This window comes from Crinia signifera, chromosome 9 (assembly GCF_055691185.1).
Source record: "Crinia signifera chromosome 9, ASM5569118v1, whole genome shotgun sequence".
NCBI classification, from domain to species: Eukaryota; Metazoa; Chordata; class Amphibia; order Anura; family Myobatrachidae; genus Crinia; species Crinia signifera.
Genome location: NC_139225.1, coordinates 69,473,101 through 69,545,189, shown reverse-complemented (window position 1 = coordinate 69,545,189; position 72,089 = coordinate 69,473,101). Strand labels below are relative to the sequence as shown.

Below are 72,089 nucleotides of genomic sequence, written 5' to 3'. Positions count from 1 at the left end.
CCCCTCATCACCGAGCTGTTTGACCGTGTCAGCGGTGCAACCATCTTCACGAAACTCGACCTGAGGGGTGCATATAATCTCATCCACATACGAGAGGGCGACGAGTGGAAGACGGCGTTTAATACCAGAGACGGCCACTATGAGAACCTCGTCATGCCCTTCGGGCTCAGCAATGCCCCAGCCGTGTTCCAGCACTATGTCAATGAGATTTTTCGGGACATTCTGTATCGTCATGTAGTTGTATATCTCGATGAAATTTTAATCTACGCCAATAACATCACAGAACATCGTTATTGGGTCAAAGAGGTTCTGTCCCGGCTGCGAGCAAATCATCTCTACTGTAAACTGGAGAAGTGTGTCTCCGAGGTGAAGTCTATACCCTTCCTAGGGTACATTGTCTCCGGTTCTGGTCTTCAAATGGATCCAGGAAAACTGCAGGCCATCCAAGATTGGCCAATTCCCTCGTCGCTGAAAGGTATTCAACGTTTCCTGGGTTTTGCCAATTATTACAGAAAATTCATTCGTAATTTCTCGTCTATTGTGGCTCCCATCACTGCCTTAACGAAAAAGGGGTCTAATCCAGCGAAGTGGCCGGCAGAAGCCATCGAAGCCTTCCATCTGTTGAAACAGAGGTTCACTTCCGCTCCTGTTTTAAGACAACCTGATACCACCTTGCCCTTTATTCTCGAGGTTGATGCCTCCTCCGTGGGTGTTGGGGCAGTCCTCTCGCAGAAAGCGCCCGATGGTCGTCTTCATCCCTGTGGGTTCTACTCCCGTAAGTTCCTGCCTGCAGAGCGTAACTATGCCATCGGTGACCAAGAGCTCCTCGCCATCAAGTTGGCATTAGAAGAATGGAGATATCTTCTAGAGGGCGCTGTTCATGAGATCACAATTATCACAGACCATAAGAATCTTCTGTATCTCAAGTCTGCTCAATGTTTAAATCCCCGTCAAGCCAGATGGACACTTTTCTTTTCCAGGTTCCGTTTCAAGCTGTCGTTCTGTCCAGGGACACAAAACCGAAAAGCTGATGCCCTTTCCCGCTCATGGGAGCAAGAAAGTGAGTCTAAGTCCACACATCAACATTTTATTATTGATCCAGTGGCCTTCTTCGCAACGAGAGTTTCAAATCTCACGCCCCCTACAGGGAAAAGATATGTAAAGCCAGCTCTAAGAAAGAAGTTGCTCTGTTGGGCGCATTCTTCAAAATTCGCTGGCCATGCAGGCATTCAGAAAACTTAGGAGTTTATCACCAGGTCCTACTGGTGGCCGTCCCTCAAACAGGATGTACAGGACTTTGTTTCCTCTTGTGCTAAATGTGCTCAGCACAAGACCAGTCGTCAGTCTCCTCCTGGGCAATTGATGCCACTGTCAGTGCCACATCGTCCTTGGACGCATATCTCTATGGACTTTGTAACTGATCTTCCAGAGTCTGACAAGTTCACCACCATCTGGGTGATTGTTGACCGGTTCACCAAGATGGCTCACTTCGTTCCCCTCACCGGTCTTCCGTCAGCTTCCAAGCTGTCCCAGCTCTTCATCAAAGAGATATTCAAGCTTCATGGGCTGCCTCTTGAAATCATCTCCGATAGAGGAGTCCAATTCGTAGCCAAGTTCTGGCGAAGCCTGTGCTCCCTGCTTCAAATCAAGTTAAAGTTTTCCACAGCCTACCACCCTCAAACCAATGGCCAAACGGAGAGGGTGAATCAGGACCTTGAAGCATTTCTCCGCACATATGTCTCTTCTTCCCAAGATGACTGGGCTCAACTCCTTCCATGGGCAGAGTTCTGTCATAATAACCAATATCATTCTTCATCAAATGTCACTCCATTCCTTGCCAATTATGGGTTTCATCCTCGAGTTCCTGACTTCACTCTGCAACCTGTGTCCTCTGTTCCAGCGGTCGACACGACCATCCGGCAGTTCGTCAAATCCTGGAAGCTCATTCGTTCTTCACTTCTGAAGGCTTCAAGCAGGTACAAAAAATTTGCCGACAGGAAACGCAGAGCTGTGCCAGCCCTCCGTCCAGGAGATCGTGTCTGGTTGTCAACCAAGAATCTTCGATTGAGAGTGCCATCGATGAAGTTCGCTCCCCGATATATTGGTCCTTTCCCAGTTGAGCGAGTCGTCAATCCAGTAGCTTACAAGCTCAAGTTGCTGCCCTATTTGAAAGTGCCAGCTACATTCCACATTTCGCTGCTCAAGCCGCTGGTTCTGAATCGCTTTCATTCCAAGCTCCCCAAGGCTCCTAAGGTTTGCACCCAGCGTGGAACAGAATATGAGGTCAGTAAAATCTTGGACTCTCGCATCCGATATGGTCGTCTGCAATATCTGATCGATTGGAAGGGCTACGGCCCCGAAGAGCGATCATGGACCAATGCCATCGATGTCCATGCTCCCAGACTCATCCGGGCGTTCCACTCCAAGTTTCCCCGCAAGCCTAAAAGGTGTCCTGGGGCCACCCATAAAGGGGGGGGGGGTGCTGTCACGATCCGAGCTGTCAGACAGACTTTCTTACCGGCTAAGTGCCTCCGCAGGTTCAGCTTGCGGTCCAGACGTCATCTCTGCCGGCCTCCTGTCTCCCAGTGACAGTCCCCAGTGCACGGCAATCCACCTGTCCGCCGCCATTGCTCCCAGTATCCAGCATGGTGTGCACAAACACACTTTCCCGCCATAGCAGACATGGGGGCTGCCATGTTCTTTCCAGTCACATGTCTGTGCTGTCCAATCCTGTTGGTTCTGATCTCCCTGTCATACTTCCTCGGCCAATCCTGGCCACCCAGTGGGGATAAGTATGCTGGGAGCTCTCAGAACCATTGCTAGTGCTTCAGTTGTCTCCAGTGTATGGTCAGCTGTCCTTGTCTCCGTGCAAGTGTATTTCTCTGCTGGTGTTGTTTTCCATGCTGCAGTGTGTTCCAGGTTGTTCCATCTCCTGTGAAGTCCAGGTTATTCCACCGCCTGTGATCCTGCCTCTCAGCCCAGCGACCAAGCCTAGCTCCGGGACTCTGGTCCTTCCGATGCTCCAGCATCATCCACCATCGATGTTTCATCGCTAGTCCGATATTCCGGATCTCCTGCTTCCGTCCGTCATTCCGGACCCACAGTCATCTCCCGTCCGTCATTCCGGACCCACAGTCTCCTTCCATATCCGATACCCGAATCCGATGTTCCCACATCATCATCGATAGTCCGATATTCCGGATCTCCAAGCCAAGCTTCCGTCCGTCATTCCGGACCCACAGTCAAGCTCAAGTCTTCCGTCCGTCATTCCGGACCCACAGTCTTCACATCCGATGTTCCACCATCGATCCCACATCACATCACATCTGTAAAGTATTGCAATCTGCATGAACTCTGTTATTTCTCCTGCATACTTTACTGTCTGTTTATATTACAACCATCTGCAAATAAACTCCGGTTGTATTTTACCTCTGACTGCTTATTGGCTCTGGGTGCACTGTCGCGCCCTCCATGCGCAAGGGTCCTCTCCAACCTCACCGGTCCAGGTCCCCACCAGAGGTCTCAGTCTCGTCGACTGAGCCCCCCTGGTGTGACACTGTCTTATTGCGTGCTTGGCCTTCCTGGGTTCAGGGCTTGGAAAGAACGGGGTCTGTTCCACCTTATCCTCTTCCACCTCTGTTGCTGCTGCTCCACCTTCCTCATCTACATTTCGATTCAGTCCCAGAATGGTTAGGGTGGTTTCTTTGAATTCTGGGAAGGTGCAGTCAGGTTTCTGCCATCTCCACATTCTCAGCTGGGATCTGATTGCTTCTCCTCGGGCTCCTTCAATGAAGATGTCCATCAGAATCTCATCCACTAGTGTGATTTCTTGCAGGGTTCTCGCTTGGATGGCCCTCATCGCCTCCTGTAATCCTAAGGCAAACTCCCACAAGGTTTCTTGAGGCTGCTGTTTCCGGGCGTACAGTCGTCATTTTTGTTCTGCGGTGGAATGTGCATTGAAAATACTCGCTAGCTTCTTTAGTATAGCCATATTTTCTTTCTTCATCTGACCATGACTGAACCTCTCGGCGCGCCACCCCTTTCAGCTGCCCGATGACCATTCCTTCTGTTCTTCGCTGGAATTGTACATCAGGAATGTTGATTTTAGACCGTCCTTGAATTCTCTGAAGGAGCTAGTTCCCGGCGTGCGGGAGTCTCCGGAATATGTTGGCATCCATGGTGCTCCAAAGAAGTAGTGCATCGTGATTTGCGCCGTTAAGGTTGTCGGCGTGTCTGGCAGTCTTCTCCTGCTTTGTGTGGGGTCTACTGGCTGTTGCTGATTGGGTTGTTGTTGGTCGGCCTGGTACTGGTCACCTCCGTCCGCTGCATTCTGTGGCTGCGACATCTTTGCCGTTTACAGGGGTTTTCTTCTATCCTGTTCGTAGACGCCAAGTGAGTGCGGTCGGTACCACCACGTTTGATTATGGCAACGGCAGGGAATGCAGCTCTCTTCACGGCCCTTGTTAGTAGATGGTAGACACTGGAGGCAAGAGATGGGACACCCCAGGGAAAACCCACCAAGAAAGATGGCAACCACGGTTAGCAGCAATGAGTATTTATTAAAGAAAGACATTGTGCAATTGCTGCAATACCTTCAAAGACTTTATGCAAACAACACATGAAGGAAAAAGACATTTAACCATTGCTGTCTTAGCAAGTTTAGAGTTTAGCAGCCAATGAACACTACTAAAGGGCAGATCAATACTGTTCATTTATGATTCCTCATCCAAAAAGACAATAACCTTCACACTTCTATATGTATAATGACATACCATAAAGATCTTAATAAGAAATGACCAGAGAATGTGGTTAAATAAACTTGACCCTCTCCTTCAGGAAATGCTCTGCTCCTGGACTTCCCTGGTAATGTATGATTCATGAATCATACATTCAATTGAGCCTGCAAATACCATCTGTGCCCAGCTGTTTGCCTTTTGGGGATATCTTTATGCTGTTTAAAACGTCTACCCTTGTAAGTGTGGACTTGTATTAAATTACTTTTTAACCAAAGATAATCTGCACTATTTCTGTTTTATGTTCTGCCCCCTATATAACAATCACTGTGAGAATAGGTGGCTATCGTTGCAGGTGTTGAACCCTGATAATTGAAACCTTCATTGTCAATCAAGTGAATACGGTGACTTTGTTTCAATTTTTATTGTAAAAAAGGTTACACTGTGCATAGCGCACAGTGTAACCTTTTTTACAATAAAAATGTGTTTCCCTGACGTTGCCATAAGTGTTAAACACCTCTTGCTACTGTTTTTCCATTATTGTCTGGGTATCTCTGGATGTTTACCCTTCTTGGTGTTAAATATACGTGGCTGCACTTTGTCTAATTGAGCACTCTTGTGGTACTCCCATTGTTTTCCTTACACATATGTTGCAAATTATTAATGCCCTTATACACTTGACACACATAATGCCTGTTACACATATGTTGCACATTATTAATGCATTTATACATGACACACATAATGCCCTTACACATATGCCAAACACTATTGCACAACCAACCCACCCGCAGACAGCACTCGCACAGCCGCTAACACTATGACCTTTGCCTCTGCTTGGATACAGATGTTTCCTCCTACATCTTGCCTCAATAGGCCATCCAGCTCCTGGCCAGTTCTGCTAACATTGGGTGCCTTTTTTGCTGAAAATTCATCTTATTTGCATTATTATGTGACCAGGACACACAAGGAGCTTCCGATGGTTAAAATGATATGCGGCATGTCTATATTCTGTGTGCGACTGTGGCTGTACCTGCATACAGAATGCTATGTTACAGTGATTTCCATGAATACACTATTTCATATGCAGATACAGCCTCACTCACACACAGAATATAGGCATGCTGCATATCATTTTAATCAGCAGAAGCTGCTGGTGCCCATTGGCATTCCAAATGCCGTAGGCATTTGCCTACTTTGTCTATGCCTAGGGCCGGCTCTGCAATCAGCAGACCTGTACAACCAAGATCTATAACAGTGAACAACAATGCAAAAGTGACTGTTGTAATTGCCAACTAAATATGTTGTAATTGCCAACTAAACTGAGACAGAGACATTACAAAGATTATGGATCAAGTGCAGCCATGCATCAAATGCTATGATCAATATGTGTTCATATGAAATTGTATAAGAGGTATTTAACTTCGTGCCACATGTGCTACAGATTGTAGAACAGTACGAAATGCAAATAAATGCAGTTATAGTATAAGATGACAGCCTGTCTGCATTCGGTCATATATTTATCTTTTAGCTGTTGTGTGACAAAACCAATTCGGCCTGTCCTTTAGTCTCACCTAATGAAGTACAATTATAGCGTTAAATCAGATATCAGAAATTATTTGTATCTGCTCTACCTGGGCATGGGGGAGCAGCTGCCAGGCAGGAGGGAAGGTTTATCACTTAGGAGTCATGACAGCATCCAGTCACTTAAAGAACCAATTTAGGCATGCTGACTTAAGTGAAAATAGCACCCGCTAACGGGCCGCCACCCACAGATGCTGATTTTTCAGTGCCAAGGTGCAAAAGCACATGCACCTGCTTTAGGGTGGGGGGAATACACCACGAGTGCGATAGAAGAATTTTCAACTTTGCCTGGCAGTGCTGCACATCTAACTCACGGGGATGTGAGACTCCGGATGTGTGGAATGAGTGGTGCCATGCCCAGACACGGAGGCCAGGATGTGGGGAATTAATGCCGCCACACCCTGGGGTGCACGATGTGGGGAAACAGTGGCACTGTGCCTGGATGCCGGATGAGCTACCAGAACTACGCCGGCGAGCTACCGGCAGCACTGCTCTAACCCATGTGTCTCTGTGCAGAGTGACCTGTGCTAACCTGCTGGGAGATCAATGGTCCCCTCCCTCCTTACCTCCCCATGAACCTGTTATTGAAGAAGCCTCCTTCCTCTAAGCCAATGGGGCCCATGATACTGCAACAGCAGCAGAGACTGCACCAAAATTTAGGAGCAACAGGGAAATGTGCGTCAGCGGAGCTCAGTGTGTGCCTGGAATATAAATTCAACAACATTCCAGGTGTAATTGCAGCAGCTGTCAATAGGTGGTGATGATGCAGTACAGCGTGAATGACATCACTGCAGTGTAGCTTCAAGTAAAACTCCATGGTGTGCACTGGTTGGCTGGCATAGTGGCGCATGCCGTTAGTCCTGCAGCTGGAAAAGCCCAGGCTGTGGGTAGGAGTCCCGCCCAGGCGATTAAGCTTAGCATAGGCAAACGCATGGGGGGGTTTTCTGGTTGGCCGGAATCCCTCTCCTCTTGGCAAATATCTTAAATTATGACAACAACATCTGGTATATAATATGATCAATATAGCTGCCACCACATCATGCAGTTTAAGGGACAGAGCAAAGCTGCTGCACATGCCTAGTGTACCAGCTTCTTCAAAAACATTTACTGTATGTTTGGATCTGAGCCCTCAAACATCACAATGGACCAGAGAGCAGCTGCCAGGAGGAAGAGACAGGAGCCTTACCAAGAAGTGGGAGATTGTGAGCTTAGAAAATGCAGTACTGGTTCTATTACAGTATGTTTGTGTATTTATTTATTTATTATGATATGTTTAACCATTTCCTGACCATTTATCTTCTTATAAATATTAGAAACAGCCTATAATATAGACCAGTGGTCGGGGAACAGGGGTAAATTACCCGAAATGGGGTAAAAATAAATTCCTGGGGGTAACGGACGGTCGCGCTGCCAATATACAGCCGGGCATACATATGAATAGATTTATATGCATGCCCGGCTGTGTATCGGCAGTGCGCCATCCATTACCCCCAGGGATTTCATACCAGGCTGTCTCTCTGTGGTACGTGGGGCCTGGTGCCTGTGTGGAGCGCCGCAGAGAAGGACCTGATGCTGCGCAGTACGTCAGGTCCTTGTACTATGAGCTGCGTGTTAGCCTGGTCCCTGGTTGCCGCCTCTGAGCCTCGTGTGCTGCCGCTGCGGAGTGTACTGCCGCGGCTACAAAACATTAAAAAACATTCCTTTCTGCCTTGGACTGGCTCTGTATAAGAGTGTAAAGGTAAATACATATATATCCACCCCATCTCTAATTGCAGACTGTCACGGTATATATACCCTATCTCTAATTGCAGACTGTCACGGTATATCTACCCCCATCTCTTTTTTTTTTTTTTGTGTAATCATTTTTTATTGATTTTCAAAGGGGGTGAACACATACAGGAAAACTTCAAACAGAGCATGTAATCATTTAACTGATCTCGACGCAGCGAGATATACACATATTTCACTTAATCCAAATCACATTAGCGTGTACTAGTATCTTCAGACATTATTACATCAAAGTGCGAAGGGGAAGGGAGGAGAGGGAGGGAAGTGAGGGGGGGGGGATTGGGAGGGGTTGACCTTTCTCACATGTGGGGGGCTCACTTGCTATTTAGTCGGTCCAGGCATTTCAATCTGAGTAAAGGGCTCTGTACTCTTGTGAGGTCTTATACTCCATCCAGGGGAACCATGTTGCAGTGAAATCTGTGTGTTTATCCACTGATGACAGCATGATGTCCTCCATTGACATGAAGTGGTCAATTTTGGTAAACCAGGTTTTGCGTGTGGGTGGGATTATCGACTTCCATAGGGCAGGGATACAAGCTCTTGCCGCATTGCCCAGGTGTTTGGACAGAGAAGTTTTATAAGCGGTGAGTGGTGTGGGGGAAAGGTTTAGTAGCCAGAAGGCGGGGTCGTCTGGGACTGGGGCTTGGAGAATTTTTTTGAGGTCTTGATAACGTCTGTCCAGTAAGGGGTGATTAACGGACATTCCCACCAAATGTGTAAGAGAGAGCCTGTATGCTTCTTACATCGCCAGCATGTTGGTGATGTGCTAGGGTTCATGCGGTGTAAGATAGAGGGATGCCTACACCATCTCATGATCAGTTTGTATTGGGTTTCTCTGGTTTGAATGCATATCGAGCTAGTGTGGGCCTTTATGAAAATAGATTCCCATTCTTTATCTGATATATTTATGTTGAGGTCTCTTTCCCATGCTCGCGTAAACGTTGTAGAGATGTCATTGTCTAGGTTTTGGAGGAGTTTATATAGCAGCGAAATAGTGTGGGTTGGTTCTGAGGTAGATATACATAGTCTTTCGAACCCAGTCAGTTCGCGGGATGATGGGCGGGATCTGGAGCCTGTTTGTATGAAATGTCTAACTTGTAGGAACTTCCAGAAGTCCCTCGATGGAACTTCCCATTTTCTTTGTATATCTGAGAAAGAGCAGATACTGGTGCCTAGCATCATCTGGCCTACCCTGAAAAGTCCTTCTAGGGCCCATTTTGAGAAGTCTGAGATTGTCAAACCAGGGAGGAAGTCTGGATTATTTAAAAAGGAGGTTAGTGGACCGAATTCGGAAGAGATGTGTGGGTTTTGTCGCAGCGATTTCCATGTTTTTAATGTGGAGGTGATTGTTGGGTGAGAAGCAGGCATGGTGGGGATTATGGGTAGCCAGGGGAAAATTTCCGTATAGAGGCCCATACACACCCCCTCCAACTCCACCCATTGCTTGTTTCTGCAGTTTCTGGTCCAGTCCAGTATTCTATTTAGATGGATAGCGTTATAGTAGGTCTTAATGTCTGGAAGGCGAAACCCCCCCCTTTCTGTACTCCTGGTCAGAACCTCGCGCTTTACCCTGGGTTTTTTCCGCTGCCAAATAAATTGTTGGGTCAGGATTCTGATGGTTTTGAACCATGTATCTGGGACAGAAATTGGAAGGGCTTGGAGTATGTAGAGTAGTTTGGGTAGAGAGTTCATTTTAGTGACATTTATTCTCCCTAGCCAGGATAATTGTTTGTTATACCATCTACTATAATCTGCTCGGAGCGATGCAAGAAGAGGTTGGTAGTTTAAGGCGTACAGCCGGGTTAAGTCTCTAGGTAGGTTTATACCTAAATATGTGATGTGGGATGGTTGCCATGAGAATGGAAAAGAGCTCTTTAACTGAGGGACCGAGTTGGGGGGTATGGAAACGTTAAGGATGCTAGATTTGGACATGTTTACTTTAAAGTCGGAGAGGAAGCCAAAGCGCTCTAGTTCTTGTATGAAGTGGGGGAGTGAAGCTGCTGGTTGCGTAATTATCGCCAGCAGGTCGTCAGCGAAGAGTGCTAACTTGTAGTCTTCCTCTCCCACTTGTATACCTGAGATGTTAGCATTAGCCCTTATTGTCCTGGCTAGCGCTTCCATGCATAATATAAAGATCAGTGGCGAGAGGGGGCAGCCTTGCCTCGTTCCTTTGCTAATAGGGAAGGGGTCAGATAGGAAGTCGTTCGTCCTCACTCTAGCTTTGGGCATATGGTAAAGGGCCAGGATTCTATGGAGGGATAGTGTGCCCAATCCGATGTGCTCCAGCACAGTCTGCATGAAGCCCCAACACACCCTGTCAAATGCCTTCTCGGCGTCTGTGGAGACGAGAATAGTGGGAATTTTGTGGTGAGAGGCAAGGTGAATCAGATTGAGGATTTTGGTGGTGTTGTCCTTTGCCTCACGGCCAGGGACAAATCCCACCTGATCGTTGTGGATCAGAGCGGGGAGAAATTTATTTCGTCTGTTTGCCATCAATTTCGCGAAGAGCTTGATGTCAACGTTCAGGAGTGATATGGGTCTGTAGCTGGAGCACATGGAGGGGTCCTTCCCTGGCTTCGGAATCACTGTTATGTGTGCTTCTAGGGATTGTTTAGAAAAGTGTGCCTCAGCCGATATGGTGTTGAAGGCATGTAGTAGTTGAGGTGCAAGTATGTCTTTAAATGTTTTGTAATAAATTGCTGTGAAGCCATCTGGGCCAGGGCTTTTGCCTAGAGGTATGGAGGATATGGCTGACTCCAACTCTGCCTGAGAGAATGGTTTCTCTAATACATTTCTATCAGAGGGAGATAGGGTGGGGAAGGCAGCCTTGGCTAGGTATTCTTTTGCTTGCAGCGTTTTATGTATCCGTTCTGTTGGGGTGGGTGCGTCATGGAGATTATATAAGGAGGAATAATAGTTTCGGAAACACGAAGCTATCTCTGGGGTCTTAAAGCAGAAAGTGTCTGCGTCTTTCTTTATCTTACTGATAAAGGAGGCGGCTCTTTGTGCTCTGAGGGCCTGTGCGAGTAGGCGACTGGGTTTGTTACCCCATTGGTAATGTCTGCTCTTGCACTTCCGTAACTCCAGTTTGGTGCGTTCTGTTAGTAGTTTATTCAGGTTGTGGCGTGAGTCCATTAGATCTGCTAGCAGTAAGGGTGAGGAACCCGTTTTGTGCATAGTTTCTAGCCTATGGATATTTTCTAGTAGTGCAGATACTCTAGCAGCTTTTTGCTTTTTCATGTATGTGCCCAACTGTATTAGTTTGCCTCTAACTACGCATTTGTGTGCCTCCCATAAGGTTATTTTTTAAATGTCCGCAGTGTCGTTTAGTTTGAAATATTCTGCCAGTGTGTTAGCTAATTCTGATTTACAGTATGCATCTTGTAACAGTGATTCGTTGATCCTCCACGTCCATTGGCCTGGGGTCTGTTAGTGAGATGCTAGAGTAATTGAGACCGGGGCATGGTCCGACCAAGTGATGGGGCCTATTGTTGCGTCTAAGAGTAACGGGAGATGTCTGTGGCTTAGAAAAATGTAATCTAGTCTGGAGTATGTCTGGTGAGGGTGGGAGTAGAACGAGTAGTCTCTGCCTGAGGGGTTTAGGGTCCTCCAGGAATCGGCTAATTGGAGGTCGTGGAGGAGTTTCTGGGCTTTCCTGTATTTGTGGGAAGGAAATCTACTGGCACCAGTGGATGTGTCGATAGTTGGGTCTAGAGTCCAATTGAGATCTCCTCCCAGGATTGTCGTACCCTCAAAAAGTGAGTCTAAGTTTAATAGGTGTGAGTGGAAATATGAGACTTGGTCCTGGTTGGGGGCGTAAACTACTACAAAAGTATAGGGTTGGGTTGATATTTTACATTTGATGAGGAGTACTCTACCGGGGACCGGTTTATGTATTGACACATCTGTTAGCTGGAGATGTTTAGAGAACAGGATTGCCACTCCTTTAGATTTACTGTTTGGGGTATTGCTATAGTATGCGGTAGGGTAGCGGTGGTTGGAGAGCGATGGGTTTTTGGCAGAGAGTCTAAAGTGTGTTTCTTGGATCATCGCTATGTCTGCTCTCTCGGCCCATAGGGTCCTGAGTAAGCTACTCCTTTTCTCTGGGGTGTTGAGGCCTTTTGCGTTAATGGAGAGGATCTTCAATTTACCTGGTGTGGTCATATGTAGCGAGGTCAGGTGTGGTCTGCAATGTGTTTTGAAAGGTCAGGGAGGGGGGTTGGAGACAAGGAGGAGGGAAAACATGGAAAAAAGAAGTACATTTAAACATATTGAATAACAATATTAACATTTGAAAAAGAAAAGTCCCGCTGTGAGGCGACTGGTGAAGTAAGTCCTCCAGCGACTCAGAAGGCAATAGAGCCTAGTGCGGGTGTGGGGTGGAGGGAGTCACCGTTAACAAATATTGTGTAATCTCCCGGTAAGGAGATATGATTGAGGGAGCAAGTGCGTCTTGTCCGAACCGTTTATCTCTAGTTACATTCTGTGAGTGGTTGATGAGAGCGGATTTTCCCATAACCACTCAAGTTGTCTCCTTGCACCCTACATCAATAGGGTAGTTACTTAATACAACCTGGAAGGTTGACTGGGGGCTAAGGTGTGGTATAATCGTTACAGGAATCCCATAGGGGAGTCTCCTGTGTGGGGATGAAGGAGTGGCTTGGACTGTTACCTCACATATCTTCTCTCTAACAACAGTTACTTAATTAAACGTGATATATAAGTATAAGGTCGAACTTGGGAGACTTTCGTGCCTGGTCTCTAGTAGGTGTATAGGTGTGACGGAACTCTAGGGGTAACCTATGCTATCTCCGTTCAAGTCTATCCGTTAGCATTTACCCAGCTCACTGACTATAAGGACCTAACTTCGTGTTAAGCTGTAGTACTAGCATCACAGTGTTTCCCCAGGTCCTTACTGGTAGTGGGGCGAAGTAACATTGCTTAAAACTGTTTTCTAACCCGCATGAATTTAAGAGTCAAAAACCTAGAAGTATAAAAAAAACATACCCCTTAGGGTAAAACCCAGATAAAATTGTAACCAAGCGTTATAGTCACCAGTCCTGTGTCTGGTCCCGTAATAGAAGAGGTTCATGGTATAGATCGACTGGTAGGTCTTCAGGTGGGGCTCGTGTTGGGGGGAGCTGGGACCTGGCCTTGTTTCTTTTTAGCATGGCAAACTTCTTGCCAGGGGTGGCCGTGTCCTGGTTGTTGAAGTGGAGGGAGCTCTGGGTGGTTGAATTCCCAGTTGGGTATGTCTGGAATCGGTAGGCCCAAAGCTGTACAGAACGTCGGGAGGTCAGAGAAGGAGTTTAGGGTGTGATTTCTTCCCGCGGAGGTCACTTGAAGGTTGAATGGGAAGCCCCATTTGTATTTCAGCTGTCGCTTGCGGAGTTCAGAGGTGAGTGGTCTCAGAGCCTTCCGTTGCTGAAGTGTGTGCCATGACAGGTCTTGATAAATTTGAACAGTTGAACCGTTGAAATCAATTCCGTCTAGTTGGCGTATCTTACGTACAATACTTTCTTTTTGCGAGAAGTAATGCAGACGGCAGATCACATCGCGTGGGCGGTCAGACGGTGATCCTCTGGGTCTTAGAGCCCGATGTGCTCTATCTAGAATTATAGATTCTGAGGGGTCATTCCCAAGAATTTCGTTGAAGATCTTGGTGAGAGCGTCTGTCAGACTGTCCTGGGTGACCTCCTCTGGCAAACCGCGGAGGCGGAGGTTGTTTCTTCTCCCTCTGTTGTCAAGATCTGTCAGGTACATTTGTAGGGAACGGATCTCTGCGGATTGGGCAGCGAGAGTCTCTGTAAGCGAGTTGCAGAATGTGACCGTTTCTTCTTGACATTTTTCCAGAGTAGCTGTACGCTGGGAGAGCTGGGACAGATCTTGTCGGACCGCCACCATTTCTTGGCGAACGGTGTCTTGGATGTCTTGCTTCGTTGGGAGGGTTCTCATATAGGACAGGGAGTTTCTAATTTCGGCTAGTTCCGTAACCAGCAATGAGGTCTGAAAGTCTGGCGATGTGGTGGATGAGGTGTGGACAGGTGAGTCGTCTGCTGGTTTGGCGGGGGTGAAACGGTCTCATATCTGCTTGGGACATGTTTTCTTTAGGGAGAGGCGTATCACCCTTTTGCAGAGCCTTTTTGCCTTTGACCATAATTAGCCCAGAAATCCAGGTTAGAACCAGTAGGAGGGAGGCTCTTGGGACTGGGAGGGTTGCTATAATTGCACTTGCATCAGTGTAGCATAATTCGTCGGGCGGTGACTCCCGGGGGCCTGGCTACTAGGGAAGCATCCTCACTTGGGACGCATCTTTTGTAAGGGAACCTTAGTCACCTCTCCCCTCCTACTGCGTCTCAGGCTGCTGCTGATCAGTAGTAAAGAATCGGTTTACTTTTCTCTCTTGTGTGTCTTCTTTGTCAGAGGATAGCCCTTTTTGATCAGTGATTGCAGTTTGCACCAGTGAACGCTAGAGGGCAGGCTAGGATTACAAGTGAAAGGGAACAATTCAGCAGTTTATGCAAAAGCACGGGGGCTCATTTCCCTTCTGCTTTGTTGAAAAGGCAGGGATTAGAGAGTTACTGTCCCACTGTTGTATGTGCTCAGTGCTGAGGGCTCTGAGGGTAGGGAGTGAGAAGTGTTGCAGGTAGATGGTAGGGGGTTAGTGCTGTAGTGGTCTTAGACACTTGTTTGGTCCCTGCTGCTCCCCTGCATGTTTGGTGAGAGCAGAGGGGATTTGTGCCCCTTAGAAGGGGTGCTTGGTGGGGATCCAGGGGAGGGGGATCCAAAGGGAGGTGGGGGATGTCTGCCTTGCAGTTTCTGTGAGGCTGTGGGCTGGGGCGCTGGTGAGGGTATATTCCCAAGATGGCGGCTGGAGGCTGATGGCGCCGTCCCCTTCTCCTATTACCCCACGGTGTCTGCTAAGGTCCCCTTCACTCACCCGCCGCTTGCTGGGTCCCGAGGTGGCTTCCGCTGGATGTGGGAGAGGACTCCGGCCGCCGGGTGGGCTGCACGCTTCCCTGCGCCGGGTCTCCGTCACGCCGATCGGGCGCGGTGTTGGGGTCACGGAGGGTGGACTCCCTCCCTTGGCGTCTGGGGTGAGTGTCCGCTTGAGGGTTCGGTGTGCTGGCAGCCGGGTACGTCCGTGGTGCGGTAACCGCGCTCCCGGGCGTCGCGCGGCGTCTCCCTCTGAAAATTTAGGCCCCGGCTTCCTCTGTATGACCGGGCCGCAACCCGCGGGAGCGCTGAAAAGCACTCCCCGGCTCCGCGACTCCGATCACCCGTTGCCGGGGTCTCTGTGCTGCAGATTAGGCTGGTGGGGTGAGGCAGCTCAAGGTCTTTTGCAGTTTTTTAATCCAAAGCCACAAGCCTGGCTCCGGAGCTCTTGATGCGTGCGTCTGGTCAGGTCGCTCGCCAGGCCATGCCCCCCACCCCCATCTCTAATTGCAGACTGTCACGTTCTGTGCTCTCTGCAAGTGTGCTGAAGGGTTACAACTTTTCCAATCACTGTCTTTTTTACCCTTCAGATGACATCAAATAATAGAAAAAGAATATATCAGGAAGAGTTCCTCAATTATGGGTTTACCCAAATTGATGACAAAGGAACAATGAAACCACCGTGTGTTGTTTGTTTGAAAGTACTGACTGCAGAATATTTCAAAAAGAGTCAATTGAAGAAACACTTGGATAATTTGCACCCAAATCTAGCTTCAAAACCGCGGGAATATTTAGCAAATTTGGAAATGTCTGTAAAAAGACAGAGACTGAACAGCAATTCGAGAGGTACATTCAATCAATGTTCATCATTAAAGGCTAGCTTTGAAGTGGCCTGGTTGATTGCCCGAAACAAAAAACAATACACTATTGGTGAGGAATTGATTAAACCAGCAGCTTTGAAAATGGTAAAGATTACAGTATGTGTGGTCAGAATGAAGCCAAGAAACTAAATTCCGTGCCCTTGTCTGCAAGAGTTGTTAAAGAAAGAATTTCTGTTTTAGCAGAAAATGTGAGGCAAGAAGTTATTTCCTCATAAAAAGAGAGTAAATACTTTGCTATGCAGCTTGATGAGACTACTGATGTTAGTAGTAATTCACAGCTGATGGTATATGTCCATTACAAAGGTTTACAGTTAATTGAAGAGGAATTGTTGTTCTGTTCTCCTCTGGACTTGGGATCTTGTCGAATTAATATCTTCAATAGTCAATGAATACTTTAATGACGTCAATTTAAAGTGGGAAGGCTGCGTTGCTTTGTCTGTTGATGGAGCTCCAGCTATGTTAGGTCATGTTAATGGTTTTTCAGCTTTGGTAAGAGAGAAAAATCCTAAAGTTGAAGTAAACCACTGTATTATCCATAGCCAGGCACTGCTTGTGAAACATTTGGAACCTACACTGGAAGCCGCCATGCATTATGTTATCAAGATTGTCAATGTTATCAAAGGACATTCACTAAACACGCAAATATTTAGTGAATTATGTAAAGATGGTGATGCTGAATATACAGACCTACTTTATCATACAGAAGTGAGGTGGCTCTCACGTGGAAATGTTCTGAACCGAGTGTGGGCTCTCAGAGCTGAACTTGAAAGTTTTATGGTTGATCAAAAGCATGTTCTCGCAGAGAAGTTTACAGACTCCTTGTGGGTTGCACATCTCGCATATTTAGCTGATATGTTTTAGCATTTAATGCATTGAACAAAGAATTGCAAGGAAAAAACCTAAATATAATTTCAGCCAGAGAAAATATTTCTGCGTTTGGATCAAAGCTTTTATATTGGAGACAGAAAGCTGAACAGAGAAAGATAGCTACCTTTTCATAGTTAGCTTTGTTCTTGGAAGATTGTGTAGATATTACTTTTGACGACATCAAGGATGCAGTTCTTAGGCATCTTTCCAAACTAAAAGAGCGGTCCTCTGCCTACTTTCCAGATCTTGATTCACGTGCTGTCAGTTGGATTGTAGACCCCTTTAAATGTGAAATTGATGTTGTACCAGAAGAGCCTCAAGGGTTGACAGAGTCACTTTGATGCAATAATGAAGCACGTATTGCATTTGAAAATAAAGCAGATCTGTCATATTTTTGGATGTCAACAGCTGCAAAGACATTCAAAATTGCCCATGAGGAGGCAGTCAAAAAGTTGCTACCTTTTGCAACAACATATCTTTGCGAACAAGGATTTTCCCCCCTAAGAACATAAAGACAAAGCAGAGAAATCGATTGGACCCTGAGGACTGTATCCAAATTGCTCTGACGTCAAAATGCCCCAATATTGAGGACCTTGTATCCAAAATGAAGCAACATAATTTCTCCAAAACCTGAAGTTTTAAGGTAAGTTGAAGTTTTCCAAGCAATTTTGAATAGATTCAATAACATTGTGAATTCAAATAATATATGATTTCCTTCCGTTAAAATCAAGGGGGTAACGTCGGCGTTTAGAATTTTTTGGGGGGTAACAGGTAGAAAAGTTCCCTGACCCCTGCTATAGACAATCTGCACTGTTAAATATTATAACTTTACTCCATAAAGTATGCAGTGTAAAAAAAATACCAATTTTCAGGGCTGTTACCACTCACCCAGACTCCCTTTCTTACTCCAATGCCCTGCCGAGTGGGAGATTTAGAATTACATTTGGAAACCCCCCCTCTAAAAATCCTGCGTTTGCCACTGCTTAGATACAGGGTAAGCACAAACAATAGTTAGGGAATGCAGCTGTGGCAGGGTGTATAGGATTGACAATATATGCTCTGGGCATATAACCTTATACTGCTGGCTTCTCAGTTAATACATTCAATACATCAGACCATAAGAAGACATCCCAAAAAGTGAATTTTATTGAATTTTTCTTAGGGGTCTTTAGCTTTTATTTTATGATTTGCTATTAGCATAGTTACTGAAATGCTGAAAGGTAAGGGAAAAGCATGCAGTGCATTACATGGGAATAGGACAACAACGTTTACTGTCAACACAAGGACTGGAACTGTGACTCATCCTCTTTATTTGACATTACGTTTCATCCAGTTTTCATGTATTCATAATTCCAGGAAACTGGATAAAATATACATAGGTTGGCTTCAGACTTTGCATGGGCCAAGAACACTGCAACTGTTGCCATCCATTGACCGTGAGACTATCTCTATCATCCTTTTTACTAAATCCTTGTATGGTGATGTACTGCACAAGAACTCACACTGTTCATCACAAGATGCGTAGCTCGGCATTCTCTCCCAGCCCATGCTTAGTCTTATGCTCATGGAACAGTCTGAGCAAAGAACACTTGTACATGTTGTGATATCTATCCACAATCTCTGGACTTGGATCCTGTATCTGGGGGACAGTGACAGGCTCTCCAACTATTAGAAAAAAAGAAGATGATAATGTGAGGAGGATTCTTGTGACAGAGTAATAGAAACCTGTGAAACAAGAAAATAAAACGTTTGATGTTCTGCGCTCCTTTGTGGTTGCAGCCCAGAATGCACACCTGGGTTACCAGCCCAACAAAACTCCAACTTTCCCAACAAGCGCTACCAAAACTCCAACTTTCCCACAGGCGCTACTAGATGGTGGCGACCAATATCAGGGTTGTTCTCCAGTGGTATGCTTTGCAGCCACACTGACCTTGATACTGGTCCCTTTATTCACGTAGCAGTTTCTTTATGTCAAATAGGCATGTTCACTTTACTCCCCCAGAATGACACTGACCTTAGGGACAAACCCTACTTTTCCATAAAGGTATATTTACTTTCAAGCAATCCCTTCTGAGGGACTCAAGGTGCACATAAATGAAAATGTACTGACATGGGACACAGTCCCTATGTTCACATCAGGGTTTCTTTTGTTCCAGGAAAACAGACGTCCACTTCTACATTAAAACGTGTTTTTTAATTGTACAAACACTCCATAAAACAAACAATAAAATATTATTTTACTAGCAAAGAACAGTCACCATAGGTGGGTACAACAGCTGTCAAAAACAAGTGTTGTTCTCACATGGAATGAGTTGAACAAACATCCTGGCCCGATGTAGAGGGGTAGCTGAAGGTCCTCCTGTGGTGCTACTGCAATCACCAATGCGTTTCGGACTCTACTAGTCCTTCCTTAGGGTGTGAAATGGTCCATTGCTACAAGCATTATTTATACCAAACACTAGGCACATGTTGATCAGCTAAGTAAAAAACCCGGAGTGGGTCCACAATACATAGTTGTCATATCTCCATTAAAACATCCACACTATTGCACAATCCTCCAATAAATATAAAAAAATATATACCAATTATACAATTCATAAAAAACATCCTGCATTTAAAACATACATTAATATACATAATCCATTTTGTGTATGCCCTAACCTCCGTTTCCAGAAGTAGAAGTGCGTCATCAGAGGATTCCATTTCCTCTGTCTCCGGCTAAGTGGAACGCATGTGCACTACACAGTTGTTCCCAGCCATCCCGGGGTGGAAGTGGTCATCCAAATGACATGTCGCCGCGTTACATCCTGGTTAGTGGAACGCATATGCGCTCCAGCCCCGATGTCCACTAATGTAATAGAAGCACCCGCAGTAGGATTATTCCAAGTTGGTGGAACGCACATGCGGTCCACCATTCATTACCATCCTTACAGATTATGTAAAAGTCCCATATTCATATTGTCCACATGTCATATGTCATGATCGTTCGGTCCTTTCAAAAATCACATATCGCCACTGCAGTAAGTTGATGTAGTACTCAAAAATAAACAAAAAATACATCACAGTTAATAACCAACATTTCGCTATTCCAGCTAAACATTTCACAGAAACCATTTCACCTCCAATTCTGCGTTCAGTCCCCTTGGAGATAATGGCCCTTATTCTGATCGGTGCGGCCCGATCAGAAATATGCGGTGATGTCCGTCTTGGCGAATCCCCGCCTTCCATACGGATCGCCACCTTCGCCGTATGCGGATATGTGGCGGTCCGCATGAATGTGGACGGGGATACGCCTCCTCCATGGTGGGAGCAGCCCCTGCATTCGATGGTCGCCGAACATCGAATGCAGGGCCGCACGCTCCACCAGGTCCCGCAACACAAGACCACACGGACACTTGTCCGTGTGAAATCTTGTATGGGGGCGGGCAGCTGACATCCGGCGATGTCAAATGCCCGCCCCTTACCCACGCGTCACGGCCTCATTACCATGCATACGCCCCGCGTTTGCATGGGAACGCCCATGAAACGCGGGGCGTATGCATAGGGTAATGAGGATAAGTAGCCCCTCACGCCCCTCTACGCCCCCTGTGCGGCGTATAAAGAATCCATGCGGCGAAATCGCCTGCACATGCGCAGAGTGACCTCTGCACATGCGCAGACGATAAACATCGGCGGGCCGTACGCAAGCGGGAATATCCGCACCGATCAGAATAAGGGCCAATGTTTTTCATTCATAGATGGTTCGCATTTCTGTACGCGCTAAGCGTTGATCCCTTTCATTAGTTCTCCAATGGGGCTGAACGACTTTAATCCCCGCAAACGAAATTAGATGTTGGCTATCCATATTATGGTGAATTTTAAAATGAGAGGATACATTTAGTGAGTCTAATCGCTTCTTAATGTTACATATATGTTCGGCTAGGCGCACCTTTAACATACGGGTTGTCTTGCCAACATACTGTTGCCCACAACTACATTCCAGTAAATAAATACAATACTTGGTACCACATGTAATGAACTGATCTATCTCATAGCTTTTCCCCGTTTGCAAAGATTTATAATGAGTGGTCTTAGGTCCCATATTTTTGCACACTTTGCACATGCTTCATGTGCCACATTTGTAAAATCCTTTAGATTTAAGGGCACATGTACATTAATAGCACTAGACACTATCTGGTCTTTCAAAATCCGGTACTTGTGTAGATTCACGGCGCCAGCATGGCGCCGTGCGTCTGAGTCCCCTTGCGGGGCTCGCATCGCTCGCCCATGCTGTGGGCTCGGTGGCTCGCTACGCTCGATGGATAGTGGGGGTATGAACTGTCCATGTTCTCATGGAGTTAAGTTAGTTTATTTTAGATAGTTGTGGCAAGCGTAGAACCCGGCGCCGTGAAACTACACAAGTAGTATGGAGGAGGCGTATTCCGTGAAAAATACACGTGCGGTCCGTTCGGCCAGCTTCTTACCGCGTACGGACGGAGTTGGCGATCCGTATGGAAGGCGGGGTTTCGCACGCACGGTCCTGGCCGCATAATTGGATCCGGCCGCACCGATCACAATAAGGGCCTAAGTGAACAATTTAAATGCAAAGGGCACAATGCAACTGTTGTGGAGTTTGCTAGAAACAAAGGAAAGGATATGAATTGTGAGGAAATGTTGAAAGCTGATGTTATTAAGGACAAAGAGAAAATTGATATTGGAATTCCGTTTATTACACAATATAACAGTCATCACAAAATAATTGAAAAAATTATAAAGAAACATTGGGGTGTTTTGACAGGAGACCCCGCTTTAAAAACAGTAATAAAAGAAAACCCGCGCTTCATATATACAAAGGCTAGGATTTTGAAAGACCAGATATTGTCTAGTGCTATTAATGTACCTGTGCCCTTAAATCGTATTAAATCTAAAGGATTTTACAAATGTGGCACATGTAGCATGTGCAAAGTGTGCAAAAATATGGGACCTAAGACCACTCATTATAAATCTTTGCAAATGGGGAAAAGCTATGAGATAGATCAGTTCATTACATGTGGTACCAAGTATTGTATTTATTTACTGTGATGTAGTTGTGGGCAACAGTATGTCGGCAAGACAACCCGTATGTTAAAGGTGCGCCTAGCCGAACATATACGTAACATTAAGAAGGGATTAGACTCACAAAATGTATCCTCCTATTTTAAAATTCAGCATAATATGGATAGCCAACATCTAATTTCGTTTGCGGGGATTAAAGTTGTTCAGCCCCACTGGAGAATTAATGAAAGGGATTAACGCTTAGCGCGTACAGAAATGCGAACCATCTATGAATTAAAAACATTATCTCCAAGGGGACTGAATGCAGAATTTGAGGTTAATTGGTTTCTGTGAAATGTGTAGCTGGAATAGCGAAATGTTGGTTATGAACTGTGATGTATTTTTTGTTTATTTTTGAGTACTACATCAATTTACTGCAGTGGTGATATGTGGAACAACTGTGGAGTGCACATGCGTTCCACTTAGCCGGAGACAGACAAAATGGAATCCACTTCTACTTCTGGAAACGGAGGTTAGGGCATACACGAAATGGATTATGTATAGTAATGTATGTTTTAAATGCAGGATGTTTTTTTATGAATTGTATAATTGGTATATGTTTTTATATATTTATTGGAGGATTGTGCAATAGTGTGGATGTTTTAATGGAGGTATGACAACTATGTATTGTGCACCCACTCCGGGTTTTTCACTTAGCTGATCAACATGTGCCTAGTGTTTGGTATAAATAATGCTTGTAGCAATGGACCATTACACACCCTGAGGAAGGACTATTAAGAGTCTGAAACGCATTGGTGATTGCAGTAGCACCACAGGAGGACCTTCAGCCACCCTTCTACATCGGGCCAGGACATTTGTTCAACTCATTCCGGGTGAGAAAAACACTTGTTATTGGCAGCTGTTGTACCCACCTATGGTGACTATTCTTTGCTAGTAAAATAATCTTTTATTGTTTATTTTATGGAGTGTTTGTACAATTAAAAAACATGTTTTTTATGGAGAAGTGACGTCTGTTTTGCCTAACCCTAAACCCGTACCCCGCCACCCAAACTTCCCCCCTTTCCAGCAGCTTAACCCTAACTCTAAGTGCATAAACGTCATCCTAACTCGCCCCCACTAGTGTCAAACTCTAAGCCCCCCTTTCCGTGCCCAAAACTAACCCACACTTTCCTGGCCTGACCCTAACCCACCATGGTATACTTGCATTTGGCATCCTGGCATCCTAATTGATGTGAGGATTGTGTGAACTTCAGCATCCCAACCACCTTGATGCTAAACGCATCACATCAACATATTTTATGTCCATTTTATGGAATAAAAAAAATGGTATATTTCTGTACCTGATTTCACACATTTAAATAAGGATGAAACTGTAAGCAAAATTGGTACTTGTGTATTATAGCGGCCCCCCCCGATGTTGGTCGTGCGATGTTTTTTTCGCACGCATCGTATGGCATACACCCGATGGCATGCGATGCGACGCGATTTTACACCACTATTCGATAAAAAATTGTACAAGCACCCTAATGGGTGATTTTAAGCACCCTAATGGGTGCTTACAATGTAAAATGCACCCCCACGCCACCCCCCACTATAAACGTGAACTCGAAGCGTGGCGAGTGCAGCGAGCCCGCGAGGGGCGGAGGTACGCGTCCTACGACCTTTTCATACCCCCACTATCCACGTTGACGTGGAGTTTATTTTACATAGTGTGGCGAGCGCAGCGAGCCACCGAGCCCGAAGCGTGGCGAGCGCACGCGTATATCTGTGAAGTTATGCGCGTCCCAACAACGCTGGAACAACGCGACGGAAGCTGTTAGCTGCATCGGAGAAAGCCGGTCAGCCCGCTGTCAGTGCGGGCTGTCCGGCTCTGCTGCAGAGAGACCAGCGCTGGATCCTGGATCGGTAAGAATGTGGGTGTAAAAGTGAGGTGTGTGGATGTGTATGTAATAAAGTTTTACTTTTCTGTGTGTGTGTTTTATTTTAACATTCTTTTTACAGGTGGACTACAAGTTCCAGCGGGCCCATTAATGCCCCGCATGCTGGGACTTGTGGTTCTCCAAGTCCCAGCATGCGGGGGAGGTCTGCTGGCACTTGTAGTTCTCCTGTATTAAGCAATGTTAGGAATTTGAATTTAACCATTTAAGGCCGGCGTCCAATGGCCAGGGACGCCGGTGACAGCCCTGGGCTTCAGCCCTGGACGGGTGAAGCCTGGGGGGGACCCCTTTATTGGGGGGATCCCCACTCCTTCAGGTACCCCGTCCAAGGCTGACCAGCCACGGTGCTCATGGTACGCCCGGGGGACCTTGTGTAAAAAGTGTCCCCGGCTGTGGCATGACACTGCGGGCTGTTGGAGCCCGGTGCTGGTTTCAAAATACGGGGGACCCCCAGATTTTTTGTCCCCCGTATTTTTGGAACCAGGACCGGTCCAAGAGTCCGGGGCTGGTTTCAGAAATACGGGGGACCCCTACGCTTTTTGTCCCCCGTATTTTTGGAACCAGGTCCGGCTCAATGAGCCCGGGGCTGGTTATGTACAGGAGGGGGGACCTCACGCCAATTATTATTATTTTTTTTAATCACAAAATCGCACATTTTAACAAAATCGCACCTTTCATCCCGAAAATCGCCCTACATCGCACTTTCTCGCACTTTTCATGCCGGAATACACACCTCATTAAATATGCAAATTCGCGGCAAAAATGTGATTTTAAAAAACGGCGATACAGGGCGATTTGAGAAAAAATCGCATTTTCTCAAAAACGGTAAACCCAATAAATCTCGGCCATTGTAGCCGGCTTCTAAGCCTTACACGTGTTTTACAAGTTAGCTTCCTCAGAGCCGCCTCCGGCTCTGAGGAAGCTAACTTGTGAAACACGTGTAAGCCTTAGAAGCCGGCTACAGTGTGTCTAATCATATTGAAATGTATCAAAAATGAAACAATGATACTGTGAAAGTGTTGGCAGATAGATACAAAACCCTACATAGGGAGATACAATGAAATGTGTGTGTAGATAGATATAAAGCCCTACACAGGGATACCAGCTACCATCTGGTCTGCTAATATCAAGAATCTGCTAAAATTGGATAGCATATCACCATTATTTAACCCTGCCTTGGCCGAACACAGGCAAAATCATAAAGATTTATTTAAAGGGTAATTAGCTATTAAACATCATATCAAATATAACGATATAGTAACATCAGTGGTGATTGCTAAACCAATACTGGCCTAATACAGGCAAACTGTGGCAATTACTAAATCAATATGAATAGCATTTAATAGCCCAGTGAGAAAAATGAATGGAATCAAAACACAAGAGACAGAATCTTGAGATATTTGTAAAACAGGTTTATTCACGTGCACCAATAAAAAATAACCACTAGATGGCAAATAACCACCAAGATATATAACAGATAAAGGAGGCTGGGAAACCAGTATAAAAATACTGCCCAGCACAATTACTCCCAGAATCTAAACAAAAGGTGTTCCACCAGTGGTATTTCTGCACTCTCTGGACAGAAATATTTCTGTATTTTCTAGACAGAAACATTTACTGTACCGATTCAACCTGGGGTAAAAACTGCTAAAAAAGATATACCTCTAGCAGTACAAGGAGCTCTGTGAGAGAGAGCCACAAAAACCCCAATAAAACCCATTTGAGAAAAATAGGCACAGGAAGCGATTATATATCACCCCTATGCAATACAGAAATATGCAGGTAACCCTGTAAACCAATATCCACCGCATATAAATGATGATTTAAAGTGCGGATACATAAACACACACAAAAGGGACATCTAATAAAACTATTTCGATTGGAGATTTAACCCACGAGAAGTACTACCAAACAAAATTCACAATATCACTTGTAGCCGGCCAAAAGGGAAACTCGTTTTAATCCCTAAAAACACTATTCTTTCTTTCGTGCATCTGCACGCCACAAATATATGTTATATGTGTGTATGTCAAAGTCCTTTTAATTCTTGAAATTTTTCACAAGTCCAAGAAGGAGATCACCCTGTGAGATCATATATATTCAAAAAATCTACACAGGATAATTTTCTCTCTTTTTTTTTAGTTCTTAATATCATTAAAAGTTATATTTTAAGAGAATACCCTCTCTCTTTGAATATTTTCTTCCTTGGTGTGCATCCAATTGTGCAACTCTTTCTCTTTCTAGTCTTTGTCCTGACCACATTGCCTGGATAGCACCCATCGCCATAAATTATACCCAATAAAGGCGATAGAAGATCAATCCCTACCATCACACTAGGGTTATATTTCTTAAATAAAGTGTGTGCGGACCTTTGACTCCCTCCACCCCATACTCCCCCTTATCAATGGCTGATCTCTGATCCCCAAGTCCCCAGCACCTCCTGAAAGTTGTGACTCTAGGTTTTTATACTATTGAAGGCTAAGAAATCTATTTCCAGATAATGGCGATATCTGCAGTCAAACAAGCTGCCCATCCACCGGAAAATGACGAACATTAAGCCCACTCCATTAACCAACCCTCCCCTGCGTATAAAACACCCCCTACCTCCCTGGAAGTCATTTACAAGGGACCCTTCCTTCAGCTCAGTGCCCCCTTCCACACGTTAGTGTTCACCCTCCCACCACCTGTGCAGTAAAGGAGTAATTAGCAGAAGAAGGACCTGGAGCAGTACCTACATGTTGAGGGGAAGATAGAGCACCCCCTGCCACCTGTGGGACATCAAAGCTGCTGCTGATAGCACCCCCCACCCCTAGGAGGGGAGAATGGGTAAGGGCCCCAGTGCATTGCTTTGCCCAGGGACACACACTGCTGTTAAGACGGCCCTGAGGATAACAAGTCACAGCAAGCCTGCCTCATGCATGGACTTGGAGAACTACAAGTTACAGCATGTGGGGCATTACTGGGACATTTCTGCGCATGTGCATGCGCTGGGCACGTGCACCCACTGTGTATTATGGGATCACTGGGTGCACGCACCATGGACAGCAGGTGGGGTGCGGAGAGGGGATTGCCTAGTGTTTCATGGGCGATTCCATGAGAACGCTGGGCGTTCTCATGGTAATGAGGGTGTGACACGGATGGGGGGGCGGCAGCTGACATCACCGGATGTCAGCTGCCCACCAGTTTCCTCCCGAGGGTGCATGCATATGTAAGATTGCCTCAGAGGAACCTTACATATGCATGGGTCTTCCACATCATTTGATGGTCGCCGCCCATCGAATGATGTGGGTGGTCCCCGCAGCATGCGAATCAACCAGAATAACCCTCATAGTCTGGATACCACTACAGTGAGAACCCCTCTATATAGGTATGTTTCATTGGCTGAGTTTACCCCTTACAGCTCAGCTGGTGCGCAAGGACATAAAAATGTTAATACTTACTGACAGTTGTGATTGGCCGGGAGTAAGGGAAGAACCCCTTTGATTCAGGCGATGTTAAGCCACGACCATAGAAAAAACACGGTGCGAATCCAAACTGTTTCTGGAATCTGTGCTGAGCTGCATGTAGAAAACTTCCCTCTGTAAAATGCACTTGCTGGTACAGGTCAGTCTCACCAAAAGAGAAAGAGGGGACAAGGTCTGCCCTGCATAGAGACATCAACATACAGTAATCACTACAGATTCACCATCAAAGGTATTTAGACAAATGGTATTGAAGTGAAATACACCTACAAGATCTGCAATAGTGTCTGCAAACTATGCAGACACTTTTCTGATGTAACTCAGGTGCCCAAAACAGAATTTGTTTTCCTCATTAACTGGAAAATCTGATGCTTTTATATAACTGACTAAGGCTACCATACAGACGCTATATTGTATACTGTATTATTGGAGAAAACACACATTTGATATTGCTGCCTAAAAACATACTGGGGGAGATTCTCTAAGCGAAAAATGCGGTAAAAGCCCCGTGATCGGGTTTTTACCGCATTTTGGGATGCTGTAAGCATCCCCTGCCGGGTTACCGCGGGGGGGGCATCGCCAGAAAAATCTGGCAATGCTCCATAGAAGCCAATGGGCTTCTACCGCATCCCACCGCTGCCCCGCAACGACCCCCGCCGCCCCGCATCGCCCCCTCCCCCCTCACCTGTGTCCGGGCAGCACAGAGTTTTGCTGCCCTGACCTGGGACCTCCTCCCTGCACTGATCCTCTTCCGGGTGCAGGGAGGAGAAGAGCCCGGCGCAGCAGCAGCAGCGCCGGGTGTGTGAGTGAGGGGGGAGCCGCCGGGACCTGCTGGGACCTGGCGACTCTCACCGCAAAGGACAGCTCTTAACGCAAGAGCTGTCCTTTGCTATAATTATCGCATATGTTACAACATATGCGATAATTATAAATGCGATGGGCGGCGAAGGGGGGCGGAGATTCTTAGAGAATCTCCCCCACTATGAGAAGAGGTGGGTGCTACCTAGAATCATCATCTATGTCATCAGGTCAGCAGACCAGAGCTTTATTGTGTCATAATCAGGGATGAATTTAGGGGTGAGGGCACCCCTAGGCACAACAATAATGGCCGCCCTCCTGCCTAATTGTATTATTTTTATTGATTACTTATAAGCCCTCATTTGATAAAAAATGTTGCATACATCTATAGGTTTTTGCAAAATGGTGACTTAGGCTGTAGGGTATGTGCTGGGGTGCATCTATACCTACTGGCTGCAGGCACCCTGAAAGCCACATGCAGGTTCCCATTAGATCAGGGCTGGGCAATTGCGGCCCTCCAGATGTTGATGAACTACACATCCCAAGATGCTTTGCATTAGTTTTGCTATGTGGCCATGCTGAAACTGATGCAAGGCATGCTGGGATGTGTAGTTAATCAACATCTGGAGGGCCGCAATTGCCCAGCCCTGCATTAGATGGACAGAAAAACACCCGAACACGGGTGGGAAAGCATGAGCAAATGTAATGCCATGTTCACACATGTTTGCTTTGTTATTTACTCAGACAGACCTTTTGGGAGGCGTAATACTGTACATGACGGTTATCTATCAGTTTCTATTCGACTTATTACACGCTGGCTTCTCCAGCCAGGAGAAATCAGGTGGGACACCTACCCGGGTGAAGGGGCTGTCAGCAGGGTAGTCCTTCGCCTGCCAGCCGCTGCGATGCTGCCGCATATGTTCTAACATATGCGGCTAGCATCGGGTTGCGGTGATGGAGACCCCCGCGATACCTGTGATGTGGTCTGCGGGGGTCTCCGTCACATCCTGGCGGCTGGCAGTGTCCCCCTGCGTCTCCTCCTCCCCCCTGCAGCCGGATGTCCTCCCGGCTGTGACACCTGCTGGGGGAGGAGGAGATCAGGAGGACTGGAGGGGGGGGCACGCGGACGGCAGGCGGCGATAGAAACCCATAGGCTTCTATAGGGTAATGGTAAATAGGAAAATGCGGTAAAACCCCCGTTTTACTGCATTTCCCTTTAGTAAAAAAATAGGGGTCAAAACAGGGTCAGATTTTGCATCAGCAGAAGCACAGAAGAGTTCCCTCTGGGCCGTGCCAGCGCTCTCCTTAGTGGCATACCACAGCCCCTGGTTGCCCCCCAGTGCTTGGCTGATTCGTTGAATGGTGACAAGCATGTCTGGAGTCCTTGGAGCCCTATAACTGATCCACTTGATTTCAGTGGTGACCAGTGCAATCACATTATTTTTGTACATTGTGACACCGTACACCATACACATATGCCACTCCCCTGAGAAGCTGAAGCAAGGGGAGACAGAGGCATAACTCTGGGAGGAAATGGAGTCATCTGCTGCTGGGCTCCTGTTCCCTATGGGACACCTATCCTCCCCTGTGAGTTTAAATCAGATCATTGAAAGCTGTCGATATTGCTTCTGTGGCTGACACCCCCTGCTAGCAGGACTGCTCTTTATTCTAAACATAATTTTTACAAGTGTATGAAGATACTACACTACATAACTCTGCCTACTGTGCAGGAGCAAATTTCTCTATCAGTAAGGTGCCTGCCTCCAGTGAGACATGTCACAGGTTCCTATCCTAGTACAGATGGAGCGTCTCTTGTTCAGACAGGGGCTGGCGAAACTTCTATCAGACCCGCCAGCTCCCGCCAGGGGGCGCCCGTGCACAAGACCATCGCACACCCCATGGCGAGGGAGCTCCCCCGGGTACCCACCGCCTCACCACCACGTTCCGCCACTTCCCCCCACCTCTCTGTACCCCCCCTAACACTGCCCATCTCCCTGTATCGGAGACGGGCAGGGTCCCGGCGCCCAGCTGCTGAGAGACTGGGACGCGCATGCACGTGAGATGCACTTGCGTCCCAGTTTAATGGAGTCCCTGTCTACCGGCGCTCACCAGGGGGATCATTCTGGCAGGTGCCGAGAAAAGGACAAGGGACGCTACATCTGTATAAAAACTGATCTGGATCTGGATAAAAACTTTAAAAATGAATATCACCCTTTTTACTGTCGACCTTCCCATTGTCGACCTAATGCTTGTGTCAACCTTCCGACGCTGTCGACCTAAGTATTGTCAACCTATTTCATGTGTCGACCTAAGCCCTGTCTAACTTTATTGGTCGACCTAATGTATGTCGACCTTCATAGTGTCGACCCTATGACCCATACCCATTTAATACTGACCCATGCTCCAGTGCCAATCGTACAAATCCTCGCCTGGTACTTAGGATCAGAGTTGTGACCCCTGGCTGACAGGATAATGATTCAGCAGCTCCACCTACTACAATAACTACGGCATTGCCACGCCCCTTCTGTGATAGAACATATCCAATAGATTTTCGGTTCACCGGGCAGAGTCCTGAAAAAAGACAGGGGGGACAGAAAGTATAGCATATAATGTTTGCCATTCAGCTATTTACAAGAGTTATGCTGCACATGACTGATGCAAATTACATCCCAACCAATGTTCCACTGATTTTTTAATCAGTGGAACATTGAGTCTGTGGCACAAATAACGACAATGGTGAATCGTCAGTGGATAGCTAAAGTGTAAATAACTCGGAGCTACTGTACATCAAACATAATATGTAAAAATGAAACAAGGAGCATCAAGTTTCTCATCCAGCCTCCCTCCAGAAGACCACATTCTGTTCTTCTAAACATGGACGGATGCTAATCGGTGAAGCTGAAGATCCAAACTAAGGATGGGACATCAAAAGAAGCATCTTCATTAGCAGTAGAGCAGTCATGTCAAAACTGTGGCCCCCCAGCTGTTGTGAAACGACACATAGACGCATGCCTTGACATAGTTTTAGCATTCCCTAATAGCAAAACTGTGGCAAGGCATGATGGGACTTGTAGTTTCACAACAGCTGGAGGGCATTAGTTTGGACATGCCTGCAGTAGAGCATTCTTTCTTCCAGGTACATAAACTTGCTGTATTTGTATTTTCCCATGTACACCTGGCAAGAAAGGGCTCATGAATCAATCACCATCGGAACAAAATAATCAATGGTGAGTAAACCTTAGTGAAAAAAACACTATCGATTGTGAAAAAAACAAGACATTGAACACTGGAACAAAAACATTGATGGTTACACTGCAATTACTGTATTTGATACCCATCCCTTGTCTAAACTGGGCTTCACCAGGGCCGTAACTAGGGGGGGGCTGGGGGGTCACGCGCACCGGGCGCTGGAGGTGAGGGGCGCTGTGAGGTCCGGTGTATGTGGACGCTGTAGTGTAGCGGCGGGCAAACATGCCCGCCGCTACACTACAGCGTCCACATACACCGGACGGAGTCGGTCCATCTCCTACTAGCGCGGCTGCAGGAGGAAGCTCTGATGACTTTGAAAAGACTTGCCGGACGCTGATTGGCTGAATTCAGCCAATCAGCGTCCGGCAAGTCTTTTTGAAGTCATCAGCGCTTCCCGCCGCAGCGCTAATAGGAGACGGACGAAGATGCGGCTGCAGAGTTGAGTAACCCAGAGTGAGCGGTGAGAGGACTGTGCGGGGAGGGGGGGGGTCTTCGGCGCCAGGGACAAGGCGTCAGTTGGTCGGTCCCCCCTGTCAGCGTCTATTCCCGCAGCCAGGGGGCTGGGGGCATGGCTAGAGGCTCACAGAGCCTCTGGGTCATGCCCTCATAGCGGCAAAATGGGGGCGTGGCCTCGCGGGAGAGCAGCGATTATAGGCCACGCCCCCAAATTAGGCCACGCCCCCCCCGAAAAATTTCGACGCGCCTCCGGCGCGCAGCAGCATCGCTAGGGGGGGGGGGGGGGCACCAAAAGACTGCCTTGCCCCGGGCGCCGGAAACCCTAGTTTCGGCCCTGGCTTCACTATACAAGCGCCCATGCTCAAAAGAGCCAATGGACCTACATCAATGTACTTTCAATTAACTACATCACTGTACTTTCAATTCTGAGTCATTTTGTGGTCGATCCTATTAGGTGCAGATGATTCGAACTCGTGAATCATCACAGCACTGGGCACACTTTAGGGCAGACTGAATTTTCTTAAAAGTGCTCGCACCTCCATAGGGGTTCGAGCAATTTTAAGCGAATTTGGTGGGATAGGATCGGTGGGATAGGACCGACCCCATAGAATCTATAAGAGATTCTGGTATATGATTAAGTTAGTTATCTAATGTAGTCTGTGAAAAGCTATTTTCATATTGTCAATATAGTGTTTCTTAATAGATAAGCAAGAAAATGGTTTACTAAACAGCTCCCACAGAGCATTGATTAAGAAGTCTAGTTGTGATGATTTCCTGAGACATATTTTCCAATGTTAATATTATAAATCAACGTATACAATCCGCGTGCATTTCATGTTTATTTATGGGAATTTGAGGTAACACTCAGGGCCTCGTTTACAAAGTGTACGGGTGGCACACCAATCACCTTGGATTTGGACTGGTGGTCTAAGAGTTGAGTGTATTATTATTATTATTATAATTTTATTTATAAGGCACCACAAGTGTTTCGCAGCGCCGTACAAAGGAAAAGTATAGGGAGACAAAACTTGGCATAACATTGAATAAATAACAAAAATAGAGTACAATTAAAGAGCGCCACAGTTCAATACACATTACAGCTTAAATATAGGTAGTGAGGACTCAATTAATATACAACTAGAGGCTTGAGGCCAATGACGGAGATGAGTATGCAGACGAAGATGGTCACTGAGTGTTTGAGTATAGGAGAGCTGTGAGTGAAATGTGAAGAGAAGAGGGCTTTGACAACAGGAGGGAAGAGGGCCCTGCTCGGAGGAGCTTATAATCTAGTAGGAAGGGGATACAGACAGATTACAAGAGGTACCTAGATAGGAGGATGTAAACAGGCAAGGGGTCGGAGAACCGGCTAGTTTATGCAGTGGAAGGGTACGCTTTGATGAATAGGTGAGTTTTCAGTGCCCGTTTGAAGCTTTGCAAGGTCAGGGAGAGTCTAATGGAGTGAGGCAGTGTGTTCCACTGAAGGGGTGCAGCACGGGCAAAGTCCTGAAACTCTAGCGTGGGAAGCAGTGATCAGGGTGGAGGAGAGACGACAGTCGTCGGCCGACCGTAGAGGGTGGGAGGGTGTATGAATGGAGATGAGGTTAGAGATATATGGAGCAATGGAAATAGAGATGGCCCTGTATGTGAGTGTAGCCGAAGTACTGGGAGTGTGACCAAGGGCCTGATTTAGATCAACTCGCTGGGCAGCGAGTGTTTAACACACGCCCACACGCTCGCCCGCCTATATGCACAGCTGTGATCGCATACACAATCGTGCATCCAGGGGGAAAATCATTCACCATGGAATGATTTCCCCCCTGCTCGCCGCACGGAGTGAGCCAGGATTCACTCAGTGCTGCCAAGCCTGTGAGAAGAAGGAGGCCGCAGATGACATCAGCAGCCCTCACTCCCGTCGGCCGGGGAAAGCTCAGAAAACACTGGCTACACCCCCCCCCCCCCCCCCCCCAAATGCTCGCAGGGTGTCAATCGCTGCCTTCAAAAAATATTAAAGGGCACTATGAGCAAAATGTAACCTGTTACCACTTTATAACAACCCCAGTTTTTGGTCATGAAAGTGATGGAGCATTTAGTCTTAAATAAATATGGAACTTTTACTGTTCCTCTTTTGTTACACCTAGAAGTTCACTTGGAATGTTTTTCTCTGGTTTGGCTATTTAACATTTTGTAAATGAGACCCCATATGCCCTAACAAGCTAATCATGTCTTTTTATCCAATCATTTTTCTGCATGTTATATAGTGCAGTCAACTCACCTCCACTCATCAAGTACTCGCGCAGTATGGGCAACCGGAAGTTTCCTGTGAGAGTGGTCAAATGAGGCTGAATTCCAGGGAATTTCTGGGAGAAACCTGTGGAATCTGTGACAAAATTACAAAATGCCCCAATACACAGGATTCCATGGGGATGTGAGCCAATGATGTAATTACGTCCTGGAGGCAGATTGTGAGTCTTCACAAGCTACGAGAAGAAAGCAACATGTACAGTAAGTTAGGAATGTACCTAGGCTATGATATAAAGACCACAAAGTACAGAGAGCCCTTAATAGATTTATGAAAAAACTGTAAATTTTCGATCTGACTATGTCCAATTATTGAAATTAAGAATTAAGAACAATTAATTTATTATGCTTTTTTTTACGAAAAGCAAACAAATGAAAACATGTTAGCAGAACATTCCTCATATACATCTGGTATTCTCATCTGAGAATCTAAGTCATGCCCTGATTGTTACATTTTTCTGATAATGGGTAAAAACTAAAAACCGGACCCTGGAATACCAGACCGGACATCAAATTCTGCGGTACTTGTTTCCTAGCACGGCCACAATCTTTGGGATCGTGTACCTTTAAGTTAAGGTACACGATGCCCGCGATTAGTGTGGCCAATCCCGGGATCGGGATCGGCGGGATCCCGGGATTTGGCCTAAAAAAGTCTGGGATTTTAATCCCGGGATTGGAGAATCCAATCCTGGGATTTCGGGATTAGACTGCGCATGCGCAGTCTAATGCCGGGCAGCGTCTGAGCACTCGCTCAGACGCTGCCCGGCTGTTCCGGTAACCTGACCCGGCGTGCGGCCTGCGTAGCGTGACAGTAGAGATCACGCTGCGCAGGCCACACGTCACCAGTGACCGCCTACCTGCCTCTTCTCCGCCCCCCGCCAGCACGCCGGCCTGACTCCGCCCGCCTGCCCGCCTCTTCTCCGCCGCCCGCCTGCCTCCGCCCGCCTGCCGTCTTCTATGGAGGTGCACTTGCCGGGAGGCACCGTGCACCTCCAAACCCACTCCCGGCCGCCCGCCCGCACCCTAATGTAAGTAGATGTGCGGGTCGGCCGGGGTGGGTCCTATGCTAAAAATGTTTTTTTTTGGTGGGGATGCCAATCCCGGGATCCCGGGAATCCCGGAATTGAGCATTTTTCAATCCCGGATCCCGGGATTGAAAAAATGCCCCGGGATTGGCATCCCTACCCGCGATGGACCCGATTTCCTTTGAAATCAGGTCCATTTTGCCGGCAAAGGAAAAATCGTGGGCATCGCGTCGGTCGGGACCATTAACATTGGCCCTGACGCGACCGACGCGATGCCCCCGATTTTGCCATAGGCTTCAATGTTAAAATATTTTTTAACATTGAAATCGGGAGCATCGCGTCGGTCTTGTGCCATTATAATGGCACAAGATGAGATGGACTTGATTAAGTCCATCTCACATAGTAAAAAATGTGAAAAATGTGAAAAATGTGAAATGGGCCAATATGACCCATTTCACATTATATATGGCCCCGTCGTCACCCCACGATAGACGCCAACCCAAAGCGTGGCGAGCGTAGCGAGCCCGCGAGGGGCGGCGGTGCGCATCCTCCGACCTTTTCATTCCCCTACTATCCACGTCGGCATGTAGTTGAGAATATATAGTGTGGCAAGCGCAGCGAGCCACCGAGCCCGGAGCGTGGAGAGCCTCGCGAGGGGACGCGTATACCTGTGAAGTTATACGCGTCCGCTCGCCACGCTTCGGGCTCGGTGGTTTGCTGCGCTCACCACACTTTATATTCTCAACTCCACGCCGACGTGGATAGTTGGGGAATGAAAAGGTCGGAGGACGCGCACCGCCGCCCCTCGCGGGCTCGCTGCGCTCGCCACGCTTCAGGTTGGCGTCTATCGTGGGTTGGGGTTTACGTTGTAAAATTTGGGGGTCTAGGGAATATTTTACATTGAATCCAATGTAAAATCGGGTCCCAGGGACCCTATTCACATTTGATTCAATAAACCACCCCGATGGAAATCGGTGTGGCCGTGCTAGGAAACAAGTACCAATTCTGCTTTTTGGAGCTTGTAGTGTGTGTCCGGTCCGGGGGGCGTCCTGTCTGGCGGGGGGCTGCCTGTGACAGCAGTCACCAGGGAGAGGAGGAGGGAGAGAATAAAGCCTCCCTGTATGGTCCGGGCATGTAGCAAAAACCGGAGGGGCCGGACCACACGGGGAGGCTGTAATCTCACCTTCCCCATTTCCCTGGTGAAAGCTATCACAGACGTCCCCCTGAACAAGACATCCCCATGGGCCGGACACTACTAGCTCTGGAATTAAGAATTTGATGTCTGGTCCGGCATTCAGGGGTCTTGTCCGGGTCTGGTTTTTACTTAGTCCCCATTTTTCTTGTTCTAATGTGGAATTGATGTGGTTTTTAAATTTGTGAGAATTTGCCGAACCCCAGATCTACACTATAAATACAGATGGTCAGAGTGCAAAATGAGTTATACTATACAATGTGGCAGCTTCATTATGTGGATTTCATTCAACACAGCTTATAGCACACATGAACCCTTCTGTGGCTCTCCAGCTGCTGTGAAACTATGGAGTTAATTCACACCTGATATTACGGCCGCAAATTCGTACGGTGGCCAATTATTGATAGATATGCCTGTATTCATCGCATCTGCCACATAAGTCTCTGCCCACTCTAAACCTGCGATAGGAGACTGGTGCCCACTTGAAAAATAATTTGATGGTGAGAGGCTTACGAATGGTTTTGAAGATTTTCATACAGCGTACACATTAATTCGCATGGTGGGATTTCACAGTAGCAGGGCGGCATCTACCTAATGATAGCCTCTGCCAAGTCCCAGCATGTGGGAGGAAATACTGGTACAGTTGTGACTAGTTCCCCTTCGCCGTAAGGACCTGGGAGAGGGAGCGAGGAGAGGAGGAGCATGGTCAGAACAAGGGACCCAAACGGACCCTCGCTCCACTCCGCTTCACTGGCCACCTGATTACTAAAATTGGTGGCGCGGATAGTGAAGGAACAAGCCCTCCATGCCCGAAGCGTGGCAAGCGAAGCGAGTCGGCGAGGGTCCGTTTTGGTCCCTTTTTCCGACCTTGCTCCTCATCTCCCCACCACCCTCTCCTCCCCAGGTCCTTACGGCGGAGAGGAACTAGCCACTGCCATGCTGGTACTAGCAGTTTCAATACAGGTGGAGAGCCAGACGTTGCCATGGCCTAAGCTTATGCTACTATCCCTTATGCTACTATCCCTTCAAACTGTGGCACCCTGGGGTGCCTTGGGATACTTGCAGGGTGGTCCAGGAGTAATTCAAATTGGTCCATATAATAGGTAAACTGTTATTTGTGACTTCTGATCATAAAATATGTGGTCAAACAGAAGCTAATCCTATCCCTCACCACATAACTGACCCTAAGGATGACAAACACAATTTACTTTGGTAAAACTTTTGGCCTAGGGGTGCCGCAAAACATTATGAGACTCTAGAGTGGTTCTGGTTGATAGATCTACAGTGTCTAGATTGGTCTACCCCAAAAGGTCGACAAAGTGAAAAAGGTTGACCTGCAATAGCGTAGTGAGCACCGAGCCCAAAGCATGGCGAGTGCAGGAATGTCAACAGTTGTTGACATTGACACAATTTTTTTTTAAAAACTCCTTTTTCATGTCGACATTTTGAACCTTTTGTTAACCTTGTCAACCTTTTGAGATAGACCTATTGACGGTCTATTAAGACACTGACTATGTAATGATTTGCAACCCTATATGGATGTCGTGATTCACAAAAGTTTGGGAACCACTTTTAAACCATGATGTCCATGGGTTACACTGGTTCTCTCTGTGGCTGATTAAATCTAAGGGCCTGATTCAGGCCTATTAGCTAGGCTGCGTATACTCGCAGTCTAGCCAATAGGTTAACGCTGCCCCGCCGAATGCCCCGTCGCCAAGATGCCGCCCCTTCAATGCCCCTTCCCTCCCCTGCCTGTGCGAATGCCTCGGCAAGTGTGTCTTATAGATCTCAAAATGCAAAGTAGCACTAGCATTAAATGCAAAACCCTGCCACTCACATATATGATCAGACTACAATGAGAGAAGACCCCCTGTCACTGGGTGCAAGGTGGAGAGTTTATTTTTTTTTTAATTGGGTAAGTTTTTATTTAAGCAAATAGAAATGAATGTACATCAATACAGTTAACATACAGTATTGCCAGTGGTAAGGTACATCGATTTGTAAAAAAAATGGACAATAAACACGTGCAAACAATTCAATGCAAAACTGTCTCAGGATATTCTTTGTGGCAAAGTTCAGAGTCCATGAGCGATGTCGATGAATGTTTAATGGTAGTACAGATGCACACAAGTAGCAATCGTATATATTTTCTCCCTGGGTGCAAGGTGGAGAGTTAGCGAGCAGCAGGAGCAGCAGTGGGCACTGGACACAAAAAGAAGATGACTAACAATGGGGGGGTCCACATGGCTTAGACTGGGGAGGGGGGAAAGGAGGACATGGTTGGCAATGGGTAGGGAAGGGGGACATGGCTGGCATTGGGTAGGGAAGAGAGACATGGCTGGCATTGGGTAAGGAAGGGGGACATAGCTGGCATTGGGTAAGGAAGGGGGACATGGATGGCATTGGGTAAGGAAGGGGGACATGGCTGGCATTGGGTAGGGAAAGGGGACATGGATGACACTAGAAAGAAAGGGGGATAGGGCTGACACTCGGGTGGAAGGAGGACATGGCTTTCACTGGGAGGGGTTGGAGCCCCTTACACACTGAGTTATGGGCATTATGTGGATCAGAGGTGCTATGCTTGTGGGAATTATGTCCCCACACGACTACCTGGCATAGTCTGTCTAAGGGGCTTTACCTAGTGTGTACAGGTGGCAATCTGTGTGGTGTAATATGAATAATGGACACTACTGTGTGGTGTAATGTGATTTAGTACTATTATGTGACCACGCCCCCTTCCCCATGAAGACACAGCTCTAAATCTTTGGCTTACGTCTCTGGCGTACACTGTCCCTTCTATATGGGGGGGGGGGCTGGTCCCGTGTGGGACCACAGTGTGCCCCGTGAAAATTGTTGGGAGGTAAGGATTGTATGTAAAGGGGTGTACACAGGGCATGCAGGCAAATTTTTTTGACTAAGCCAATTTTTGCTTAGCCCACGGGCTGATTTGGCCAAAGGCCAAATACAATATGTGTGCAGCTTAAGTCATGGTTCATTCGCAAAAGCAAATTGGAAAAAAACATGTGCACTGCAGGTGGGGCAGATGTAACACATGCAGAGAGAGTTAGATTTGGGCGGGGTGTGTACTTCCAACGGACATCTATATTGCAGTGTAAAAATAAAGCAGCCAGTATTTACTCTGCACAGAAACAAAATAACACCCAAATCTAACTCTCTTTGCACAACTTACATCTGCCCCACCTACAGTACACATGGTTTTGTCCATTAGAAAGAGAATATGCTTTTGTGAGTAAAAAAGAATCAGGCCCATGGTGTGATCTGCTAGACAATTTTGACTAGACAGTCGAAATTGCCTAGTAAGGTTAGCCAGAATTGCACATTGTGTACACTGCGGGTGATAAGCGAACCCCGTGGCATCGCTTTCGCCTGGCCAAATAGACTGTGCAGGCAAGGAAATTTTAATTAAGCTGCACACACACAGTGTATATTGCCTATGGCCAAATCGGGCTAGTCAAAATCCCTCATAAGTTTTGCCAGAATCAGCGAAAATTGGTTGGTTTTAACGTTGCTGGGCTGTGCATCGCTATCAACCTCGGCAGTGCAGACAGTGCGATTCTGGCTAACCTTGCTAAGCAAATTTGACTATCTAGTAAAATTGCCTAGCACATCACGCCGTGTGAACACGGCTTAACTGTGGAATCAATTTTGAGACTTCATGAATGTTTTAAAGTGTCTTTTGAATCATTACATATTTTATTTTTGCTAAAGTATACCTGTATAGGAAAGTAGTCCCGAAAATAGTTCCACACAGACCAGTTCCGGACCCATTCACTGCGCCGGCCCCCTATGGGCCAACAAAGAATAGAAGATGTTGTAATCACTACTCCTTTTAAGCTGCTTTACCCAAAAAATGTGCAAGGTTTATAGTTATACAGATGTGTCCTCATACACTATTGCAGCAGCTGCACCAAACAGGCCTCCTCACCGCATAAGTCAGAGCATTATTTTCCACCAAGTGTGCGTCTAAAGCCCTGTACACACTGGACAGTATAAAGCCATTTTAAGTGATATCACTAAATGTGCATGCCCTGCCTGACAGCTGCCCTCCAGTTCCGTGGGCCATTAAAGACCCCCGCTGTCATCTATGTATGTCATCCATTTACCCCGCCGTCTGCATCAGCAAGTGTGTATGCACTGGATCCCCACTGCCGACGGTATCGGCGGAAGTGGGTATTGCACAGTGTGTACAGGCTTTTAGTCTCATAAACTAGACAATGATATGCAACAAAACGTCTACTTAATTGTTTATTTAAAATACTTTGTTCTTTATTTGTTTCTATTTTATTTTTTATTTCTCATTTATTATTTTGACTATTATATAGTAAAAATTCAGAAGTTCAAATTTCACCTTGCGTATGCTTTTATCATTTGCCAATTTTGCACAAAGTTAGCACAAATCACAAAATGGATATACAGCTTGTGATGCCGATGCGTGAGCGATCGCAAGATAAAATAGAATGTGCAGGCAAGCCAAATTTGACTATATTGTATGCAGTCTAGTGTTCTAGTATAGTCAACACCTGCCATAGTCAAAATCTCATGTAAATATAGTCAATATTGTATGGTTCTGTACTCCAGGGAGGTTACAGGAAATCGAAGTCCCTTAAACCCCCATACACATGGTCAAGATCGTACCGTGTGTATGCACCTTTACACAGGCACGACAACACGATTTTGGGCAGAATTTGTCATGAGAATTCTCTCACAGTAAGGTTTGCAGGGAAATCTGCCTGACAGATGGATCTTGTTTGTATACAGTACGTGACTCTTAGGGGTAAATTTACTAAGCTCCAGTGTTTCAGCTGGGTGTGACTGAGATCAATCTCGATTGTTATCAGGCTTTTTTATATGTGTTTTTTGGAAGATGGATTCAGCATTTTACGAAGTTTCCGTATTTTAAGATGGTGAAATCATTTAAATTCTAGTGCCATGTTTTCCCGCCACATTTTCCAAATTCTGACGAACATGGCTGGATTATACTCTGGTTCATTTATTACCTGTGCAGCCATATTCAGGAAATGATATGTTCGATAACGGAAGTAAATTCAGACCAGGGGTGATTGGTAGAAAGTGTCAGGCATGGGAGAGTCATGTCACAGCCATATAAACATGCCCCCAAACCATCCCAACTTGTGTGTTTCATTAGAGGCGCTCATTAGAGAGCACACTGAATAGTATTAGTAACCAATCTTGAACACTACATTATAATAGAAATCACAGATATTGGTTACATATACCTGCACTTCCAGCTTTGATAAAGGTACAGCAAGTAGTGAAACGCATTAGATGCTCTTACCTCTCACCTCCAGGACCCCCAGTGTTTACTACTCCCCTTTGCTGCCCACTGTGGACTTTGAAATCATCTCCCTTACCCCAGGCTCTAATTTGGGACCTGCACTCTGGACACCTCCGGTGGCTTATTTCCTCCTGGCCACCTGTGTGAGAGGACGCCAAGTTCCGATACATCGGGTCATCCCATCTGTTTCTCCTCCTGGGGTTACCAAAAGACTACCGCACCAATAGTGAGGATCGAGCCCACCTTGGGTACCGGGACACAGTGGTGACGTCATCCATAATTGGAAATCTTGGTTGGCGTGTCCAGGCTGAATCAGTTTCCGGAGCTGATCTGCTTCATTCACAGACTCCATCACTCCTGCTGTGCCTCAAATCACTTGTTATATGCTTTTAATCTTCAACCATTTGTAAGTGCAAACCTTTATTAAACTTGTTGTTTTCAACGTTATGCACTATATATTGTTTCTGTTTCATTGCATATTCGGAGGATTGCAATATCCATAACACTACACCCATTTGGGGGACTGTCCAAAGTTGGATACTGGACTTTATACTGAGAAAGCTCTAAGGATTACCTTTCCAGCGCTGGTGTCAATTCAATTGTTTTACATGAATCTTTTAAAGGGACAGTACAATTTATTTATATTCTACACATGGTGTAAATTGGGAGCAGTGTATTCAGTGTTTGCTTTTTGTCGGGTTTGATCCTCACACTATAGAAGGGATCCGAATCAATACTATTACAGTAACTCGGATTTGGTAATATATTCAATCTTGAGTGTTCTCATGCTTAAGTATCTATATTAAAGTAAAATAGACATTTTCCTACTTTCCCTAAGTAGGAGCCTGCATCATAGATCAAGTCCCATACATTGTCACATTACTCCTTCGGTTTAGGATCCTTTTAACAAAAAACGCTCCTTAAAGTGGCAGTGATACAATGTATTTTATTATTATTCCCTGGTTACATACTGTAACCCAGTGGTTCATAAACCCTGAGGTGCCTTAGGGACAGTTGCAGGGGAGCCTTAGATTGGTGGTCCAGAACCAATTCCATTTTTTATGGTCAATTAAATAGGCAAATCCAGAGATGGTGGCTGACAATATAGTCCCTCACCACATTACTGAATCTAAGGATGACGTATAAACACAATTTAGTGAATTCAATATTTTTTTCAAAATTTCTTAATAAGAAAGTTGTGGCCCAGGGGTGTCGTGAAAATAATTGTAATACTCTAGGGTACCGTGATTTAAAAAAGTTTGGGAACTGCTGCTCTAACCTGTGACTGGCAATAATTCTCCCTTCTGCATACTAATTGATCATTTCTCTGTTGGCTGAAAGACACAATCTACATAGGGATAATAATTAGCATCCCCCTATATTGATACATAGGGGCAATTTACTAAGATGGGAGTTCTATTTGAGGCGGGATGTTGCTATATGTAACCAATATGATACTATCTATTATCTTCTATAAGGTGCTAAATAAGAGGTAGATACTAATTGATTGCCCATAGCAACATCCCATGTGAAATAAAACTCCCATCTAAGTAAATTCCCCCTGTAGTTGTCAGCCGCACTGACAGGCGGCAAGTGCGTCAGGTCCGCTGTCCAGTTTGACGGAGAGTCACGGTGCTTCCCTCAGCCTGCATCCGCAACCAGGGATGAAGAATAGTAATTTCCTCTCCAGCGGCTGCCTGATCCTTAGGCCTGGTGACGACTTCTGCCTGGCGGTTGACAGGGCAGTGGAAGATGCTGTCCAGGCGCGCTTTGCCGCAGCTGAAGGCATTAGGTCTGGGTGGTCTTTGTGTGGTTTGCTCTGTTTTTGTGTGGCATAATATTGTGCTTTTGTGTGATGTCTATTTGTTATGCTTGCAACTAGGTCGCCTTTGGTATGCGACTAGGTCGCTCATACATTTTGCTATCTTCTCACCTGAAGTTAGCAGGGTGCCGTTAGTTAGTTGTTTATTCAGGTAGGTCCCGTTAGTCAGTTTCACTTTTTGACCTTTTCCTTTTGGATCTTTGGTGCTTTGTGCTTACACAAGACCTGGTGGCACCAGAGTTGGGGCGGACCTAATTTGCCCCTTCAAACATGGCTATTAAAGGCGAAGTCCTAGTTTTTGCAGGTACCAGCCTTCAAAAAAGGTTAACAGGGTTCGCTGTGGCCGCCCAACACAGCAGTCACAGCTGTGGGTTTACACCCAAACTCATAACAATAGTGATCAATCAAGACACAGTGATACAGTATGTTGACATTTGTTTATTGTAATAAATCAATAACATTCATATTTCACTTAATAGATGGTTCTAATGATATAATATAATATAATAATAATTATATAATAAAGGTATATTTTATATTTACACACATAAATCCTCTTCTTTGCGCCATCAAAGAGACAATCTTTCTTTCCCCTTCTACTGTTCATTCATTGTCCTTGGCAGCACACATACATTCATAGTCGCATAGATATGATTATATATTCATTGCGGCTTTTACAGGAGTACTGTGAATACCCACCGGTGCATAATCCCCAAACTCCTTTTCCCTGTGTTTGCATGTTTATTATTTAATCAATTTATTTTTTACCTGTTGCTGGTGTATCCCAATCCAGTAAGACCCAGCTCAGGTACAGAGCAGATATTGGCCAGAGATGTGTGAAGAACAGACATATAAATACCACAAGGAATGCCAGGCCTGTGACAGAAGAAATAGCATGGAACATACATTTATTAGTAGAGATATAAGGGCTTATTGTCTATAAGGATACAGTATGTCACTTATAGTTTTGGTTTGCTTTACATAGAAGAACATTATTCCACTACAAAGATTAGCTTCATTGTACATTCATCCACTAACACTTGCGTCCAAAAGTATTTTGTTTATAGCAACTATTATTTATTTACTTTAAAGCTTAAAGGGGTATTCAATGTTGGGTCACTGCTGTCAAGCTGGCTTGACAGTCGTGACCCTGTCCCGTTCTCTGTCTGTTTGACCGAGAAAAAGCAGGCGGAATTCAATGTCCCGCCTGCAGCGGAACGAGAAGGGGGCATGGACGCAAGCTGTGGCCGGGAAGAGGCGAGCTGCAGCCAGGAGCTCATCACTTCCCGGCCGTTTTTTGGCAGAATGCTTGTGAAGTCAGGCTCGTTCTGCCGAGATACCCTGTTCAATACTGTTGGGAAAGACAGGACCCCTTAGCCATCTCCCCATTGGGAGATGGCTGCAGGTGATTGAATACCCCCCTAATTGTGTGTAGCAGCTAAAATTATGCTTTGGTCTGTTAGCTTTGTCAAAAGTAGCTGACACTGGAATATGAGTCTGTGTCAATTGTTGTTCAGAGCTAGAGGTACTAAGCTTGAAAAGTGATACAATGAAGAGCGATAAAACTACCATTTCACAGGTTGTGTTTGAAAAATGACAGGTAGGAGCTGATTGGTTTGTGATTTATCTCTCCATTTTATCACTTTTCAAGCTTTAGTAAATCTCGCCCTCAGAGAGGACACATAAATATTTTTTACACAATGAACATTTCACTCCATTTACACGTGTTCATTGCATTTATTAGCAGTGGCGGCTCATAACTTTTTGTGTTCCCAATGCCTGTATTATGATGACAGGCGACGGGCACTAGCGCATGTGCAGTTCCCACCTTTCTACCAGGTTCTATGGGCTGCTGAAAATCATGGTCCCGGTGTCAACATGGGCAGACTCCGGATTTATGGGCTACCACTCAGCAGCCCATAGAGCAGGGTTGCCGACCCTCCCGGAATTTCCGGGAGTCTCCTGAAAATCGGGACCCCCTCCCGGCCCCCCAGAAGGGTGGGCAACCCTCCCGGATTCAGGGGGGACCCCCGCTGTCCTCCGGATCGCGGCATTAAAATGCCGCAATCCTCGGGGCTCAGAGGAGTAGGCGGAGCTAAAACGACACAATCGCGTCATTTTAGCCCCGCCCCCTCCACGGAAATCTGTTAATTCCTTGTTTTACCAGCATGGGGCGGGGCTTAGTGATGTCACTCGTAAGCCCCGCCCCCTGAGCGGCTGGTGAAACTCTCCTCTCCGGGCTTCTCCCGGAGAGGAGAATCTTAAAGTCGGCAACCCTGCCATAGAGAGGTTTTTACCTAGGTAAAATCCACATAGTGTTTATTAGTATGACCAAGCAGTGTTATATTTGCTGCAGTGGAATGACAGTAAAGCAGATCTGACAGTATTTAACCATACCTCCCAACTGTCCCGCTTATCGCGGGAACATCCTGGTTTTGTGGGACGATCCGTCATCCCTCCTCGGGCCAGCAGTGTCCTGCTGCGGGGGGGGGGGAAGGTTAGTTGGGAGTCACCCCTGTCACAAATGAATAGATGGTGCGCATGCGCACAGCATCTATTCCTGTAGCCAGAGGGGCTGGGGGCATAGCCAGCAGCTCACGGAGCTGCTGGGCATGCCCCCACAGCAGTGAAAATGGGGGCGTGACCTTGCGGCAGCACCATGAGTATAGGTCACACCCCCTGCCACTAGGCCACACACCCTGAAATTTTGGTGCGTGTCTAAAGCGCGCGCATTGTCCCTCTTTCAAGGGGTGAAAATATTTTGTGCTGACATCCGAGATTCCAGCTCACCCCAGCTTCCGGACCTGGTGGTATCCTGCTCCTTGGACTGTCTTTCTGGCACCCCAGTCTTGCCTTGAGCGATTTTAAACTGATGCTTTCATTACCCCTACCAAATTGTAAGTGCACATCCTTATTAAAATACATTAAACATTGTAATAGCAGATGTGTGACCTGAAGCATGTGTATGATAACAACCTTAATCTTAATCACTTTAACCAGAAATAAAGACACGGAGACTTGGGTTTGGCAGAAATTGTCAGCTGATATTTATTTATAAATTTTTAAGCTAATTTAAGTTTAGTTTAATTAGTTAATTTATTTTAATGGTGGCCAGAAAGAACGGCTATGTACTAAACTCCACCCCAAACAAGCATACGCTATTCGGTCTAACTCAGAAAAGCGGTATCCTCCCCACCTCCCCATTGACTGCCCACCCATCCGGGTGGGTTCGCTACCCCCGGGGCGGGTGGTCTAGCGAAAGGCCTAAGCCAATGAGAGGCGAGCGCACCGAAACAACACCAAATACGCTGCAAAATAACTTAGGGAAACATCTCAAAATGATCAACAAGCCGTTCTTTTCCGCCAATCAGCCGACGCAATTAAATAACCACCCCTAGCCGAAAAACAGGGAAGGGAGGGTGGGAAACTTTCTGAGGTAAAAGAGGCAGACTCCTCCTCTTTCAGCTCTAATAACTTCAACCGACAAAACATCTACCCCAAACCCATAGGCTCCTTAAGTCACATGCTCCTGAATAACCACACCCCTCCTATCATGTTTAATTCACTACATGGTCTATTCAGCCATTACGTTGTTCTAAACATTGTAATAGCAGATGTGTGACCTGAAGCATGTGTATGATAACAACCTTAATCTTAATCACTTTAACCAGAAATAAAGACACGGAGACTTGGGTTTGGCAGAAATTGTCAGCTGATATTTATTTATAAATTTTTAAGCTAATTTAAGTTTAGTTTAATTAGTTAATTTATTTTAATGGTGGCCAGAAAGAACGGCTATGTACTAAACTCCACCCCAAACAAGCATACGCTATTCGGTCTAACTCAGAAAAGCGGTATCCTCCCCACCTCCCCATTGACTGCCCACCCATCCGGGTGGGTTCGCTACCCCCGGGGCGGGTGGTCTAGCGAAAGGCCTAAGCCAATGAGAGGCGAGCGCACCGAAACAACACCAAATACGCTGCAAAATAACTTAGGGAAACATCTCAAAATGATCAACAAGCCGTTCTTTTCCGCCAAAGCGGGGACCCCGGTCCCGGAGGCCCCGCCCCGCCACCAATTAAAGAACTGATCCTACCACTACCAACAGATCCTCCACAAACAAAATTAAACCAGCCTTAACTAGGTGAATTCCATCGGGCCTATACAGCTGATGATAACGGAATCTAATCAGTTCATGCAGCACGACTGCGCCACCTGCTTTAAATATCCATCGTGAAACTGCTGCATTTAGCTTTTTCCTAGCCTCATCAATGGCCCTACAGTCTCTGACTCCTCTCCAACATAGTCGAGGCACGATACAGGACCAGATAAGGGTGCACTCAGGCCAAGCTGCTCTCACGGCGGCCAGATCTCCAAGGATCAAAGCCCTCAACTCCATTTGGGACATTTTCCCCAGGTCATTACCTCCCAGATGAAGGACTAGCACTTGAGGTAAACCAAACAACTTCACCTTATCCATGAGGAAAGCCCTTAGCTCGCGCCAGGACATTCCCCTCACTCCCATCCAACGCACCAAGCCATTCCAATCGAAGACAGGTCCTTCACCTGCAGCTACCAACTTCTCAGCCCAATATACGAACGAGTGACCCACTATCCACACCCTGAAGTTGTCTTTGCCCATACCTGAAGGAGAAATTGCGTAGAAAGGAGTTAGAATGCGTTAAGTAAGGATAGGTATAATGCATTTTAGGAGGATCTGCCAAAAGAAAAAATTTGGATTCTGCACGAATTTGGTGCGGTAGCACTGCATCAACCTAGTTGAAGCCACTCAAGAATACAAGGGTAATCACATACAAAGGGAGGGGGAAGTTGGATGGTTAAGGGTAAGAGGGGGATTACTCGGCCGGAGAAAAAACGTCTGGACCTGCTGAGGGACTCTTAATTGAAGCCTAATTAGCCGAATTGTGTGAAGCCAGATTCAGTCCGTCAGGTCAGGTAAAAAAGCGTGAAAACTCCGGACGCTGGCCCAACAACAGAGCGTAGCTAATCCCCGAGTAGGACTAAAAAAGGGGGGGGGGGGGTACATAGGAGTGCAGTCATCACTGGAAACCATACACGCACAGACCATCAGGGAAGAGGTTGTGGACGTATGTACTTTTTATACGATGCGGAGCGCCAACGCCCTAGTTTCTTTATGTCTGAAACCGGCCACCCTGCGCCAGCGGCAGACGTGGCGGAGCCTATGCGGAAAGAATGGGTACCATAGTCCAAGGTAGACAGTCCCAGTCCCTTTACACACGTCCTCAACATCCAGCTGAACTGATACCTGGTCAATGGCACACCATCATAATGAACCAACCAGGAACCCTGAACTTCGGGACGGACTGACGCGTACTGCGCAGCAAGAGTCACAGGGCAGACTGAAGGAGTGACCCCAGGGGCCATCTTTACCCAATTCCCCATGGCTAACTGATCCGTTTTTGAGCGCCTGATTCTACACCACATAGTCCCCTGGTCTAAGCGTTTATCCGAGCTAAGCAGTGTCGCATGCTTATGCTTCGCCGGCGATACCAGCTCTGACACTCTCAGTGCCCCATGAAAAACTACAGAAAAAGCTAATCTAAATAACAATGATTCGAACACGGAATCTGCGTAACAACTAACTTTATCACTAAGCGAAACAAGAAGCGAGGAATCGATAGGGCGTCTGCGATCAGCCGCTACTGGTGCTACACGTGACCAACCCTTCATGGCTTTCCTAATCAGAAAACCTTTTGTGTGATCCGCTAAGCCATGAAGCTGCGCAAAAAAGGAAATACCGGCTAAATAACGCGCCGTCACCGCCCTAGACTTGCCTGTGTTGTACAACTTCCACACAAAAGAAAGCAAAAGCTTTTGGCCACGCCTACCTTGCCGCGCTGAACCTCCAGAGAAAGATTGCCATTCTGCCCATGCCTGGCGGTAAGTCCTAAGAGTAGCTGGCGCCAATGACAGCTCCGCTAGCCCCTCCAGTCCGGCCCGATCACCTGCCAAACATAAAGCGGGCACGAGACCCCAACAGTGTCAGCGCCAGGAGCTAGCTGTCTGAAACGCTCCCACTGGAAACGAGACAATGCGTCCGCGATCTCATTCTGAACCCCTGGCACGTGCCTAGCTTTGAACATAATGTTATGGCGCAGGCACTGTAAGGACAGCTGCGCCAGGACCCTTAGAACTAGTGGGGACTTTGCCTTCTGATTGTTAATTGCGTGGACCGTGCTGAAATTATCACACCAAAACAGGACGCCGCGATTAGCTAAGCGGGGGCCCCATATCTCTATGGCGACCATGATGGGAAACAGCTCCAGTAGGAGCATGTCCCTGTTCAGCCAATTCTGTAACCACTCTGATGGCCACGCCTGCGCGCACCAGCTACCTTCCAGGAAGCAGCCAAAACCCGTTGCCCCGGCAGCATCAGTGTATAGTTGAAGCGCGGAGTTGTCCACGGCAGGAGCCAGCCAGATCCTTATGCCGTTGAAATCCTCTAAGAAGGAGGACCAGACAGCCAGATCTCGCCTAATCTCAGCCGAGAGGCGTACGAGATGATGGGATCTGTTGACTCCCGCAGTGGCCCGCTCCAGCTTCCTACAGAAAAGCCTTCCCATAGGAATAACCCTGCACGCAAAGTTAAGCTGGCCTAGCAGGGACTGAGCTTGCCGCAGTGTAACCTTGCGCGATTCTCTGAACATGGCAATAATTTCCTTCAGCCTCAAGATCTTATCTGAAGGAAGGCGACATAACCCCAGCCGAGTGTCGATCTGGATCCCCAGAAACGACAAGCAAGTCACGGGACCTTCCGTTTTCTCTTCCGCAATTGGCACGCCAAATTGCTTGAAAAGGGAACGTATGGTTGCAAGGAGTTGAGCACATTGTCCCGAGTTCGGGGGGCCGACACACAAAAAATCATCCAGGTAGTGGGCGATCCCGCCCACCCCGGCTGATTTTTCAATGCACCAGTGCAAAAAGGTACTAAACCTTTCAAAATAAGCACAGGATATCGAACACCCCATTGGCAAGCATTTGTCAATGAAGTATTCCTCACCTATGCGAAAGCCCATGTACCTAAATGCGCTGGGGTGTAATGGGAGAAGTCGAAAAGCAGATTCGACGTCTATTTTAGCCATGAGGGCCCCCTTCTGGAATGAACGGACCATGTCCAATGCCTCGTCAAATGACTGGTAAATCACTGAACAAACCTCCTCGGGGATGGCATCATTCACGGAGAAACCCTCGGGGTAAGAAAGATGCTGGATTAACCTGAATTTCCAGCAACCTTCTTAGGGACCACCCCCACTGGAGATATCACTAGTCCTTCTATGGGGGGGCCTGGAAAGGGACCTGCCATGCGCCCCAGGCGGATTTCCTTTTCTACTTTCTCTTTGAGAACTGACGGGAAGGAACGGGCAGACTGCAGGTTCCGAAAGGACCCACCCCGAACCTCTCCCTGAACTGGTAAAACAAAACCAACTGTAAAACCTTTTAACAAAAACTTAGCTACTTCTCTATCCGGGTACAGGCGGAGCCATTGGAGCATGGCGTCGGCCTGAACCGGGGTATGCGCCCTAGCGAGGTGCGCCTGCGGGAGAGGGTTTGTGGGCCGATTGTCCTCCCGCCTCTCTAGCGGGGCGGTTACCTCGAAAGCAGCTCGACGCCGGGTGAGTACCAGAGCAGTTTATGCAAACATGCTTATACTTGCATCGTTGGCCCTGCTGGCAAAAGGAATTATTAAAGGCATAACATTTCCCTTTTGCCATACCCGGGGTGAATGCCCTACCCCCAGGGGGAAAACGTTTCTGCGACTGAACTTCTGGCACAGGTCTCTGCTGACTATGAGCAGCGGAAGCTACTGCCGCCTGCTGCCTAGATCCCTCGGCCGCCTCAGTATGCAATCTAACCACCTCCATCCAGACTTCTACGTCCTTGCATCCAAAATCCATGATATGAAGACAGTCCTGCTTTCGGCGGAACTGGTCGTCATATGACCTCCATGCTACACCCCCATATTTCATGTACATGTCATGTACCATATGAATATACCTTATGATATTCATATGCGCGTCTGGGCGGTCTTCCAGGTAACAAGCTGCAAAGACGCAGAACCCTGCCAGCCAATTATCATACGAGCGGAAAGCTTCGGACCCAATTCCACCCTTGGCCTTTGCTGCCTTGTACGCCTTTTTGGACTCGTCAGTTAAGCTGAACAAGTCCACAAAGTCGCCCATCTCAATCTTTATACGGCAGCTTTCCCTAAGGCCACGCAGAACTGCGGTGTAATCACAATGCACAACTGCGGGCAAATTCCTCCTTTTCCTCTCCCTGCGGGAAATGGAAGCTCTCTTGCGCTTACCGCGGCCCAACTGGCGGCCTGCTTCCTTTTTTGCATACTTTGCGGCCCGTTTCCGTGCCTTCGTGGTACTACCCACGTCGGAACCCGCTGCAGAGGAAGAAGAGGAACTGGATGTGTGGTGTGTGGAATGTGAGCCTGCAGTGGAGGAATTACACCTAGAATCCTCATCCTCATCAGTGCCGTCCTCACCTATGCCCTCGGGCTGCGCGGCCCATGTGTCATCGTCATTGTCTTCCTCCTCCGCCTCAAACTCCTCATCCTCGGCATCTTCGTCATCATGCATCTGGGCATCTGCGGGTATAAAAGCAGAAGAGCGCCTCCCGCCGCGCCTGCTACCAGAGCGGGATGGGTGTGTAGCCCTACCCCCCAGGCCCACTGGCCGGGAAGGACCGGGCTGCACTGTGTCTAAATCCCTAAATGCATTCACAAATGCTGCACATCCGGGTATGAGCTCTCTTCTAGTACTAGAGGACCGGCGTCTGCCTGGGGCAGAGCGCTCTGGTTGCTCAGGGGGACCATCCACCAATGGGGCCAGGGCACCAGCTACAGAGGATAATGCTGCTGACAGGAAAGCAGGATCAAAAAAGAGGGGGCGGCATTCTGGGGCCTACTAGCTGCTCTGTGAGCAGAAGCAGCGCCCTGTCGTCCACCACGTCCAGAGGGCTGCCCTCTATGACGTCTGCTGCTCCCTTCACTGCCCTCCTCCTCACTCTCTACCCTTGCATCGAGAGTATCCCTATATAATGTGTCCCAGGAGGATCCATGGAGGTCCAGTAGGGGCCTGCGTGCTGGCACCAGAGCGGTGTTACTGCCTCCACCTGACGACCTGGTGCCCCTGGGCGAACGGCCGCGTCCCCTGCCTGGCGGCGCCACGCTAGGGCGGTCCGCCATTGCCCGCTCGACATTCCCTGCTCCCCTGCTCCTAGCGGCAGACGACCGCCGCCTCACGCTGGCTTCAGGCTCTGCTGCCTCAGCCGGAGCCGCCGCTTCACTTCCCTGCCCGCGGCGCGCCCGTCCCGTCGACGGGCGCACACCGCGTGACGCCATGCCACCGCGCTCAGCAGCCCTACCTCTCACGCGGCGACCCGCCGCAGCAGACCCGCGTCCGCGAGCCGCTGAAGCAGAACGCCCGCTCGAAGGTAAGGCCCCGAACGCAGCGTCTCTGGGCTCGGGTGAACTGGCGGTATCCTGGCCTAGGCCCGAATCCTGCCGCAGACGGGCAGGCGGGCGGACATTACGCCGAGGGCGCGGGGAGGGGGATTGCCTAGCACGGGGCATATTTTCAACTACTCTTTTACAGTGAACCTAAATCTAGTAGCAAGGCACCTAAAGTCAGGTAATAGTGTACAAGAGCTACAGCTCACACGTCTACTCACCAAACTTTCTGAGGTAAAAGAGGCAGACTCCTCCTCTTTCAGCTCTAATAACTTCAACCGACAAAACATCTACCCCAAACCCATAGGCTCCTTAAGTCACATGCTCCTGAATAACCACACCCCTCCTATCATGTTTAATTCACTACATGGTCTATTCAGCCATTACGTTGTTCGTTTTAAAAAGTTATGCACTATCATTTTTCTTTGTGTCATTTCATATTCCAACTGGGAGGACGTTCTTATTGGAGGATCTGAACCTTTGTGAATCCTACCCATTGTTGAACCTCATTGGTGACAATATCGTGACTTTTTGGTGTTTTTTTAAACACAGAGACTATTTTATGGGAACAACACCAGCGCTAATTGAACAGTTTTAACCCCTTCTTGCATATTGTCTATACCAGGTGGTCATTGAACGTCACCTTAAACGGTTTATAAGCTGCTTGTGTGTCGTGCGCACCTGATCACTTAGTTCCTTTCTTTGTTACACTTTGGCCTAATGCATGTCGATTTTTTTCCATGTGTTAACATAACTATGAACAAGTCTTTTTTTGAGGAAAAAAGCACATGTTGACCTTTTGCTTGTGTCAACATTTTACCACGCCGACAAAATGTATGTCAAACTTACATACTGACATAATGATGGCCTCCCTTATTACACTTGCACTGTATAGTCTATTAGGCAGATACCATTGTATAATACAGTAGCAATCACTGCTCATTTTCCTGTGCTCGTCTATGAGGTGTGAAGGAACAATAATGAATCCGGTACTCGTTGTAAAGGGTTTTAATCAGCGCATTCGGTAAAGCACATTGTGGCGATCACAGAGAATTGAATTTACTATGTATGATTACTTTGTTTCAACCAGTCACATAATGAAGTACTGTGCACTTGCTTTATACAGTTTTTATAGTGTGGCTCACTATTACGTAACTCACCCATCACCAGAAAAGAAATTATCCATTGTAGAATAGAAAGCAGCTGGATAAATGATCGGAACCGCTCTTGGAGTGGTGTAGTAGCAGATAGAGAGCGCAGTGCAGAGCACAGAGCCTGTCTGCTCCCTGAAACACAAACAAACAGTCATGGTCACACACAGTAGAAAGAAAATGTTAGGAACCCTACATCTGTGGCTGGTTGTATTATGTAGAGGTTAGGGAGGGACCTAATTGCTTCAAAATCAGCCAACAAATGAGTTCAAATGAGTATATAGTGCAAAAAAGCGCTCCAACCTCTGATCTATACATATTCTAATAAACCTGCAGTGAAGTACAACTCAACTATAATCAATTACCAGGTTGGCCTGTTTTCCAATAAGACTGTTCAAGTAGACCCCTTAAGCCTTCAGTGTTTAAAACTAGAGATGGGTGCCGGGCCTAAGATTTGGGTTTGGATTCATCACCGGGATTTGGATTTGGCTGTGCGTGCACCTGCACCCCCCAGTATGCACACTGGGCATGTGCGAGATCACACTACTATCGTGAGATCTGAGCAGCCCGGTGCTGACAGCTGGGTCATAGCTGTCCCTGCTGTTGGGATAGGACATTACCACCCTACTGCTGTCAAAATCGATAGCTGGAGGAGGTAGAACGGTCAATGCTGCTGACCTCTCATACATTGTGCTGCATATTGGTGTGCTATCTGTTAGATAGCGGTGCCGATATGGACAGGGGTGCCTTAAAACCCAAACATATATTTAATCACATGAAAACAACAGAGAAAATCTTATAGACAGGGATGGGAGATGTTTGTTGGTTTTAAGGTTTTCCAGTCTGGATCGAGTTTGCTCAGACTTAAAAAATGTTAGGAGCTCTATGGTATCATTACCTACTGTTAGCCACAAGGTGGCAGTTCAAATCTTTTTATGGAAAGACTTACAGCACTTAAGCTTTGTTTTATGTGAGTTTCAAGCAGGGCCAGATTAGGGTCTGTGGGGGGCCTGACAATAAAAGTGATAAAATGGCGGTTATAAAAATAGAGTATAATTTACCAATCAGCATTGTGACTGTGTTCAATTCCTTAAGACAGAAAATGTAACTCTTAATACATTTGTTAAATTGAAAGGACATATATATATAAAAATGGACAGACATAAGATTACAAAGGGTAGCTCACACAATATTAGCAGTATTGAAATAAAGTTAGTTACCTTGTTAAAAATAGTATATAGTGCTGTTTATGAATAATTCACAATAACTGACATGTCTCGTGCTACACAGCTCAAAACCCACTGCCAGCCAGTCCCATAATGCCGGTGCCACTGAGGAAGGACCAGTGACTGAGTAAAATGGTGCAGCTCCTGAACGTCACAGAAATCCCTCCGGCCGTGGCGGTGACTGTAATGCTCTATGGTGTGTGACCACATTGTGTAAATGTAAATCACAGGGGCTTTGTTTTACTAATTTAATTAACAATTACAACTAATAACAACCAATAACAACCAGTGGAGATTTAGTTTATGCATTGATCAATGCATTTAAGCCTGCAGCCCACTTTTCTGCAGGTCCTACTCTATTGCTCAAAATAATTACCATAAACATAGCTATTACATTAGTGTTAAGGTGACCATACACAATGCGATATGCACCATGCGTTTTAAACTAGATTGCATCGCATCTAGTTTAAAATGCATGCGATGTGCTAAAGCACTGTTCGTTTTGAACTAGATGCAATGCAATCTAGTTCAAAAAGTACCTGCAGCACATTATGTACTTTATGTGCTGTGCGATGGTATGTGCATGGGAGTGTGCATCGCATCGCACCCCTACTGTCACAACCACCATGGCAGTTACCTTCGCTCCCAGTGCTGTTTCTGACCTACAATGCCCTGGCGCTATGTCCTCCACCTTGGCGCTCACCTCCGCTCCTGGTTCCTGTCCCGGCCTGCAGTTATCTGCCGCTCTGTCACCCACCATGGCGCCTGTTTCTTCTCCGGGTGTCAGTTCTGGTCCGCAGTGCCCTGGCGTCCTGGCTCCAGGAGGCGGGATCCGCCATGATGGCGTCCGCGTCATTCTAGGCCTCAGGTTGGGAAGCGCCGGCTTCAGCGCCTCCGCTTAGTATTCCTCGCCGGCTGAATAGTGTCAATCTTCAGGCGGCGGCCATCTTGTTGGTTCCTGGAGCCTATGCCTCGCAGCACTAGCCGTGATGTCATCCTCCCGGCAAATCACTTCACAGCTCAGCACATAAATACTGACTAGCCAGGCCAGACCGGCAGTCAGTACAATGTTGTCCTACAGATAGCAGCTCGCTGTGCATCATCTGACAATTCCTGCAGCTACTCCCAGCTACAGCCTGACTCCCTGTTCGTCATGTGAAGCCGCTACCTTTCTACTTTTGCTCGTCGTCCACTGTATTCTCCAAATACTACCACGGAATATCCATTGCCGCCTATAGGGATATATGGACTTTAGGGCTAGCACCCCAAAGGTGTGATTCTCTTTCCTCTCGTCCCGACGGTTATCTTCTGTGGCCCAGTGGCCCTGGTCCTCTGCAGCCACGACCTCACTCAGCAATATCTCCATTCTCATTGGCTTCATCATTGTCTTCAGTTCCTTCATCATTGTCTTCAGTTCCTTCATCATTGTCGTCAGACATATCATCATTGTCTTCAGTTCCTTCATCATTGTCGTCAGACATATCATCATTGTCTTCAGTTCCTTCATCATTGTCCTCAGACATATCATCATTGTCGAAAACAATTTAAAGAATAATGACTGTGCCTGAGCACTGCAGCCCTTGATACAACCCAGGGACTCCTTAAATCCCAGACAATAGCAATATACAAAAATGGAAGATCATATGCGCTGTGTTCTTAAATAATGGGTCTGGTGTACCCGATGCTTGTATGACAGATCCTTGTCTGACAGTTGACCAAAGGACCCTGATAACTGACCTTAAGTCAGTGCCCTATGTGCACATCAAGGTATCTTTAGTCAGTCTGTTTCCTCATACACCAATAGGCACGATACAGTATTCAGGTCTCCTCAGCGGGGGACTCAAATGGGAAAGGACTTACCAAGGGCTAGTGCCCTATGTTCATCAAAAGGTATCTTTTTGGTCCAAACGTCACTCAATTCAGGCAATCCAGGTCACGTAAAAAGGATTTATTTCCAAAAGGTCATGGATACAGATAAAATACTTAAAACGTCCAGTAAAAGTACACAAGGTACAACAAAGCACAAAAAGTTGAAAATGGCAAGGAGATTTGGATGTTGTCGGCAAAGATTGGGGCACCCTCCTATCCGGATGGAAGGGATACCACCAAAAAGGGCTTGTGATGAAAAATAGCCGGATTACCTTCAACACTCCAAAGGCCCTCACCTCCCACCAACGCGTTTCGGGCTGTTAAGAATAGCCCTTTTTCAAGGTGGATCTGTCATACAAGCATCGGGTACACCAGACCCATTATTTAAGAACACAGCGCCTATGATCTCCCATTTTTGTATATCATCATTGTCTTCAATTCCTTCATCATTGTCTTCCGTCATATCATCATTGTTTTCAGTTCCTTCATCATTATCCTCAGTCATATTATTATTGTATCATCACCATCATTACTGTATATCAGACTTTTCCATTAAAAGATTTAATTTTACTCATTAGCCTCATTCTGCTCTGTTGTCCATGCAACAGCCCTTACACTCCGGCTGGTGCTTCACCCAGTTCACGGAACGTGACATGTACATTGTACCCTGTATGGGCACCTTTAGACTTCAGGCATGCTATCTGATCACAGCAACTTTCCTTTTTAAAGGTGAAGCAATTATCAACACACCTGTTGCACCTAGGGAAAAAGTTGACACAAGCTATGTAAAGATGAAGTATCAACACCTCCACCTACTACTCTGCTACCTCTTCTCTTGACCCTATATCCTCAAGAGTCAATAAAACTTTGTCTCTGCTCAAGCAAGCACTGATCACTCCCATTCTAAAAAAAAAAAAACACAATTCTGACCCAAACTCTCTCTCTCTCTCTAATTACTGTACCATGCCTCTCCAAGTTTAGAGACTTGTCTACACTTGCCTCACACATTTTCTTAACTCATAATTCATTGGACCCACTTCAGTTAGGATTTCGGTCACCATATTCCACCTAGACAGCACTGGCCACAGTAGTAAATAATCTGGCCACTGCTAAATCTAAAGGCCATTGCTCACTACTTATTCTTCTAGATCTTTCAACTGCCTTTGATATGGTTGACCACTCTGTTCTCATACAAACACTGCAATCCCTAGGCCTTCTTGGTTCTCTTCCTACTTATCTAACTGCTCTTTCACTGTTTGCTTCTTTGACTCCACCTCCTCTTCCCTACCTCTATCAGTTGGAGTACCGCAAGACTCAGTCTTAGGTCCTCTGCTTTACTTAATTTATATCTCATCCCTTGGTACACTAATCAACTCCTATTCAGTATAATTTGTACGCAGATGGTATTCAAATTTACCTATCCATCCCAGATTTGTCACCTCCTGAATCTGTGTGTCACTGAATGTATTTCTGCCATTTCATCTTGGATGTCATCTCGCCACCTCAAGCTCAACATTTCCAAAAAATAATTACTTATTTTTCCACCAGCCAAGAATAGCTACCAGCCTGATATCTCCATAACTGTTGAAAACTTGACTATCCACCCTACCCCACAAGCTCACTGCCTAGGTGTCATCCTTGTCTCTGATCTGTCCTTTGTTCCACACATTCAATTTGTCTCTAAATCACGTTACATGCACCTAAAAAACATATCCAAAATACGGCCATATCTTACACAAGACACTGCAAAAACTCTAATCCATGCACTCATTATCTCCCGAATTGACTATTGCAATAGTCTCCTTACTGGTCTTCCCAAGAAAAGACTATCACCACTACAATCCATTTTGAATGCAGCTGCAAGGCTAATCTTCCTAGCAAGGCATTCATCATCTGTTGATCCGCTCTGTCAGTCCCTCCATTGGTTGCCCATATTCCACCGGATGCAATTCAAAATACTAATACTCACATATAAATCCAATAACCTGACTATCTCCTATATATTTGGCTACATCTGTCACTCAAAGTGGGTGTCTGTGTCTATAACGCTCTGTTCCTGGACTTTCCTCTTAATGTGTGATTGCCTTCATCTGTGCTGAACACCTTTCTGAGAAATTAACCTGTTTAAAACAGGTGATGGCAATCATACATTAAGGGGAAGTCTAGAAACAGAGCATTGTGTCCCTCCTGGAGAGGGTCATGTTGGGAGGTATGTGACAGAGAACCAGCCCAGTGAGCCCACAGACAGTGCCAGACACCCACTGCCTTCCCGTGTTGCCCAGCACTGCTACTCCACAGCCACCAGGTGAGTGCCCCCCTCCCGCGATTTGCGGCAAAACCTCCCCCCCCCCCACGCGCCCCCCCCTCCCGCGATTTGCGGCAAAAATACCCGCTCCCCCGCGACCCCCCCTACCGCGATTCGCAGCAAAAACACCCCCCGCGACCCCCCCTCCCGCGATTCGCTGCAAAAAGAACCCCCCCACGACCCCTCCCGCAATTCGCGGCATAACCACCACCCCCCCCCTCCCCCGTGACCCCCCCCCCCGATTTGCAGAAAAAACACCCCCCCCCGCGACCTCCCTCCCGCGATTCGCGGCAAAAAGAACCCCCCCGCGACCCCCCCTTGCACGATTGGCGGCACCCCCCCTGCGACCCCCCTCCCGCGATTCGCGGCACCCCCCCCCCGCAATTCGCAGCAGCCCCAGGATTAAATGGAACATGCAAAACACTGACATGGCTATGGTCGACAATGAAAAAGGTTGACATGAGTTTTTGAAGATTTATTTTTAATTTTTTTAATTTTTTCATATTCATTGTCATGTGTCGACATGGACACCAATGAAGTGGCACACTTATGTCAACATTCACATGTGTTGACCTTTCTGTGTTGATTTTTTCTTGTGGCGATTCGCGTCACACCCCCCGCAACCCCCCCTCCCGCGATTCGCGGCACCCCCCGTGACCCCCCACCTCCCGCAATTCGCGGCAACCCCCCACCGGAACCCCTGTGAACCCCGCCCTCCCGCGATTCGCGGTACCCACCCCCGCGACCCCCCCTCCCACAATTCGCAGCACCCCCCGCGATTCGCGGCAGCCCCAGGATTAAATGGCACATGCAAAACACTGGCACGGCTATGGTCGACAATGAAAAAGGTTGACATGAGTTTTTGAAGATTTATTTCATTTTTTGAATGTTTTCATATTCATTGTCATGTGTCAACATGGACACCAATGAAGTGGCACACTTATGTCAACATTTACATGTGTTGACCTTTCTGTGTTGAGTTTTTCTTGTGGCGATTCGCGTCACACCCCCCCGCAAACCCCCCTCCCGCGTTTTGCGCCACCCCCCGTGACCCCCCACCTCCCGCAATTCGCGGCAACCCCCCACTGGAACCCCTGTGAACCCCGCCCTCCTGCGATTCGCGGCACCCAACCCCGCGACCCCCCCCTCCCGCAATTCGCGGCACCCCCCGTGATTCGCGACAGCTCCGGAATTAAATTGCACATGGAAAACAATGACATGGCTATGGTCGACAATGAAAAAGGTTGACATGAGTTTTTGAAGTTTTTATTTTTTATTTTTTGAATGTTTTCATATTCATTCTCATGTGTCGACATGGACACCAATGAAATGCCACACTTATGTCAACATTTACATGTGTTGACCTTTCTGTGTTGATTTTTTCTTGTGGCGATTCGCGTCACACCCCCCCCACCCCCCCGCAACCCCCACTCCCGCGATTCACGGCACACACACACCCCCCCGCGATTCTCGGCACCCCACCCCGTGACCCCCCCTCCCGTGATTCACGGCACATCCCCCGCGACCCCCCCTACCATGATTCGCCGCAACCCCCGCCCCCGTAACCCCCCTCCCGCGATTTGCGGCAACCCACCCCGCGACCCCCCTCCCGCGATTCTCTGCAATCCCTCCCCTCCCGCGATTCGCAGCATCCACCCCCCCACAACCCCCCCCCCTCCTGCAATTCGCGGCACCCCCCGCAACCCCCCCTCCTGCAATTCGCGGCACCCTCCGCGACCCCCCCTCCCGCGATTCGCGGACACCTAAGTTGCAATACAGGGCATCTTTAATACAATTCTAACCATATTTCTCATATACAAACGTTCACAAATTAAGGGGGCGCAGCCCCTTACGACGGTGTGAAGAGCGCCCGTAGGGCGCGATGAATCACCTAGTACCAACATATATCTCTTCACTTATCTCAAAATATCTCCCAACTCGACCTCTCCGCTCTGCACAAGATCTGCGTCTCTCATCCACACTCTTTACCAGTTTGCATTCACAATTGCAGGACTTTCATCTGGCAGCACCCACCTTATGGAATGTCCTCCCACACACCATTAGACTCTCCTTCAGCCTCAAATCTTTTAAGCATTCCCTGAAAACTCACCTCTTCAGGCAAGTCTATCAAATTCCTGAACCACCCACATAACCTTCAAAGCTTTCATATCTAACTCTATCCCATCAGGACTGTTCTTTGTAATCTGGTGGGACTGCTATACTATAGATAGTGCCTATCCTTGTGTATTTTTCATATTTCCCAATAGATTGTAAGCTTGCGAGCAGGGCCCTCCAACCTCTATGTCTGTCTGTAATCACCCAGTTTGTCTTATCACTGTTGAGTCCAATTGTAGAGCAAAACAGAATATGCTGCGCTATATAAGAAACTGTATATAAATGAATAAATAAATAATGATAAATAAGTTAAAACAGGGTGCATGAGAAAATTTGACCACAAAAAGACTGATTAAAAATTAAATTAATAAACAAAAAACACTAATCATTGGCACTCACCATTCTTAGCTTTGGGGTGCCCTATCATTTGTGACCACATTGTTTAAATGGAAATCACTGGGGCACTGCATCCACTTAAATAACTAACAATAATAAACAGAGGAGATTTTGGGGGGTATTCAATGTCCTGCAGCCATTCCCGACCGGGGAAATGGCTGCGGGGCCCTATTCAATGCTGTCTTCCCTGACAGCATTGAACAGGGGATCTTGGCAGAATGAGCCCGACTTCACAAGCAGTTGGGCTCATTCTGCCGAGAACGGGCAGGAATTGACAAGCTCCTGGCTGCAGCTTGATGATTCCCGTCCGCTTCTCGCGGCCACACCCCCTTCTCAACCCGCGGCAGGTGGGACATTGAATCCCACCTGCAAATTCTCAGTTGAGCTGACCGATAATGGGAAAGGGTCGCGGCTGTCGGGCCAGCCCGACAGTCATGACCCAACATTGAATATCCCCCTTAGTTCATGTTTTAACTTATTTATCATACGTTGTGTCAACTATTTTCCTAGATCAGTGGTTCCCAAACTGTGAAAACCAGCAACAAAATTGAGAGTCACAAGTAGGGTGGCCAATCCCGGGATCGGCGGGATCCCGGGATTTGGCCCCAAAATTGCCGGGATTTGAATCCCGGGATTGGAGTTTCCAATCCCGGGATTTCGGGATTAAACTAGTCTAATGCTGACCAAAATCGACGGGAAAACTCAAACACCGGGATTCCACTACTGCGGGACATGTATAGCCTGCAGAACAGTAGATAGGAAAGGACAGAGAAAAGTGACAGACATAACGTCACACACCACAGGCCAGACATACACAATTAAACAAGAAATGTCATGCCACACAAAAGGGGTGGTATACCTTATATCATGCCCATGCAGCAAACAGTACATAGGGAGAACGATCAGACCCCTCAAAACAAGAATGTATGAACATATTCGCAATATTAAGAAAGGACTTGAACAACATAGCCTATCACAACATTTCAATGAAACACACAACAGAGACCCCACAGGGATGACCTTCACCGCTATCACCCAAGTCCCACACAATTGGAGAGGGGGGGATTACTTCAAGAAAATAAACAAAGAAGAACTTAGGTGGATTTACAAATTACAAACAATGAAACCCAAAGGACATAACATCGACTTCAATATAAGTGACGTAGTGTAAATTCAATTGCCTTACTCTAGAATACCTCCCATCAACAACCACACAGTGTGTACACTTACGGTAACAGTTTGTTTTAACATACCAATATGTGTATTTTTTACATTTCTTTTATTTATTTTACATTTTATGTAATCATACGAATCATTTCCCCGCTCTCACAATCGAAATCATTCTTACGTTTGATTTAGCACTTCTAAAGCTCCACCACAATGTATCCCCATCTATTCATTCCTTCATCTTAACTCAACCTCTTCCATAGAGCCCTCCATCTACATACGTACAGATCAATAAGTGCAGCACTACAACTGTAGCACTCCCACCGCATCCACTGTTCTGTGAATCACGCTAGAGACCTCATACTGGCGGCAACAACTCCCCATTAAAGACTTAACATGCCAAACACACCATATCGGCTCACCCAGAGAGGAGTCGACATGGTCGACATGCACGAATGGGTTTACCAGGTAACCCCACGGACGAAATACAGCTGTACAGCACGTAACATTACGAGCGTAACAGCTGATAGACAATAACCCCGCCCACTATAGAACCCGCAACCAATAGCTGAACACCCGGGCGGGTAGAAGTACAGGAGCACCTCAGACCAGATCGCATCCTTGACGAAGGCACGGACGTGCCGAAACGCGTTGGACATCAGGACACTAGTCCTGCACCCACCCAGCACCCCACAAGTCTCCTCCAGGAGGAGTTGAGCGCGCACCGCTACAGTACCCGCGACACCCCGGGTGACGCCGCAAAGCCGAACCCGGAAGTGCCGTGAGCAACTGCAGCAACGGTGTGGACTACACTGCCGGCTATCGCGTGAAGAGAGGACGCCGGCGAAGATCCCAGGAGAAGACACGGAATCCACCTCCTGCAAGCAGAGAATACAGGTATCGGGTAAGTGCACGGTGCACCACCGGAGGGTTAGGGACGCCAGCCCCCGGTACCACCATACACTTTCCTTGACCACCCAGACTTTGTTATCTGCAAGAGACTTCCGTTTGTGACCGGAGATCTGCCAGTGCCCTTTCACAACCCCGATTTGCTTCATACAAACTACTCCATCACCATCCTTAACAACAGACCCCGTGCATTGCCCAACCACGGAGGTCTGCTGAGAACCCAACCCACCTACCAAACAGGGGAGGAACAACCCAAAATCCAATCTGCAGAAGACACAAGAGTGAGATCTGCAGTTTTGGAGGTCCCTGTAACCACCCCCCCCCACCCCCAACCAACCCCCGCACTTTTAAGAGTATATGCACCTTTTTAAGTGTTCAATAAATATTTGTTCACAATAGAAACTGTCTTGCATCACATTATTACTAATACAAATAATCAGAGGTCCACACCATTGATTCAATCAGCGAGTGCGCAATTCAACAAAATTGTAGTCTAATGCTGGGCAGCGTCTGAGCACTCGCTCAGACGCTGCCCAGCTACTCCCGTCCTGGCTGTGCAGCTCAGACGTGCAGCGTGGTCAGAGGTCACGCTGCGCGTCACACTGTGCAGCCAACTGAACACGCCCCCGCACCTCCGCTCTGTATTACCGGTCCCGGAGCTCCAGTCTGTCTGAGATCTCGCCTCCTGCGGCCTGCCACTGTGACCAGCCGTGACTGTGTGCGGCCGGGGGAGGTCAGGCGGCGAGCGAGTTGCGACACCTATGGGTCACGCTGCGCAGGCCGCAGCACTGAACCCGCTCGCCGCCCGACTTCTCCCGGCTGCACAGTCCAGTGTGTCACTGTGACTAACCTACTGTACCTCTGGCGTCACACCAGCAGCCTCCGTACATTCTACTGCCGCCTGCGCCGCTCGAAGTAAGACACTGTGGGGGGAGAGTGGGGTGGTTTTCTTATTAGGGATGCCAATCCTGGGATCCCGGGAATCCCGGGATTGAGCATTTTTCAATCCCGATTCCCGGGATTGAAAAAATGCCTCGGGATTGGCATCCCTAGTCACAAGTGAAAATATAATGGGCACTATCATAAACACAATGAAAGATTGTAGACAATGTGGGAATGGGTATTCCTGACAGTTACATTTATAATAAGTTCATTTAATGCTGTAAATTCTGTGGTCATTCACAAAGATTAATTTTCTCAATGATGTATATAAAATGGAAGGTGTCCTTATATGACCACTGATTACTTTGGTGACTTCTAACATCCTTTTGATGTAGAACACTGTCAGTGAAACATTACAAACTACCACTAACATAAATGTGCTAGGCCTGTGCACAGACTGCAGTAAGATCTATGTGATGGATAATACAAATGTTACAAGTAAGACTTACCACTTAGGTCTTGGGAATACGCAGCAATGATGGTTTTCATGGCTTCAAATATTCACGTTACTTTCTCTTGTCAGTTTTAGTGTATTCCTAAAGTTTGCTGAGAGAAGATACCATCACTGAGGTGGAAGGGAGACAAATCAGTACCTAGTCTGTTTTTCTAAGTAACAAACACTAACAAGTAACTAGCAAACTTAACTATGGCATGACATGCAGCTGATATGTGCGCCACAACCAGCTCATCATAAAATAAATTGAGGGACACATAGCTAGTAGATATTATCATCACCTGTATTACATGTATATCTCCCTGTAAACTACTCATTGGAACATTCCATGTTGTGATGAAATTATTTTGTGGCCTTGGTCCAGGGTTCATGGGACACAGTTCAAAACATATTCAAACCCTTATCAATATGTGTTGGAGAGGATGTTTAATGGGGAATTCACTGTCGTCCTTTTAATCTTCAACTCTGCAATGAGATGTGCACCACTCAGAACCAGCTACGCATAACCATTCTCTATCATATGCACTGATTTATCTTGTCTTTCCAGATTAACACATAATAGCAGAAGTAGGATAATTAATTACTTCAAGTTACAATCAATACACAAATGTGATCTCATACACTATTGCTGCAGTGATTTCAAACAGCCCATCACAGCTCGCCAGATCCTGTGCCACTTAGTTTGCGCTGAAATGCCATGAAACTTTACCAGACTACACTGATCAGTCAGCACTTGTTTATCTGTTCTCAAATGAGTGTGAATCTGGATAGGAAGTGCTACGAGGCAGAAGATGCAGCTTTTTATCCCGACAAGTCTCGTGCTTCATCTGCAGTTTGGGCATATTTAAACCATAAAAAAAAAATATTTAATTAAGTGTATGAGTTATCCTACACTTGCATGAGGTTTTGAAGAATAAACTTTTATTAGAGTGACCGTTCTTATTGGGTTAAGTTAAAAAAAAAAAATTGGGACCAAAACAAACCAGCAACAGCCCAACCCAACCCAACCATACTGGAATTGATCAATTAATTTCTCATTTGCAAAAAGGTGCTAAGTGAAGGAGCAACTCATTATAACATCACACACAAAGTAACCCCCCTTCACCTAAACAACTGCCATTAGACAGTGGCAGATTTAAGTGTCAGACCGCACCCATCCAAACTTATTTTTTAATTTTCTTAGTTTTTATTTTATTCTTGTGCATGCCAAAAAAAAGGTACACAATGCCTGAAGAATAAGGACATGAGAAAAAAAGGTATAATAGGAGAATTTTGAATGCTTTGAGCATTGTCACTTAGGGGAGCAAGAGACAAAGAGGGAAGTAAGAGACAAAAAGGATGCAGTCGTATTCATTTGTATTAAGAATAACAATACGATTTTTAGTATTCGTATTCTTAGTAAATTTCCCCCAAAGTGTCTTTCTGATGGGAGAATGTTGAACAGGTTATGATCAGGATGCAGCTTGTCTGCCGTGATCTTCCCAGCATGTTTCTTGACCTTGGCTAAGTGTAGTTCCCTTACAGGGGGAGGTCAGTCCCAATGGGAGGAAGAGAAAAAGGGAGAGAGGGAACAAGAGGGAAGGAAGTAAAGAGAGGGTGATCGGGAGGGAGAGAGAGACAAAGGAAGGAAGAGAAGGGAGAGAGACATAGGGGGTTATTCTAGTTCATTCTTTCTGACAAAATCCTTCTTAGATGGACAAAACCATGTGCACTGCGGGTGGGGAAGATGTAACTTGTGCAGAGAGAATTAGATTTGGGTGGGGTTTTTCTTCAAAGTGAGATCTATATTGCAGTGTAAAATAAAGCAGTCAGTATTTTCCCTGCACAGAAACAAAATAACTCACCCAAATCGAATTCTATCTGCACATGTTACATCTGCCCCCCTGCAGTGCACATGGTTTTGTCCATCTAAGAAGGATTTTGTCAGAAAGAATGAACTAGAATAAACCCCATAGAGAGAAAGGGGGAGGAAGAAAGAAAGGGAGAGAGAAAAGGAGAGCAGAGAGATATACAAGAAGAATCAGAGAGCAAGAAAGATAAGAAGAGCAGAGAGAGAGAGAGAGAGAAAGATCAGAGATCAAGGGAGAGATATATGAAGGAGAGAGCGAGAGAGGAGATCAGAGTGCAAGGAAGAGAAAGTAGGAAGAGAGAGAAGAAGATCAGAGAGCAAGGTAGAGAGAAACAAAGCAGAGAGAGAGGAGAAGGAAAATGGAGAAAGAGAAGGAGGGGGAGAAGGAGAGGTGAAGGTGTTAAAAAAAAGTGGCAGAAATGACAGAGGGTGCATGGTGCTGGTATCTGAAATACAGGGGACCCCTACTTCTACTGTCCCCCGTATTTTGGGGACCATGCCAGTGTTAACAAAGGGGGATGGTTAAGGTTAGAGGGGGCACTTTGACTGTACTGGCTGGGTGTTAGGTGGTGGGCAGTTAGCCGATCGTGGAGCGAAAGAGGGCAAGGTGGCAGGGTGAGAGGCATTGGGATGGTGGCAACCACTGGTCTGGACAAGGGGAATGATTGGTTAGATGAGGGCAATGGGCCTCATGGTTGGTTAGATTGGGGTGCACTGGACTGGGGATGGGGTTGGTTGGGTAGATGGAGGGGGACTGGGCTGGGGATGTTTGATTAGATGGGGCACTGGGCTGGTGACTGAGGATGGTTGGTTAGATGGCGGGGCACTGGGCTGGGCACAGGAGATGGTTGGTTAGATGTCACTGGGCTGGTGACTGTGGTTGGTTAGATGAGGGAGCACTGAGCTGAGCATGGGGAATGGTTAGTAAGATAGGAGGGCACTGGCTGGGTACAGGGTATGGCAGCACTGACTCAGGGATTGCAGTTTCCTTGCTGGGTCTCATGATCAATGCTGGGGCCTGCGCTGGGAGGGGGGCACCAAACTCCGCCAAACCCCACTTGGTCTCCAGATCTGGGGGAGGTGGGCCCCAAACCTCCTCACTGGATCTCATGATCAAGCCAGTGCCAGCAGAGGGGTGAACCCCCGAGTCCAGTCATCCCCCCTCCCTGGTTGAATCATTGCTGGTGGGAGTGCCGGCAGCAGGAAAGGTGGAGAAGTGACGGCGACTACACTTTAAAAAGAGATAAAACTTCAATAGGGTGCAGGGGATTGTCTGCTGGGCCTTGGGACCACCCAGGCCCCATAGCATTTGCATCCCCCTGCACCCTCTATAGTAACGCCACTACTTACAAACAACATACAAACCAATCACTACATCGATAGTCTACCAGTATAAAACTATTGAATACTTTTATTTATACTTATGATTAATACGTATTGTATTGGTGCAGCTGACATATAAGGCCCTAATTTTTAATGCAGAGTCTCACTAGACCTGGCACACAAAGAGGGTCTGTTTGGCATAACTGCAGCAATGATGTATGACACCTCTGTACACTTATCTGCGGTCAGAGATAAAGTTGATGATTAACAGAGTACGAAGCAAAACTTACACATGTGTTTTTTTAGGTTACTAAGCAGCCTGTGGAAGAGACCATTACATTGCAAATAAGTAAGGGTTGTGTAGATAATCCATTATTATTGGCTGCTCTGTGATCAACCCCCTAACTTATGACCCAACAATAAAATACACAGAGAGCAAAGAGTTGCCAAGAGCTTACTACGACAAAATGTGAAAGATTTACAAACCGAGAAGCTGGTTACCAAATTAGAAATCAGGTACTGTAATACAATATTCAATGAGTATTTTTATTCAGTATTAAATGGTCTTAAGCAAAAACAAATTAAAACATTTTTGAAGCATCTAGTCATATATACAGTACAGTATGTAATCATGATTAATGTTTATTAACTGCACATTGATGGCAGTTTATATATCAATTCAAGTCATCAGCTGTGCCAAATGGATATTTTTCACAAATCCAGCAAAAAACTAAGTTTAAACTAGTCAAACAAATGTGCATTGGCTGAAGCGCACATTAGGGGGTGTTATTCTGGTTGATTCGCAGCCTTTCGAGTCCACCAACACCCGCCTTGCGAATGGTGGCTGGCCGCCACCCATTTGCAAGGCAAATTTGCACGCAGGGCATGTGAATGGATGTTACACAGTCAGTTTCAGTCGATACTCAAAGCCACCATCAGTGTCACGATTCAAGATCTGAAAAACACTTACTTGCATTCCAGGTGTTTCTCTAGGCTTGCTCAGGTCATCCAGGTCTGTGCTGCAGCGATCCAGTGTCAGCATCTCCCGCGATGTCATCTCAGCGGGCACCGCTGAACACGGTCTGCCGCTCTGTTGTCCACAAACTCCCAGCATTAAGCCTTCTCCCCATTACAGGCCGTTCCACATGCACACCAAACATCACTTCAATCTCCAACATGGGCGTTGCCATATTGGTTTGATTAACAGGAGTTACTCAGTCAATGCTGAACTGGCCATGCTGACATCACTCCGCTTCAACCAATTGCCTTGGCTCTACAAAGTCCAGCTCTAACTTCATCATTTCCAGTACCATCGATCATTTATCGCTCCTGCTTCCTTCACTGCTTACTTCTACTATTACCTGCTCGCTTATCAGTACCATCTCCATTACCAGCCAGCACTCAGAGAGTCGACATCAATACCACCACCATTGGTCAATATTATCATTTACAGTCATCACTGGTGAAACTCTTCAGTGTCTGTGTTAGTAGTACCAGCTTGAGCTACTTATTTACCCGCAGTGCTAGCTTCATGTTCTCCACCATGGATGGCCTACATCGGCTGAAGCCGAATGTCGTTGAAGGTTATTTTACTTACCTCGGTCCTCCAGTGACATCTTCACGCTCACGCCTGTGGGTCTCCTACATTGCTTTCAGTGGTTAGCATTGTGTATATGCAGTCCAAACTAATTAAAGAACCCAGCTTCCATTTCACTCCAGCCTCAGTACAAAGTCACCCCTCAGACGTGACAATCAGTTCTTGCCAACACCCTAATGCTTTCATTTTCTCTCAGTTGACACGCTTTCTCCACCATTGAATCCAGCCAGGTCATTGGTGTCATTGGATTTGCTTCCTCATATATTCCTGGACTTCATTCCAATTAAGCCTCTCCTGTATTGTACTCACGCCTTCAGGTCATCTTCAGTTATCAGACTGACCTTCTAAGTCAAGAAAAATATGGACCCCTATACAGCCCGGTTACTGCCAGTTATTGTTATTCCCACATCAGAAAACGGTCCCTTTGCAAGAACCATGGATGATACAAATATTATGGACACTAGCACCTTGAGCTTGTCCCCTTGCTAAGGGTCGACTCTACCTTTGATCATTGATCATATGCTCTGATAATGGAAGCAGGTCCATTATTTATCCAAGGAGCTCTGCATTGCAAATGAACGGGACTAGTAACTATTGATATTAATGTCTCCGTTATTGACTGAACAACAAGCAGTAATAGCCACATAAGCCTTAGTATATATCAGACCATTATTTAACTCTGCCTCGTCATATGTGTTAAGCAGTGGCGTAACTACCTAATTGTCGCCCCCCCCGCCGCATATTTTTCGGCGCCCCCCTCCCCTCTGCCCCCTCCCTCCCCTCGACGTACCTGTCTGGCCGCATCTGCCTGTCACTGTCCCGTATCTCCCGGCTCCTGCTGCTATAATGAAAACGGACTCTTAGAAAATGGCTGCCCCCATACTGCAGACAGAAAACTGTCTGCAGTATATGGGGGCAGCCATTTTCTATAAGTCCGTTTTCATTATAGCAGCAGGAGCCGGTGCCGGGAGATACGGGACCGTGACAGGCAGATGCGGCCGGACAGCAGCGGGTAAGTGGTAGCTATAGCCCCACAGACCCCCGGCGCCCACAGGTTCTCTGCGCCTCCCCGCCACCGCGGGGGCTGCGGAGCTATAGCTACGCCACTGGTGTTAAGTGTTGTTTGTCTTGTGTGTCTATTTTTAATAAGTGCACTATGTATATGTAATATGTATTAATTGTATTTTTTTTATTAAAAAAAGTGATAATAATTTTTGGTACTTGTGTACTTTCACGGCGCCAGCATGGCGCCGCGTCTGTGTCCCCTTGCGGGGCTCGCTGCGCTCACCCACGCTGCAGGCTCGGTGGCTCACCACGCTATCTAAAATCAACTCCATGCCAGCATGGATAGTGGGGGTACGAACTATCCACGTTGGCATGGAGTTTACAGCTCCGCAGCTGGACACAGACTCACGGTGCCATGCTGGCCTACTTTTTACCCTATTGTTTGGTATATTCTTTGAGTGAAGCAGCGCCACCTAGCGGTGTTGGCTTTAAGCTAAACACCACCCCATAGTATTGACCTTCTACTGTAAGTGGTGTACTTCCCTACATGAAAATACATTGAATTAAGCCTCCGAGCTTTCTCTTATCTCCAGCTGCTCCAGCCCAAGACTCCCATGCCAAACTTGACAAAACCAAACCCTTAGGTGTGATTCTTCAACTTTACATGCAATATGGATTGGCTGTACATTTTATTTGATATGAGATAAAGGATAGTCTCAATTTTTACAATGAATATTAATTTGTATATATATATATATATATATATATATATATATATATATATGTATGTATTTGGAGTGTGTTTTTTTTCTACATCTGTTACCCAATACCTGGGTTCAATTAGTAATAGTGTATGCATAAACTGCTCTGTGATTATAGTACATTTAATGTTCTTTCTATG

The 72,089-nt window shown here is 46.8% G+C and overlaps 1 protein-coding gene across 1 annotated transcript; it reads right to left on the bottom strand.

The window, feature by feature from the left end:
- Positions 1-17,913: 17,913 nt before the first annotated feature.
- LOC146035604 (diacylglycerol O-acyltransferase 2-like) lies at positions 17,914-65,614 on the bottom strand. Its single transcript, XM_083159143.1, has 8 exons — positions 65,410-65,614; positions 54,041-54,166; positions 44,147-44,254; positions 39,974-40,044; positions 33,997-34,201; positions 30,416-30,590; positions 27,201-27,403; positions 17,914-18,454 (listed from the first exon to the last, which is right to left on the bottom strand). The coding sequence occupies exons 1-8, from the start codon at positions 65,447-65,449 to the stop codon at positions 18,300-18,302; spliced, it is 1,083 nt and encodes a 360-aa protein (XP_083015269.1). The 5' UTR covers positions 65,450-65,614; the 3' UTR covers positions 17,914-18,299.
- Between the last annotated feature and the right edge of the window lie 6,475 nt (positions 65,615-72,089).

What these genes read in the sequence shown, in the direction of transcription:
- LOC146035604 (XM_083159143.1), bottom strand. Translation starts at nt 65,449, where the DNA reads ATGAAAACCATCATTGCTGCGTATTCCCAAGACCTAAGTG. An exon ending in AATTTCTTTTCTGGTGATGG is followed by an intron (nt 44,255 to 54,040) that starts GTGAGTTACGTA and finishes CTTCTGTCACAG; the next exon opens with GCCTGGCATTCCTTGTGGTA. An exon ending in CGATTGGCACTGGAGCATGG is followed by an intron (nt 27,404 to 30,415) that starts GTCAGTATTAAA and finishes GTCTCTATGCAG; the next exon opens with GGCAGACCTTGTCCCCTCTT.